This window comes from Lontra canadensis, unplaced genomic scaffold, assembly GCF_010015895.1.
Source record: "Lontra canadensis isolate GAN:19392208 unplaced genomic scaffold, GSC_riverotter_1.0 scaffold17, whole genome shotgun sequence".
Lineage (NCBI taxonomy): Eukaryota > Metazoa > Chordata > Mammalia > Carnivora > Mustelidae > Lontra > Lontra canadensis.
The window spans coordinates 24,199,932-24,268,250 of record NW_022631011.1 but is presented as its reverse complement, the minus strand read 5'-3'; the positions used below and the strand labels follow the sequence as shown (position 1 = coordinate 24,268,250).

At 40.1% G+C, this 68,319-nt stretch overlaps 2 protein-coding genes across 2 annotated transcripts; both read right to left on the bottom strand.

Annotated features, from left to right (window-relative positions):
* Window positions 1-7,713: 7,713 nt before the first annotated feature.
* Window positions 7,714-33,097, bottom strand: CLUL1 (clusterin like 1). Its single transcript, XM_032859837.1, has 7 exons — window positions 32,986-33,097; window positions 31,721-31,869; window positions 26,709-26,876; window positions 24,334-24,766; window positions 18,925-19,062; window positions 11,248-11,462; window positions 7,714-7,902 (listed from the first exon to the last, which is right to left on the bottom strand). The coding sequence occupies exons 1-7, from the start codon at window positions 33,089-33,091 to the stop codon at window positions 7,714-7,716; spliced, it is 1,398 nt and encodes a 465-aa protein (XP_032715728.1). The 5' UTR covers window positions 33,092-33,097.
* A 22,741-nt stretch (window positions 33,098-55,838) lies between these two features.
* CETN1 (centrin 1) lies at window positions 55,839-56,508 on the bottom strand. The gene has a single exon (XM_032859836.1). The coding sequence runs from the start codon at window positions 56,465-56,467 to the stop codon at window positions 55,949-55,951; it is 519 nt and encodes a 172-aa protein (XP_032715727.1). The 5' UTR covers window positions 56,468-56,508; the 3' UTR covers window positions 55,839-55,948.
* Between the last annotated feature and the right edge of the window lie 11,811 nt (window positions 56,509-68,319).

Genomic DNA, 68,319 nt, shown 5'->3' with positions numbered 1-68,319 from the left:
AAGTTTCCGAGTCCACCGCGCCATTCAATACTAAGGGGAGCCTGGAACAGTCCCCACATGTTCGTGAAATCTAAAAACAAACAAAACCCTGTTATTTGAGGTATGTTTCCTACAACTAAGGGGGTCATGCTGTCAGGCGATGTGCGTTTCCGTTTTCCCTCATCTTCAATGAAGGCCGGTAGCAGGAGCGAGTGAAATAGGCAGCTTTTTTACTTAATTAATGGCAACCAGCCTTTTTCAAGTTTTTGATACCAAAGTTTTCACTTACTGTGAAATGTTTATAATGTAAACACTGGTGAATAAGAGCTATTTGATAATGAGTTTATAATGTACCACGGGCGCCTGTCTGGCTCAGTCAGTAGACCATGCAACTCTTGCTCTAGGGGTTGTAGCTTCCAGCCCCATGTTAGGTGGAGAGATTACATAAAAAACAAAATCTTTAAGGGGTGCCTGGGTGGCTCATTTGCTTAAGCCCCTAACTCTTGGATTGAGACCAGGTCATGATCTCCTCGTTATGAGATCAAGCCCTGCATAGTCTCTGAACTGAGCATGGAGCCTGCTTGAGATTCTGTCTCTCCTGTCCCACTGTCCGTCCATCCCCCTACTCCCCCTTTCAAAAAACGTATATGTAAATAAATATTTTTTAAATAAAATACATGTGCATGTATTACAAGTACATGTATTTACATACATCTATTTACATAATACATGCACATGCAGCAAGTAGTCTTTTGAATCAACAACTATTTATTGAGCACATAGTAGATGGTCAGTGTATTTCTTGTTGATAGGTCTGGCATTATAAAGAATAAGATGTCGGCTCTGAAACATATCAAACACTATTTCTTGCTGTTCAATGAAGTCAACCTTTGTTTCTGGTTACCTGAAGTGAATTTGTGCAAGATTCTGGAATCTGTCTGCCAACACACACCTCTCAACCTCAAGGTTGAAATTTTTTAACACAAATCCTAGGAAGAGATAAATATCTTTCATCTGCAGCCCTGCCTAATCTCAGCGAAAACAATCTTGCATGCTTTTATGTGGCATAAAGCCTATAAAAAAATAAATCAATTCTCAAAGACAATTTACAAAATACCTGAGTATTTGTCTTAATTGGAGGGAGAAAAATACTATGCACAGAATGAGGGAGCGTTTCAGGGAACATTTCACAAGCCTCATAGCTGGAAAGTCCACGTTCTTGCCCTTTGGTTGTATGAGTGCTCACAAGACCACAGTAAAAATGCACTGGGTGGGGTGCCTGGGTGGCTCAGTGGGTTAAAGCCTCTGCCTTCGGCTCAGGTCATGATCTCAGGGTCTTGGGATCGAGCCCCACATCCAGCTCTCTGCTCAGCAGGGAGCCTGCTTCCCCCTCTCTCTCTGCCTGCCTCTCTGCCTACTTGTGATCTCTGTCAAATAAATAATTAAAATTTTTAAAAAATTGCACTGAGTTACAGAACAGCAGATATTTTAAATCTATTTCATCCATCACAGTACTAGGCCGGCCTTTCCTAGGTCAGCATAGATTCATATCTCCCTCCTGCAGCTCATTCCCCACCCTACCCCATTTCAGGATAATAACAGTTTTAAAGAGTCACCTGTCTCTGTTAGGAATGACGGGCCTGCTGTGATGTGTTGTGTTTTACTGTTTGGACAGGGTAGGTAGCACCAGGTGCAGTGGGCATTCGTTTTGGTGGGCATTTGGGAAGAAACATGCTCAGTCAGAAAATCTGAACTCAGAAAACAGACTTTAGGCAGGAATGGGCACTCACGTTGCCTGCTGTAGCTTGAGCATGCTCCTGGGTCTACAAAGCTAAAATGCCATATGGAAGCACAGACGGGATGAGGCAGAAAATGCAGAGTTCTTTGCTGGGCAGGATTGTCCTGCAAATTGTAGGGCTTTAGCATGTGTGTGGAAAGACAGCTCCGTGCAGGTATTTCTCCAACCCCAACCCTATAGAAAAGTGTCTCCATAATCTCTATACAGGGGAAGGATCCCAACCTGAACATATCCCAGATTTTCCGGTTGTATGTTACCCTCCGTGTTTCGTTTTCTTTTGTTATTTTGAGCCGAGTTTAACTGTTACAGCTGAGTATCAGTTGTACCACAAGGAGAACCTCAAGACATAAGGGTAGGCCACCTGGCCGTGTGGAGATTCCTCTTCCACTGTGATACTTGGAGATCTTGGTTTGATGATGATAGAGAAACAATAGTTCCATTCTCCGGGGCTGCTCCATAAATGAATGATCCTCTCAGAGGAACGTATCATTTATTCATTCATCCAAGAAGAATTTTTTTTAAAGATTTTTTTTTTATTTATTTGACAGAGAGATGGAGAGCACAAGTAAGCAGAGGAGCAGGGAGAATAAGGCTCTCTGCTGAGCAGGGAGCCTGATGCGGGGCTCAATCCCAGGATCCTGGGATCATGACCTGAACTGAAGGCAGAGGCTTAACTGACTGAGCCACCCAGGAACCCCCAACCAAGAAGAATTTATATCCCTGTGCCTACCACATGTCAGCAGGGAGCAAGGTAGACAAAGTCCCTTTCACAGAAACTGATGTTCTAGCGGAGACAAACAATGCATATGTTCCCAAACAAGACATCTGCAGACAGTGACAAGTGTTATGATGATTACCTAACCCAGTAAAAAGCTACTGAAGGTACAGAGGAACTACTTTATTTATTTAATAATTTTTTTAGTTAAAATTTTAATTCCAATTTTAATTAACATACCGTGTTATATTAGTTTCAGGTTTACAATACAGTGATCCAACAATTCTAGCCATTACTCAGTGCTCATCATGTTAACTGTACAGAAGAACTACTTTAGGTCCATCACCAGGCAAGACCACCCTGAGGGAAAAAACATTCCAACCCCCAGTGCCTTCATGTCAGCATGTTTCTTAGCACTTGCATCTATAAAAATTAAAAATAAGGGTAATATGGGTGCTGAAACTTATTCTATGAAAGAATTTTATCAATGGATACATTAATTTGTTAGGGGGCAAAGCTCTTCCTTCTCATTAAGAGGCCTATTTCTGTTAAAAATTTATTTTTATATGTTTAATGGTCATAGAAATTTATAATATATTTGTTATTTTGATCAACATGTACAAATGATAATTATAGGCAATAACTCAATTGAGAATGAATATTTGACACCTAGATTTTTGTGTCTGGGGAGATCTTTAATTTTTAAAATCTAAAAATGCTAACATTTTATTGATCAATAAAAAATGCTTAGACATAGGGCACCTGAGTGGCTCAGTTGGTTAAGTGTCTGTCTTTGGCTGAGGTCATGATCCCAAGCCAAGGGCCTTGGATAGAGCCAGCCTCACATCAGGCTCCCTGCTCAGCAGAGAGTCTGATTCTCCCTCTGCCCCTCCCCACACTCATTCTTTCTCTCTTGCTCTCTCTCTCTCTCTAATAAATAAATAATTTTTAAAAAATGATGCTTAAGCATAAGAATATATTACATTAAGGTAAAATTCTCTGAGAAAAGGAGAATGAAAATCAGAATTTAAGGAGAAAATGGGAGGAAATAAGATTTCTCACTGTTAAAGAATAACTTGTTTCTATCTTTGTTTAAGTGGATGATGCTGGGTATCAAATTGCCATGATATTTAGATTCCATGTGATACATTTTAAAGAGATGAAACTGTTATATTTTTAAAATGCTAATATTTACAATACATGGGAAAATAAAATTTTGCTATTCTTTTAGCTTATGTTGAAAAATGACATGCAAGAGTATTTATAACATTTTAAGATTCCTGTTAGGAAGTTTGAGAAAAAAAATATTAGAGTATTATTGGTCTAAAGAAACCTTCTCCTTGGGGTGCCTGGGTGGCTCAGTAAGTTAAGCTTCTGCCTTTGGCTTAGGTCATGATCGATCAAGTCCAGCATCGAGCCCCACATCTGGCTCACTGCTCTCTCTCTCAAATAAGTAAATAAGATCCTTTTAAAAAAAAGATTTTATTTATTTATTTGACAGAGAGAGAGAGAGCACAAGCAGGTGGAGAGGCAGACAGGGAGAGGGAGAAGCAGACTCCCCCCTGAGTAGGGACCGCCATGCAGGTTTTGATCCCAGGACTCTGGGTTCATGACCTGAGCCCAAGGCAGATGCTTAACTGACTGAGCCACCCAGGTGCCCCAGTAAATAGATCTTTTAAAGATTTTATTTATTTGACAGAGATCACAAGTAGGCAGAGAGGCAGGCAGGGAGAGAGAGAGGAGGAAGCAGGTTCCGTGCTGAGCCGAGAGCCCGAGTCGGGGCTGGATCCCAGGACTCTGGGATCATGACCGGAGCCGAAGGCAGAGGCTTTAACCCTCTGAGCCACCCATGCGCCCCTAAATAGATATTTAAAAAAAAATAAGAAACCTTTTCTTTACACAACAAACTCTCAGGAATATTTGTCCTGAAAGCAGGAAACATTTTGGAGAGCCAACTCTGAGTCAGGTACTTGATAATAATATTGTTTTATAATCAACACTATGATTTATTGATGCTTTTCATTACGGATTATTTACTGTGGTTCTCCCAACTACCCTACAAACAAAAACCATTCCTTTTACTACTTTAAGGTAAATATACTGAGGTTTAGAAAAGTTAAGGGTCTCACCTGAAGTCACACACTTAGGAAATATAGCAGCGGGGATTAGAAGCCAGGTGAGCCTGGGTGCAGAGGCTTTTTAAGACTGTGGCTTTCCACTTGCCAACCCCCTCTTCCTGCTCCTCACTCTGCAGATTTTCTGTAGCTCATTGGCCATAAAATAGGTTCCCTTTCTAACGTATTTTTTGGCAACTTCTCTGGCAAATATATCAAATATATGGTTGAATAGGCTGTATTTATTTGAGACTTCTGCACATTAAGGAATCCAAGATTCTATCAATAGTGTCTTCTTTTTTATGACCCTCAGTTTAGGTAAGAGAGGCTTTATCTTCATTTGTAGTGGATTATATTCAACTGGCTGTCTCTGACCCCTCTTTCTCTAACAAACCTTCCTGTCAAATACAATTTCAAGACTAGGTGGAAAATGCTTTAACAGTTTTGAGACCTCTCTCATTGTATTCCTTTTCATAACTGGAAAGGCTGATTATAAATATATTTCCAGTGTAACCTTTAGTGACATATACTGGCAAACGACCCTCTGATTATTATATTGCACCAATGTTCAAATTATGAGGTCAAATAAGTGTCAGCCAAAGACAACTTGTACTTTCCATTAAATCAGTGTGGACTCATTCAAAGAGAGCCCTGTTGTGTCAATTAAAAAACAAAACAATGAAGTGCACTCATGTTCATAGCAGCATTATCACAGTGACCCAAGGGTGGAAGCAACCCAGTTATCCATGGATAGATGAGTTTATAAACAAAATGCAACACACACACACACACACACACTGAAATAGTCTTTAACCTTAAAAAGAAATTCGAACACAAGCTACAAAATGAATGAAACTTAAGGACACTCTTCTAAGTAAAATAAACCAGTCACAAAAGGACAAGTGCTGTATGATTCCACTTAGGTGAGGTGCCTAGAGGAGGCAGAAAATAGAATGGTTCTTGCGAGGGATCCGGGAGAAGAGAGAAATGGGGAGTCAGTGTTTAATGGCTATGGAATTTAGTTTGAGGAAGATGAAGTTCTCTCAATGGATGGAGGTGATGGCTGCACCATCATGGGAATATACTTAATACTACCAAACTGTGCACTTAGAAATGGTTAAGATAATACAGTTTATTATATATATTTTACCACAATAAAAAAAATCTACACAGAAGTTTTAGGCCTTTACTAAACAAAGGAATGAATTATAGATTTTTTTTCAAAAAAGTCAATTATTATATTTTAAATTCAAAAGCAAATTGAAAGAAATACCCTTTGTTAATTAGAAAGTGGTGTAGTTGTAGTATAAATGATGGAAAACAGACACCTTGATGATTTTATTTTTATTTAATATACAAAGAACTACTAATGTACCATAGAATTCTGTAAGATCTACATGTGATTCTTTTAAAAAGGAATTTTACTTTAACTCAATTTGAGTAGCTATTAAACTGCCACTCAGCATAAGGAAATTAACAGTACTTCGTAATATGTAACAGACATACTTTCCTGCTATTACATTTATTACATTATCTTATACATTTGGGGTTTTCAGTTCTCAGAGGTACCTGAACAGGTCATTCTACTTGCCAGGTATAGAATGCATCAGGTCTTCTTACCTTTAAAAAAAAGCAGCAAAAATAAAAATGTTAATAAATTATTTACAGATATTATTTTTTTTCCCTTAGAATAAAATTCAGAATGGGTAATAGAATAAATGCTGTTGGGGCTTTTAAAAAATTAATATATAGCAAAATAATGGAAAACCCATTTTTTATAAAGAAAAGAAAAGAGAATGGGGGTGAGAGAGAAGGAGGAAAGGGAAAGAGCAAAGGAAAGGAAATAGAAAGCCAGGGGGAAAGGAAGAGGAAAAAGGAAATATATCTGGCTGAATAGTCTCTCCTTTTCTGGAAAGTTAAGTGTTTTTGCCTCAATTCCCAGAGGCCAGGGCCTTGGGGCTGGCTATATGCCATCTTGCATCACTGTTGTGTGTACATCTTTTTAAACCCCTGCCCCAACCCCTGCTGGAGAAGAAGCTTATTTGGGGAAGAATCTTGTCAAACACCCCAGTTCCTCGGCTCTGTGCCTTCACTTGGTAAATGCTAAAAAGATACTGATTGTTTGACTACTCAACTTAAAAAAAAGAGTTCTTCAAAACTCAAAGTTAAAGGGACAGGCAGCAAATTATAAAATATGCAGCTTAATTATACACTGACCTACTAACAAGGTCTCTTAGGAATGATAACTTATAATTAAAATGTAATTATTATTTAAGATTGATCATATTACCAAAAGAGAATGTTACATACAGTTTTGATTGTGCCACTAATTCAAAAAATATTAAACCCCAATCTACTAAACCATTTTCTTGTCTTTAGATATTACGATTGTTTTTAAAACTTGATTATTTTAAATAATTTTGCAAACACAGATTTTGGGCCTGGGGGAAGGGAGAATTTTTTTTTTTTTTTTTTTTTTTTTTTGTAAGTAGGCTCCATGGCCAGCATGGAGCTCAACATGGGGCATGAACTTACGACCCTAGATCAAGACGTGAGCTGAGATTAAGAGTCAGCTCAACCTACGAAGCTTACCCAGGTGCCCCTGCAGGGGGCAGGGGCACCTGCACCTAAATTTTAATCAAATTTAGATTTATTCCTTAGGACTGATTTCAGAAATGGAATTATTATATCAAAAAGAAGTTTTATGGCTCTTGACATGCATAATCAAATAGCTTTTCAAAAAGGTATTTTCAAAAAGGCAGAAACAGTTTGTGTTACAATAACATATAAAAATTCCCATTTCATTACACTTCTATCACAATTTTGTATGTTTTTAAATTTATACATTTGATAGGCACACAATGCTATCTTGTCTTAATTTTTATGTCTTTGATGATCAATGAGGTTGAACACATTTTCTAGGTTTTTTTTTTTTTAAAGTAGGTTCCATGCCCAACATGGGGCTTAAAGTCGTGACCCTGAGATCAAGAGTCAGATGTTCTTCCGACCAAGCCAGCTAGGCACCCCTATTTTCCAGATACTTAAAAACTAGTTTTGTTGTCTTTCTCTTTTGTGAATCATCTATTCCAATCAACAAGGCACTCTGCTTACCAAGTTTTAAAATGTTTTTTAAAATGCTGCACAGCTTTCTCCAGCACATAGCTAATGAAGTTAGAACTCTCAGCACTTTCTTCAAGAGGGATCTTGAGTGTGAAGTTGGGGGAAGACAGATTGCTCAAGTCTATCATCGTGTCATCTTGTTTGGAAAAATTGCCTTCAGGAACATTTGGAACCACCTAAGAAGAAGGATTATGCAGCGAAAGATTACTAATCCCCAGTGCACATTCAGAATTAATTTAATAGCGCATGAGTCAGGATAGGCTAGGTTGTGCTGAGGTAACAAAGTAGCCCCAACATCCCAGTGGCTTCATACAGCAAACATTTATTTCTCACTTATGTTTCATGTCCATTTCAGGGAATCTGTATAACCTCTACGGCTCAGGGCCCTGGTTGACAGTGGCATGTCACCTCATGGTCGTAGTCCAAGGAACACCTGGCTTTCTCTGTGCCCTTGGCAGAGACAGAGAGTAGATCAGCACACACAAGCCCTGCACTATCTCAGTCTAGAAATAACCCCAGTCAGTCTTGATCACAATTCTTTGGCCGGAACTTGCCACACGGCACCACTTCGCAGCAAGAGTAGCTAGAAAAGATGAGTGAGCAGATGGAATATTTGGTGAGCACAACTGTCAGTGTCACAAACATGTCACAAACATTAATGCGATGCACCGAGTTTTATCCTGAGTTTTCCTAGGACAATTACAATTTAGGGTGGCATGTGTTTGTGAGAACCAGTCGTCTGAAAGTCACAGTGGTTGCTCTTAATGAATTTTCAAGTGCATATACTGTGATTGTAATCATTTAAATGAAACCGTACTGATATGCAAGTTGATGTAACCTCAAGAGAACTATTTTGAAAATGTTTTCAAAGAACCCCCTTATAAAAAAAAATTAAAAGAAAATATTAGGTCAAATAAAAACTGATAATTTCTCAATTCTAATTTATAAAGGAATAGCTAACAATGTTTCCCTTCCCCTTTTTTTTGGTGAATTTGACCCACATAAAAACTGCATAAAGCATTTTTGTCTAGCTTAATAAATAATTATAAAGCTAATACCGTGTAACTAGAACCTGAAGGGCATAACTTTTTTTACCTGCTGGAATTTATGTGTTCCTCTTCAGTCCTTGCTGTTTTATGGCTTTGCACTTTCTGTTACATGATGAAATAAGAGCTGTTTTGAGAAAAATAACTTTTACAGGTAGTTCAGCAAAGTGGTTAAGTCCAGAAACTCTGGAGAAGTGCTGCTTGGGCTTGAATCCTACCTAGTTCTACCGATTTCCTAGCTGTGTGACCTCAGACAAGTTGTTTAACTTCTCTGTGCCTCATCTGTAAAATGTGAAAAACAGTGCCTTGTAAGATCACTGAGATTATTAAACAGTCTGGTGTATGAAAAAAGTCCAAAAACATTGCCTAACACATAGTAAGTGCTCTTTAGTGACAATGATTATTAGAACAATATATCCCTGAAACCCACAATTTTATTTCATATGGAGATTTTTTATACAGAACTGCCTTTGTTATCAATATAAAGAATTTCCAGTAAATCAGTTAGTGTTACCCAGAGACACTAGAATAGAAGCAAACTGAACATAGAATGGAAAATACTGATGGCAATAAAAGCAATTAACTCTTGGCTGTAACTTTGAAAGCATTGCTCAAGTTTTTCTTCAAATCTTATTCTTCAAGACAAGACCTTTTCCTCATTAGCTGAAAGTCTGTATTTGTGAGGATGATCAGATAAACTGAATTATTTTACTCTATAGGGTATGATCTATCTAACGAAGGAAATGAATCAGAATCAGCAAGGATGGGAGGGTGGTTTTCAGAACCTTTTGAATGTGGTTGAGAGTTACAAATACATTTACATCATGACTCAAAAACACATGTCTTACATATATGTATACACATTTATACACATACATGCACATAATGGAAATGAAAGTTCCATGATATATGCACTTGACTTGTTAAATATAATGCACTCTCATATTTTCTCTCTTAGTTTGCCCTATTCTGTTTTGTTTGTTTGTTTAATGTGCTGGTTCTGACCGTCTAAACCTATGTCTCAAATCACACAGGGGCCACAGCTTTGCAGTCTGAAACAGACAGAACTACTAGCACACAGAATGTTATAGGTCAGATTCCCTGGAGGCAGAGCCTGAGACTGTGATGCAAGTGATTGATTAAGGTTGGTTTCAGGTGAAACTTTTGGGGGGATTAGGCAAGCAACACAGACAAAAGGGAAAAGCTAATCTAGGATGCGGCTTCAGGTGACCTCTGGCCTTAGTTTGATGCTGCAGGGAGCTCTTTTTTTTTTTTTCCAAATTCAATTAGTTAACATATAACGTATTAGTTTCAGAGGTAGAGGTCAGTGATTCATCAGTGAACCCACTGCTCATCGCATTACGTGCCCTCCTTAACGCCCTTCGCCCATTACCCCTGCCCCTCCAGCAACCCTCAGTTTGTTTCCTATGATTTAGAGTCTCTTATGGCTTGTCTCCCTCTCTGATTTTGACTTGTTTTATTTTTGCTGCAGAGAGCTTTTAAGTGGACCCTAAGGCAACCCTTTTGGAGATCTGGGGCCAGGAAGAACAGTGAGCAGCAGCACCAGCCAAAGTTGGTAAAAGGATTCCCGGGGATCTGGGTAAGGCACTGACATAACGTGTTGCACAAAATATTGCTTCTTTGGTTGATCTGCCTGGTGATTTCTGTATGCAGGTCTTGTTAGGAACCTGTCAATAACTAACCTGGTACACTTGTATGTTAACGTAATGCATGTTGTGGGAGTGGGGGTGGAGGCAATTGGTTAGAAGAGAAATTCGGTCACTGTTTCATGTTATGCAACAAGAGTTTTTGACTGATGGTGGGAGACATGGTCTAAGTGCCAATTAAGATAGCAATATGCTTTGATGTGAATATTAGTAGACAAATATCTTTAACTCTCAAGGTAAGTCAGCAGCTTTTTGTTTCAGAAACTCTTGAGAGCTAGAATGTACAGACTCTTGCTTTGGATAAGGAACCTATGCTGATAGCTTCACAAACATCTATTTTAAGGTATCCTACTATTAGTTCCATTTTTTCAGGGGGGAAAACTGAGACCAAGAAAGGTTACGGAACGTTTCCAAACTTATTCAGCTGCTAAGTATCAGGGTCAACATTTGAATTCATTGCTTCACCTGGAAATCTTCTCTCTTGAAAGTTACATTGGTCAGGTTTCTTCAAGTTTGCTTGAATCAGTTGAGTACATCCCTCTAGCCCTAAGTGGAACTGGCCATGTCTGGATTAGAAAGTATTTTGCATTTGTAATGGATTTTCCCTATAGAGTTTCTTGTTTCTAAGAATCATGCACACATTATATCAAGTCAGACTGAATACAGTCATTGTGGAAACATGAATATGCTCCCACAGCTTGTTTTCAAATGCAGATGTACTTAAGAAGTGAATTAACAGGGAAAAAAACAAAACAAAACAATGGATGCACATGTAGTCTCCTTTTCTGTTCTCGGGTCTCTCCATTACCTTTATGGAATTGGAGATGTTCTCAGTTGCTAGACTCTGGTTTGCAAGTTCAGCCACCCAGCCAAACTCCTCTCTCATCTTCTCCATCAGATATGCCGTGTCCTCTAGGTGATGCTGGGCCATCTGGAGAACCTGGGCATATTGCTGGTGGGATATGTTGACCAATTCGAGGGCCTCGTCCACTTTTGTGTGGAGGTCAGGTACATCAGGACAGTCTAGTAAAGAAGAAAGTAACGTGGTAAAGGGAAATGTCCATGCAATTTGGAGTTGGGTGAGGAGCGTTTAAATCCTGGCTCTTAAGCTATTTCTGTTTCTAGCCTTTGGACCTTCAGTGAGTTTTCAATGAGGTAAAATAGGCGTGAATGAAATAATACTGTGAAGTGCCTGCTCATTGGACAGACACACACTGGAGACTCAGCCAATGTTCCTTTTTTCTTCTCCTCCTTTCTGTAGTGCCTCTGAACGGTCATTAGGGCTACTCATTGATACTCTGATCAGGACGCCTGGGAGATTGTGCTTCCCGCCACCTTGAAGTTCAGTGGGGCCATCTTCAAGGTGATAGGTCTCACTTCCGGGGAAGCCTAAGGAACAGTTAAGGATATAGCACATTCCCTTTCTCCTGATGGCAGAACTAGGTTTGCTCCGTATAGTGGAGGCTGCGTTGCCCTGAGTGAGAGGGGTAGCAGGGCCTTTGCTCAAACTGTAACTGACATGGTACACGGTGAGAAATCAATCTTTGTGCTGACAAGACACTGTGATTCTACAGCTCTGTGCTGTATTGCATAATAGCCCCTCTGAACCGAATCAGGATTCTAGGAATTTACACAGCTGCTGATGAGTGGCTGGATACTGTGGAAAGATTATCTGAAAATCATGGAAGTGTCTATGTGTTAGGGTGTTGAAGATCATCAGAGGTTGTTGTTGTGGAGAAAAGACCACAGACTCTTTACAGTATGTCTTTAACTGTTTACCAAAGAGCCATGCCTTCAGGAGGACAGGGGCAGGAGAGAATCCACCAACCAGAGCTGGGTAACTATGTCATCTGAGGTTTCTTTTGGATACTTAAGATATAACACAAGATTCCCTGGCACCTCATACATTTTCATATAATTTTGAGATCTTCAGGAGAGGGAGCTCCTTGTACTTATAAGTAAACAAATTTGAGGCACCTGGTGGCTCAGTCGGTTGAACATTTGGCTCTTGATTTCAGCTTAGGTCATGAGCTCATGGGCTGTGGGATAGAGCCCCGTGTGGGGCTCCTTGTTTGGTGGGGAGTCCACTTGAAAAATCCTCTCCCTCTGCCCCTCCCCACGCTCACACGCTTGTGTGCACTTTCACTTTCTCTCAAAATAAATAAATCTTTAAAAAAAAATTTGCAGTAACATGCATTGGGAAAGTGATTCAAGATAACATTTTGACAACAAAGGGAGTCACAGTCAACGAGATGTAGTATACACTTGCGGGCTGCCTGAGTGGGTCAGTCAGTTAAGCATCCAAATCTTGATTTCAGCTCAAGTCATGATCTCAGGGTTGTGAGATTAAGCCCCATGTCCTAAGATCTCTTTCTTCCTCTCCCTTTACCCCTCCCCACCAGTCTCTCTCTTCCTCTAAAAACAAATAAACAAAAAGATATGGTATACATTTAAGAAGAGTTTGAATATTCTTTTAAAATGTCTTCACTGGCAACTTCAGAGTTGTTAACTTTTACAATAGTAATAAAAATATACATATTGTAATGACAGGGGAAGAAGATGGTGGTTGCCTCATGATTTAGGCAAGAAGAATTCTACAAAGGACACTCATTTCTTCTTTTAGAGAGTACCACCCAGGAAAAAAAGATTTTCATGGAACAAAGATGAAACTTCATGCAAAATAGAATCACATGGGAAAGGAAAAAGTACAACTATATTCACAGATGATGTGATCTTGTATACAGAAAGTCCTAAAGAGTACAAATACACAGAAAACTATAAGAACTAATAAACAAGTCAGCAGAATACAAGATCAGTATTGTATTTCTATACAGTATGAACAAACCAAAAATGAAATTAAGAAAATAATTGCGTTCACAATTGCATTAAAAAGAATGAATTGCTTATGAAAAAAATTTAAGTGGAAGATTTATACACTGTAAACTAAAAAACATCTTTGAAAGAAATTAAAGATTTAAATAAATGGAAAGACATTTTGATGGATTGGAAGACTTAATATTGTTAAGATGGCAGTACTCCACAAGTTGATCTATAGATTTAATATAATTCCTATCAAATTCCCTGATGAATTTCCTCTCTACAGACATTGATAAGCTGATTCCAAAACTTATGGGGAAATACAAGGAACCCAGAATAACCAAAACAACTCTGAAAACAAAAAAAAAAAACAGGGATACCTGGGTGACTCACTTGGTTAAGCATCTGCCTTCTGCTCAGGTCATGATCCTGGGGTATCCAGGATAGAGTCCCACATCAGGCTCCCTGGTTGACAGGAAGTCTGCTACTCCCTCTGGCCCTCACACCCTTACTGCTCTCTCTCTCTCTCTCATTCTCTCTCAAATAAATAAGTAACATCTTAAAAAAACAAACAAAAGGGACGCCTGGGTGGCTCAGTTGGTTAAGCCACTGCCTTCGGCTCAGGTCTTGATCCCAGGGTCCTGGGATCGAGTCCCACGTCGGGCTCCTTGTTCAGTGGGGAGCCTGCTTCTCTCTCTGCCTCTGCCTGCCGCTCTGCTTGCTTGTACTCTCTATCTCTCTCTCTGACAAATAAATAAATAAAATCTTAAAAAAATAAAAAAATAAATAAATAAAAACAAACAAACAAACAAACAAAAACCCTAAAGTTGCACCTCTCACACTTGCCAAAACTTCCTACAAAGCACAACAGTTAAGACAGTGTAGCATGGGCATAGGATAGACATATAGATCAATGGAATAGAACTGAGAGTTGAAATAAACCCTATTTGCTGTTAATAAATTTTCAATAAGGATCCCAAGATAATTCAGCGAGGGAAAGAACAGTCTTTTTAAGAAGAAGAACTGAGACAACTGAATATCCACTGCAAAAGAGAGAAACTGGATTCCTACCTCACACCATACAAAAATGAACACATGGACTAAATATGTAAGTCTTATAGGTGAAACACGTGTAAATCTATGTGACCTTGGGTTAGGCAATGGCTTCTTTAAAAAAAAAAATTTATTTATTTGAGACAGAGCAAGTGAGGTGAGTGGGGGGAGGGACAGAGGGAGAGGGAGAGAATCTCAAGCAGACTCCCCACTGAGCACAGAGCCTCATGTAGGGCTCTGTCTCATGACCTGAGATCAAAACCTGAGCTGAAATCAAGAGTCAGATGCTTAATGGACTGAGCCACCCAGGAACCTCAGCAATGGCTTCTTAGATGTAGCATCAAAATACAAAAAAGAAGAAACAGATAAGTTAGACTTCATTGAAATGAAAAATTTTCATACTTCAAAGGACACCATTCCAAAAGTAAAAAGGCCGCATGTGGGAATGGGAAAAAATATTAATAGATAATATATCTGATAAGGGTTTAGTATCTAGAATATATAAAGGACTCTTACAACTCAATGATAAAAAGACAAATAACAAAATTAAAATATGGGCAAAGGATTTGAGTAGACATTTCTCCAAAGGAGATACACAAATGTTCACATGGTAGTAGATAGGTGTCCAACAGCAAGAGAGAAGTTTTGTGTTTGTTTTTTTTTTTAAGATTTGATTTATTTGAAAGAGAGAGAGAGTGAGTGCGAGAGAATGAATGGGGAGGGGGCGCCTGGGTGGCTCAGTGAGTTAAAGCCTCTGCCTTCGGCTCAGGTCATGATTTCAGGGTCCTGGGATCAAGCCCCGCATTGGGCTCTCTGCTCAGCAGGGAACCTGATTCCCTTCCTCTCTCTCTGCCTGCCTCTCTGCCTACTTGTGATCTCGGTCTGTCAAATAAATAAATAAATAATCTTAAAAAAAAAAGAGAGAGAGAGAGAATGAATGGGGTGGGGAGGGACAGAAGCAGACTCTCCTCTGAGCATGGAGTCCACTGCTGCTGTGGGGCTGGATCCAGGACCCCAGGATCACCTCCTGAGCCGAAGGCAGATGCTTCATGGCCTGAGCCACCCAGATGCCCAAGAACAACCTTTCATTTATAAGCACATGTCAAGCCTCCACTTTGGTCATGTTTGCCAATGCCTCATTCACTAAGGACAGACCCATGGCTAAGCCAGATTTATGGACTGGAAAAATAAAAATATATATATATAATAAATATAAAATATAAAATAAAATCTCTCTTGCTGGAAGTAACCACAAATTACTATGATAATTTTGTGTTTAATCTGCTATACATACATCCCCTTCTGCCTAGGAGAGTTCCCAGTTTATGCCTATCGTTCTTAAGTAATTGTTTATATACCCACATCACTTTCAAGAGAGATCTAGTTTAACTGATAATTATATGGTCTTCTATAACAAAATGGGCAGAAGACAGAAGTTCCTTGGTATAAATCCACGTGCCTATCACTTATATTAAGAAATGAAATATCACCTAAACAGATGAAGCCCCCCACTCTGCCCCTCCCACATCAAAAGCCCTCTCTGTCCTCTCAAAGGGAAACTACTATTTTGAATTTGGGTGTATATATGCAGTACTAGTAATTGATATGGGAGAAGAGGAAAAGAGTCACAGCAAATATGTTTAAAATCAAGACCAAAAATGTATGGTAACTAGTGGGAAAACAAAAAAGATTTATGATGTTTTGGAAAATATTTATCAAATATAATATTTATTTATTATAAGATTTATAAGATCTTACATCTATAATTGTAGCTATGTGCTCTTAGAACAAGGGAAGAATCAAATGCTGATTGAAGAGACAAAATTATTGTTTGGCAAAATGTAGAAGAGTTGTTTGTAATAGCAAAACATGGAAGCAACTTAAATAGACTTCAGGGGAATGGATAAATTGTGATATGCCCACACAGACTATGGAGCAGTGAATTAATGAATTAGAACATGTATTCACATGGCTAAATCTTACTAACTATACTGTGACAAGCCAAGTTGCCAAAGAACAGCTAAGCAATAATATTTTACATTGTTAAGAAAAATTACCCCAAATTTGGAAATAGGGGCAGAAGAATGGCTGCATTCTTTTCAACGTTATATACAGCATTGTCCAAGAGACCCACCTAAAGCCTCTTTGATTCGCTAGGGAAATGACCTTTTGTTGGGTTTACCATTTACTGGTGCTCAGCACCAAATTCTGTGTGTTTAGATCAACATTCTAAATAGAAAAGTTGCAAGTGATTTTTGTCCAGTAGAGATATAAATTATTTTGGTCGGATAGAAAACATCACTGCAAAACTTACTGTTTTATTGCCCGTTAGAAGAGTAACTAATTTTATATTTAATTTTGCAATCTAACTTCCACATTCTATCTTTGACTATAAATTCTCCAGTCTCTCCTGTACTCCTTAGAAACAGCTTTACCACTTTGCGGATTCCCTCATTAATAGGATAAATTCATCTTGACACATGCTCATTTTATATTTGTATGAGTCATAGTTTTAAACTTAAAAATCATGCTTTAATAATATAAAATTAAGAACATGCAAAACATTGTTATGTGTGTTGTGTGTGTTGTATATACATGTGATAACAGTATAAAGAAAAGTAAAGGAATAATAAACACTAAATTCAAAATAAGTTTCCTTTCTGGGGGGATAAGAAGATATGATCTGGAAGGAACACAGAGGGGGCTTCATCTCTTTGGGTAATGTTTTCTTTCTTTCTTTGACAGACGGAGATCACAAGTAGGCAGAGAGGCAGGCAGAGAGAGAGGAGGAAGCAGGCATCCTGCTGAGCAGAGAGCCGGATGTGGGGCTCGATTCCAGGAACCTGGGATCATGACCTGAGCTGAAGGCAGTGGCTTTAACCCACTGAGCCACCCAGGCACCCCAATGTTTTATTTCTGAATCCAGTTGTAGGCATGTGGGTTTTTGTTCTTTTATCCTCTATACCGTTATAACAAAATGCATTTTATAATGAAAGCTTTAAGTTGTGTGGGAACGCAATAGAGCCCCCTTTCTTTGATGTTCTATCTATGCAGCTGCCAATTCACGTTTCATGCCTTCTGTGTTATCCGATGTGCACTGTAGCTAACGCAGTCCAATGTATATTGATTATCCAAGGCATTTGTACTATATTATCTGATTTCTTCCATATTTTTTCCAGTTGTATTGACCAATAATTGACATATCACTGAGTTTAAGCTGTACAATGTGATGCTCTGATTTACATATATTGTGAAATAAGTATTGCAATAGGCTTAGCTAATATCCATCATGTCATAGAGATAAAACAGAAAGAAAACAAAATTTCTCCTTGTGATGAGAATTTAGGATCTACTTTGTTACCAGCTTTCCCGTACGTCACACAGCAGTGTTTAGCGAGAGTCATCCTGCCGTAGCTTACCTGCTTCAAACCTCTTTATCTTAGAACTGGATGCTTGTACCTCGTGACTGCCTTCCTCTGATTCCCTCTCCCCATCTTCTGTATGATTTTATGAAAGGAAGAGATTAGTCATCAAAGCTTTTAACTGGATGAAAGGAAGGTAATGCTATGTAGATGGGATGTTTGAGTGGGACTGTTTTTGTAAGTGATCAGGGTATTTGTGCGTATTTTTCTCTTATAAGAACTTCTGTTTCTGCATGCAACCTTGTAACCGTGACTTGAAAAGCAAAACCTTTATTGTACAGTGACTAATATAACACAATAAAAACTAAAAAAAAAAAAAGCAAAACCCTAAATAATGAAAATCATTAGTATGGTAGACATTTCATGTAATCTGCAAAACACCCGTGTAAAATAGACACATTCTTTCCATTCTCCTTGTGATGAAACAGAGGTGCAGAGTCACTGAATCAGTAAATCAGGAGAAATAACAAAAAGGCCCAGTTTATACTCAGCCTTCTGGCTTTTCAGCAACTCCTTTGGGGCTTTAGCAAGGTAAAAAGCAGAAGCATGGGGATCAAAATCTCTTGGCTTTTGTGAGAAAATGTGTTGGGGGGTGGCCGTGGTGGGTGGGAGGGGTGACTTTAGTTATCCTTTAGGGAAAGGAGAGGAGGGGAGGGAAGGAGGGGGGATAGGGAGGAGCCAGGGGAGAGAAGGATTTCTTACTTCTCTTGGCCAGGTCTGGGAGGGGAAAGTCTATGTGGTTTCTGAGGAGGAGCCACTTTACATATTTAAATACTAATTAGTAATTAACCCACCAACTGGAAAGAGTTAATATCATTAAAAAAAAAAAACAACACTCACTTGGCTAATAATTTGTTTATATAATGGAAGGATTGCTTCCATTGGGGGGCTTGCTTTTTCCTTGCAGTAAGAAGAAAGGAGTGCCCTAATTTGCTCCTACCTTCTCTTTTGCACACATTTAACCATAAAAAATGTCACAGCAGCAATGATGAAATCTTAAATAAGAGAAAAGGCGAGTTGGCCTACTTTTGAATAATAAAAGTTTATAAACCTACACTGAGCACCCCCAGACAGCAATAAGCATGCAAAATAGTGCTCAAAGTAAAGTAGATGAACCCATGATGCTTGTAAAAGTGAGATTTTGGCCTCTGACCAGAATAGCATTGAAACGCTGGAAAATAATAAGTGTTTACCTTCCCATAGGTAATCCTGACATTTTTGGCATCTGGCATGAAACTGGAAACATTCTGACAAATTCTGGCCAAGTTCTCCACACAGTCCTCTGTCCTGCACAGGCGACACCTTTGAATTCAGGCTTCCGTGGTTAGAATCTGCAGGTAACATAGTGTTTGCACATTAATGTCATTAGAGTCTGTACTTTTTCTTTAAGATTTTATTTATTTATTTATTTATTTATTTAACACAGAGAGAGAGAGAGAGAGAGAGAGAGATCACAAGTAGGCAGAGAGGCAGGCAGAGAGAGAGGGGGAAGCAGGCTCCCTGCTAAGCAGAGAGCCCCATGTGGGGCTCAATCCTGGGACCCTGAGATCGTGACCTGAGCCAAAGGCAGAGGCCTAACCCTCTGAGCCAGCCATGCGCTCCTAGAGTCTGTATTTTAAAGGCGTGGACATGATGTCATTTCTTTTTCTCACCAGTTCTTTCAAAATCTTTCTGTATTCCATCATAGGAGGGCATATAGTGGCAACCATTTGCTAGGACAATTTGACATCTATTAAAAATTGCTTATATTCTTTGATCCAACAATCACATTACTATGATTATTTGTATATGTCCCTCCTCCCCCCAAAAAGATTAATGCATATAATTTTTATTTTCTGGAAGGAATCATGAAGAATCTTTTGGAAGAGATAACTGGTGGGGTGAGAGAAGGCAGCTTTCATTTGTTTGTTCTATATTTGAATTATTTTAAGTTTAGTGTCATTATTATTTCTGATGTCAATGGATTAAATAAGGGATTGTGGGCCACTTTTCCCTTTGGATTTCTTTCTATTTAAAAATTTTCTGATACTTATTTCAATTTTTTAAAGCTATAATTGGGAAGTACATTGGAGTTTCAGTGATACTGGTAATGTCTGTTTCTAAAGCTGGGTGGTAGGCGTTTCCTTTCTTACTATTCCTTTTGTATTTCATATGTATAATGTTATGGTTGATGGATCAAAGATTTGGGAAAACATCTAAAGCAACTTTTGAGAGACCCTTTTCTTTTTCTGGAAGAATTAATAATTTATATGAAAAAATGATGTAAAAAAACTCTGTCCAACAGAAAATTGACACTTCTCAGTGTCAATGTTTCACATTTATTAGGATACATTTATTATTAATTTACCACATTTTAAAATGAAACATTTCATTTTGAGATGAATTGTGATGTCTGCTGCTTAAAAACCCGAGGCCCTGGTTAGATCATGTGGTGTGTAAGGCAGCCATCTCCTTTGGTTGACTACAAAGTTGTGGCCTCCCAACTGCCTTCCAGAACCGTCCCTGTGGAATTGGTGGCATCCCCTGTCACCACCCCCGCCCCCAGAGTGCCTGTGAGGAGTTCTGCTACAGAGCTTATCTCTAGCTTTATGTACTATTTGCTCTCTTATCCTCTCTGTTAGACTCCCCCCTCCCCCCACTGAGGGAAGGAATTGGTCCTGTCATTTGAAATCATGCTGTTCTTCTGTACCTTCTTCTGTCATTTTGCTCACCATATGGTAATGGAAATAACGTAATTGCCCAGGGATCTGTTTTCCTTTCTCTGGACTGAGCTCCTGAAAGTCAGGGGCTGTGTTATAATCATTGTCTTATTCTCAGCATCTTGATCAATATCTGGTATGTAGATCAGGGATGACAAATTCCAGGGCCATCTGATACCAATTTCTCATCCTGTGACATGGCAGTAACCCATCCCAGAACCTCCAGACCCCTCTAGGCAGCTCCTTCTGGTGCCATCACTCATATCAACCATCTACTCTCCCAACCTGCCTCTGTCTCCCTGCCCCCACTCATAGGGAAAATTAAAGTCAGCAAATGCTCTCTAAGGTTGGATTAGAACTCATATCTCCTGGTGTCTGGCACTGTACCAAGCTACTACATCACACAGTTTTATTGAACATAATCTTATCTATCCTTTCCAGGGATTTATAAGGCAAGAGAGGACAACTACAAGAGCTATTTTACTCTTTCAACAGATTCAGGAGTTGAGGTTTAGAAAGATCAAAGTAGGAAAGAAATTCTCCCATATGAAGACTAAAATGAAACCATACTAAATAAAAAGATTGAAAACCAAAATATTTCAGATTTTTTTTTTCTAAGTAAGCTCCAGGCCCATCATGGGGCCCAACACAAGACATGACTCACAACCCTGAGAGCAAGACCTTAGCTGAGATCAAAAGTTGGATTCTTAACCAACTAAGCTACCCGGGTGTCCCAATGTTTCATATTTTTACTATTACTTCTTTTCTTTTAACGGTGTTCATTATTCAATTTTAGCTATTTTTCTAATTTTAGCTCTTAGGACAATCTTGATAAATGAAGCCCATCCATGAAGGTTGTCAGAAAACACAGTGATCACTCAGTCACTATTGGGCATTGTAACTGACAGGAGGCTTGTATTCGTTCCCTGTTACTGTTCTAACAGATTACCACAAATTTAGTAGCTTGGAATGACACCAGTGGTTTTCTGGTTCTATAGGTCAAAAGCTTGAAATGGGTCTCACTGGCCTAAAATCAAGATGTTGCCCACAATTTGCTTTTCTGGAGGCTCTAGGGGAGAATCTGTTTCTTTGCCTTTCCAATTTCTAGAGGCCAACTAAAGTCCGTGGCTCCTGGGCCCCTTCCTCCACCTGCAAAGCCAGCAAAGTAGGGCCAAGTCCTTCTCATCTCTATAGATTCTATTCTGCCTCCCTCTTCCACTTCTAAGAATCCCTGTAGCCACATGGATAATTCAGAATAATGTCCCTATTTTAAGGTCAGCTGACAAGCAACCTCAATACCATCTACAAACTTACTTTCCCCTTGTCGTGGAACACAACATATTCACAGGTCCTGAGGATTAGGGTGTAGATATCTATGGGCAGCTAGTAATCTGTCTACACAGGGCAAAGCTCAAAATGTCCTCTCTTTAGGCAGATTTTCCAGGAGTGTTAGGTTTATGGTTCACCTAGAAAAGTAACAGAAACCGCTTGCAAATACCCTAGAGCCCTTGTCTGACTCTTCTTGATAAATAGTTCACAGGTGCTCATCGGAGAAGAGAAGCTCCTCTGCGGAGCTACCTGGGCACTGAATGGTTAGGGGAGGGATAGCAGAGGAAAAAGAGTATAAGGGTGGGACATGGGCTTTTTTGTTTTTGTTTTTCCTGTTTGCATTTACATTTCCTTTGCATGACAGGGCACTATGATATGTGGGTCTCCTTCAAGGTGGAGGCTGTGCAGAGGGCCAGCTGAGCCGGGACTGGTTCTGGGCTGTGAGAATGGGGAGGAAACTGGGGCAGAACTGGTGGAAACCTGCGTTATTAGTCTGTGGGGTGGGAGGGAATTGCAATGATTAGGAAGTTATTTCGATTTCAAAGTGAATGAATCACTCTACACTCCTGTGCACGTTTGAATGCAGCAACCCACATATAAGGTTGTACGCAATGTGAAAGATGGGGGTCATTATTTTGTTCTAATGAACACATTTCGAATATTATCCCCCAACAATTGCCATCTGTTTAAAAGATCAGGCAAAAATAATTTAATATCACCCCAGCATTGATCTATTTAGTCTACTGCATTGATGCTTTTCCTGAATATTGGAAACCTTAGAATAGAATACCAGAGAAAACATCTGACTTACAAGAAAGTCTTCCAGACCCTGAAATAGAACCCAAAAAGGATTCCAGTAATGATGGCTGTTCTCTGCTCAGGAAACAATGGTACGGGAAGGATGTCATGTATTGTTTTTTGGCTTCAGTTTCTGGTACTGTGAGGTAGGTCCCTTCTGGATAGAGACCAGTGGTGCAATGTCATGGTAATTTTGAGAATTTCATTCAGATGTTGTCAGGTACAGTTGATATAATTAGGGGAAATAGCTAGAAGGAGCCCATTTCTTTCTACATACAAAAAGCTGTGAGTTGGGGCACCTGGGTGGCTCAGTGGGTTAAAGCCTCTGCCTTCGGCTCAGGTCATGATCCCAGGGTCCTGGGATCAAGCCCCACATTGGGCTCTCTGCTCAGCAGGGAGCCTGCTTCTCTCCCTCTCTCTCTGCCTACTTGTGATCTCTGTCTGTCAAATAAATAAATAAAATCTTTAAAAAAAAAAAAAAGCTGTGAGTAATTAATATATACAACTTGGAGAGTTTGGAGAGAAGTATAAACCCATGAAACCATCAGCACAGTCTATGCTATAAACCTATCCATCACTTCCAAAAATGTTCTCCTGCCATCTTATTATTATCATCATCATCATTATTAAGAATGCTTAATGTAAGACCTACATTTCTTGTGAAATTTTTAAGTATGCAGTACTGTGTTTGTAACGATAGACACTATCCTGCACAGTTGGACTTCTAAGTTTAGGACTTACTCATCTTGCATAACAGGAACTTTGTACTCTCTGACCAATATCTCCTCATTCTCCCTCCACTCAGCTCCCAGCAACCCCATTCTACTCTCTGCTGCCATGACTTTGACTAGTTTAGATTCCTCATATAAGTGGTATCATATAGCATCTGTCCTTCTGTGTGTGGCTTGTTTCAGTCAGCATAATGTCCTCCAGGTTCATTCACGTTGTTACAAATGGCAGGATTTCTAGAGGGAGCCCACATTATTTTTCATGTCAGAGGGGAGCATTCTTTCCCGTGGGCTTATGGTCCATAAGACATAAGTCTAAGGAAATGTACATCCTACCTTGGCCCCCCAAGCAGCTCTCATTTCTGAGATGCTGTTTCCCAGCCACTCCACAGAAGCCCAAGGAAGCTATCTCCTTCTGCCTGAGGACACACAGCAGCATTATGCTTCCAATGTGGAATATCTTGGGGGCATGTTTGGCATCGGTAGAAGGCAATTCTTATCCTTTACTGATATTCTGGTTTCTGTAGTTTTGGGTTTGTCAGTGAGCATCTTCTGTGATTTTATGCATAAATGTTACAATTTAAGGGATTGGCAGTGAGACTCGGAGGAGGCTGTGGAGAGCACTCAGCGTGACCTGGTTCATACGGGACACCAGGCTCCTAACCAGACTGAGAGTGGAGGAGTCTAGACTGATTTTAAAGAAACCCCCTGATGTTCAAGCAGAAAAGAGCTCAGCATATCTACATGACTTTCAATAAAGGAGGCAACTGTTCTGTTCAACTTCTCACGCTGCTAACATTTTCTTTCTCAGCTTTGAAAATTTGCTTTAAAAAGATACCAGCCCCTCAGGACTCTTGACAATGATGGAGGAGGGATGGTGTTTGGCAGACTTCAAAGCTTCCTCTAAGAGGCTCTGAAACTGATACCTCATAAATTGTCACTCTCAGAAACACTGAACAATGACTTAGAAATGTCTAGTATTTCCAAAAGTAAACAAAGCTTGACCTTAGTATTGACATCTAAGTAAAGCTGAGCTTTTAATACTTGCCTTTGCCTTGTTTTGGTAAATCCTCTATTGTATTCAGTGTCTCCGTGATTGTTGTGCTGATACTGTGATAAATAGAGAGACTGAAATTATAAAACAGCTGGAAGAAGCTGGGAATGTCCCAGCTTTGCACGGGATCCGCTGTTGCCCTTGGCTCTTGGGATAAAGCTGGAAGAAAGTTAGGCTGCATTAAGTCCGTATCTGACATGAAATATGATTGAAAATTCTGGTCAAATTCTTGCTGCATCTGTTTGAAGACGTTAAGACTTCTGTTAAAGAGAAATCTCACATCCACAGTCAGCTGGCTGAACACATTCTCTATTTGAGCCATTTGTGCATCCTCCTCAATGAACTTTTCACCCACAGGGAGATCTTTTTCATTATCCTCATGAAAAGGAAACAGGTATTGATATATCTTCCTGAAAAACTGTTCGACCTATGGGGTGGACGACAAAAATGGAATAAGAAATTAATTTCCTTTCTGGATCATTTCTTTTTTTTTAAATCGATTTTATTTTATTACTTCTAAATGGAAAAAATAATTGACATGGACCATTTCTTACTGTAGATTTTGAAGTCAATTTACACTGGTCATTCTAAATCAAAAACAATTCTGGGCAAGCTAGGAAATGGTGACTCCTTTTAAGATAATTTATTACCACTCTTGTATCTTTGACTTTGATTGTGGAAAGAGGATCTGACATTCTTCCCAAGGCCTAAAAAGGCCAAATTTTCAGTATTGCTGACAAGCCACACCTGATATACTGGCAGTGGTTGGGATGCTGTGGTCTAAGTGGAACAGTCTAGGTTTCCCCAAAACTCTGAAAAAGGCTCTTGTCTTTTACCTCTGTCTTAGGGTTTGGGCTGGAGGTTGGTTTGTTTCATTCAGTGGAATGTCATTAGTGACTTTATGGTCTCTTCTTTCTTGTCTCATAAATTAGTCCATGAAAAGGAAAAGATAAACACATTCATGCTATATTATAGATGCCTGATAGAGTTAAATAGGTTACTTAGGGACGGTTATATATTAGTAGTGATCAAAGCCTTCCCTGGTTATTGTCAAAGAAATGAAGCTCTAATTGTAGAATTTTTACACTCAGTGGAAGAATTTTTCAGCAGTCACACCATGCTCTCCATCTATATGGTGCCTAATTTCATGCCAGACCACAGTTGCCCTTATATGGTAGTGATGTGGCATGTTGACTGTTATGGAGCATACCAACTAACATCAAACACTAGCATCCCAGTCCTGTTCAAAGAATTCTCCAGGAACTCTTAGATTACTCATGCCTTCCTCAAAAAGTAATCTGGGTTGATTGTCTGCCCCTCTCTCTGCCAGCTATTTCCCTGAATCCATCCACAAACACAAACCTTAAAGCCCCATGAAAGTTTCATAAAATCACACAACTGGCATAGTCAGGAATGGTTCCCAAATCTCCTGCCTTCCAGCCAGTGCTCAGTCCACCATATTCTGGTATAGTGGAGAGTGACTGAAGCTATAAAAACAGAGCAGATGCAATTAACAGTGGAGGCAAATTAACTTAGCAAATGAATTGTCCTAGGGGTTGCTCCCTCTATAATTGGGTATGGCACTGCCAAGTCAGGAACATCCTCTAATTAGTGCATGCTCTGATATGGAGAGGGAGACTTCACTGCCTTTCATCTTGAGCTCTCTTCTTGAAAGGAAGAGAAATTCAGGCCAATAGGAGCCTGCCATGGGGCAGAACTCATCCTATTCAGGTCACCACCCTCTGTGATTCCCTCTGCCCAGATGATAGCCAAAGGGAACAAAAAGAAAACATGCCAGTCCTACGAGACTTGTGTAGGTATGGCTAAAGAGGACGTGAACGTGTGCATATGTGTGTATTTCCAGAAGAGGGCAAGCCTATCGAAAGAAAGATTCAGGAGGCTGAAAATGTCTTCAAATGTTTTGCCTCCAGGGGAAAAAATTCAAGCAGGTTGAAATCAGAGACTATGATACTATTATTCAGAATTCAATTCAGCATTTATTAGATACCTACAATGCTTACATGAAGACAGATAACATATTATGGTCCCTGGCCTCAAAGAGCTTACAATCGAGTGGGAACATGTTCACAAATAACAAGAGGCAGGAAGATTCAGAATATTGCTAACAGAGACACATACAGTGTCATTATAGGGAGAGACAAACACTGAATGGCTATTTGATCTGATAAGTTGAATGTACGTAGGGGGTTCATACATAAGCAAGCATGAATGTTAGATTCTAGATTGTAAAAGGCTAATATCAGGTCAGGCATCTCTATTCTAAATAGTAAAATAAATTAATTTTTAAGAATTAAACTGGAGTAGGTACTTTCAGAATTCTGAAACCTTGAGCTCTATTTTTCCCTTACCGTATTTTTCACAGAGGCCCAACTAGGTTGGCAGGTTGTGTAAAATCTCCGGCAGTCATTCTCCAGGCAAGTCTTGCATTCATCCCAGGAGCCTGTCAAAGACACCTGACATAGGCTTTCTTCTTCTTCCAGATGTTCCTGCACTTCATTCATGACTTTCAGGGCTTCCTAATTAAAAAGAGAAACAAACATCCTATTTTCATCTCATAATTCTCTGTGTGTACCATAGCTGATTTTTTAAAATATGCATATTCTGATGTACTTCTTCATTCTTTCTTCGGGCCCCTGGCTGCTGGCAGACATTAAATCTGCCTTTCTGTTTGATTAAGAAACAAGCACTGTTTGATCCCTACTAGGGACTTTAAATCTTCTCCATCTATCCATTCGTGCATTCAACACCTATTTCTTGGGTACTTGCGAAGGGACAGACTTTGCATTAGATGTGGGTGAACCATGACATGGTCCGTCTCTGGAGGACGACTATAATTTACTTGTGTGCTTGTCTGTCTCTACATCTAGTTCTTGGAAGACGTGGAAAGTGGGCTTTAAAGCTTATAGAGCTTACAAATGTATTTCCCTTATTTATGCTGCCTTTAATTTTTGTATGTGCTTAAACATTGCACGAAAGTACAACTCTTATATATCAAATCAAATCTGCCCAGCAAGTTACACTTTAATTGCAGAGATGTTGTGTTATGGGGGCAGAGGTGGGGGCACGGTGGTGGTGGTGGTGGGGGCACCGGTGGTGGTGGTGGGGGGGGGGGCGATCTTTCTTCTCGTCTGTATTCCAAGTTCTCCCCCTCGTGGTGCCTTGCTGAATGTGTCCAGGTCCCGCTCTGGGTGACAAGGAATCCGGCAGAAGGGACACCTGCCTCTGAGAATCTCAACCCTGCCCCAGGACCTCCCTCAAGGCCAGCACCCCTGCCTAGACCCCTGACCTCCTTGCATGTGTAGACTTTTTTTTTAAAGGAAATTTTTTAAGATTTTATTTTTTTTATTTGACAGAGAGAGAGGGAGAGAGAGAGAACACAAGCAGGGAGAGCAGCAGGCAGGGTTGGGAATAGCAGGCTCCTGGCTGAGTGGGGAACCTGATGCAGGGCTTGATCCCAGGACCCCGGGATCATGACCTGAGCCAAAGGCAGATGCCCAAACAACTGAGCCACCCAGGTGCCCCCCACATGTGGACTTCTGAAGACTGGCTCCCTTCAAGCCTGAGACTTAGTTCAGGGGACTGACAAGGTATAATGGATTCCTTCATCACCCAGTCTCAGGGCTAACAGTGACTCCCTTAAGTGAAAAACACACAAGGGAGCAAAGTTCATGTACTTAAAACCAATTTAGTATGCATTTTTACCTAATGGAAAAGAAAAAGAAATTACCCTTCCCAGTCATTAACATTCCAAAGAACCATGTGAGCACCGAGAATCTTTTGAGGATTTTTCTTAACTCCTTGGGCATTGCAGAACAATTTTGGATTCCTACATCTTCTCAAGAAAGATACCCCACCATGGGAGGAAACAATACTGCCCACATTTCCTAAGTCAGTCCCAGTTTTAAATATCCTCTTCATTGTCACCATAAACCAAAACCCTACTATTTCCAATTCTAAACTACACTTGCTGTGTACCTTTGGGCAAATTACTTAACATCTCTGAGCCGCAATATCTTCCTTAGCAAATAGGAATAGCGATAGGATTTGCCTCTTAAGGCTTTGTATTAAGTGAGATAAGCAAGCAAGCTACCTAGTATGTTATTATCTGTTTCCTTCCACTCGCCTCCAAGAGCACAACAAATACCAGTCACCAAATCACCTGTCCCAAGTTTTGGTAGTGAAATGTTGTGGCAGAGGAAGATCTCTGGTTTAGGAATGCCCTGCCCATTCCTTTTGTTTCCCCCCTAGATGTCCCACCCAGTGACTCTTCCTATAGTTTACAGTGTGTCAAAGTCCCATATAAATTTGGTGTGAGGTTCAAATCACTTTATGCCCCACCCCCGGGGATTCCCACTTTTAGTTAGTTTCAGATGTTCTCAATAAGTATCAGTAGGGAGGGGCTGTGGAGGGGTCCATGATGACACTGGGTCCCCTTAGGGTAGGTGGTGCTCTGTGCTGGGAGACTGGGGGCACCAATCTCATATTTGCTAAGTCATAATTTATCTAAAATATCCTTTAACCTCACTTTAAAGTAATTTTAGGGAGGGAGACTCAGAGTTAAATGGGTTTTTCCATTTTTTTTAAATTTTATTTTTTATAAACATATATTTTTTTTTTCCCCAGGGGTACAGGTCTGTGAATCTCCAGGTTTACACACTTCACAGCACTCACCATAGCACATACCCTACCCAATGTCCATAACCCCACCCCCCCTCTCCCAACCCCCCTCCCCCCAGCAACCCTCAGTTTGTTTTGTGAGATTAAGAGTCACTTATGGTTTGTCTCCCTCCCAATCCCAACTTGTTTCATTTACTCTTTTTCCATTTTTAAGTAGACTTTTTGAGTGTCCACACCTTAACTGAACTGACATTTGCTTAGCTGACCCACCCCTAACTGGAGCATTCTTTTCATAGTTTTATATCCTTGGCTTTTGGGGAGGCTGAGGAAAGGGAGAAAAACAAAGCCACTGGGTCCCAGAGACAGACAAGCGCTGCCCGCTGACTTTCTCCCCAGTCATTCATTACAGTGCTGGATTACGACGTTCATGAACATCATGAGCCTCAGTTTCCTTAGCTGTAAAGTGAAAGTAATGGGTTACACAGATGTTGGAAGGATTACATGTGATACTGTGTTTTTTTAAAGGGGCTTTAAATGCTATCGAGTGTCATTATTCCCAGGGACAGCTCACAAGCCCACTGAGGAAGAATCCAGCTCTGGGGGCTTCCAGAATTTCCTCATAAGGAGCTATTTTCAGTTTCAGTACTTAACACTATTGAACTATAACACATAAAAATGGTTAAGATGGTTGATGTGATGTTATGTGTATTTTACCACACCTACAACTTTTTAAAGATAAAATTTAAAGGTAATTGACTCTCAAGTTAAAATTTAAAATATTTTCCAAATTATTTCTGTTATAGTTTTGATTTATTCTTTAAGGGTAACGTTGGAAAATAATTTTAAAAAATAATTGAAGTGTTTTGAATGTTATGTTCATTGTTAATGGTATTAAACTGGGAGCCATACAATGTTCATAATTTAGAAACATTTTAAGGTTTGTACTGTAACATATGAACAATTTTTAACAGTCCCTGTGGACATTTGGATGTATAATCGACCCTTAAAAACATGGGTTTGAATGCATGGGTCCACTTACATGTAGATTTTTTTTTGATAAATACAAGACAATACTGTAAATGTATTTTCTCTTCTCAATGATATCCTTAATATTCCCTCCTTTATTGTAGGAATACAGTGTATAAGGGAAATAACACACAAAACGTGTTATTTGACTATGTTATTGGTAAGGCTTCTGTCAACGATAGGCTATTAGTAATTCAGTTTGGAGGAAGTTAAAAGTTACATGCAGATTTTTGACTGGAGGTCAGCACCCCTTTCCCCTGCATTGTTCAAGAGTCAACTGTAATGTGTATTTCCCTTTGCTAAGGTACATAGTTTGAACTGCAGTGATTAACTAGAGGCATTTGAATAAAGAAATGGATTAGGCTGAGGTACTATTGAGTATACACTAGGACTGTCTTGTGGTGCCATCGCAAGTCATCAACTGCTCAGTAGGACCCTGGGGAAGTGGGGCCCTCCACATTCCAGGAGCATAGACACCGGTTCCCTTTCTCTTTATTCCCTTGAAGCTCATTGCAATGAATTGCCAATTTAAGAGGATGCAGGTAAAGTGATCCTTTTATTATCTAGTTTTAACTAGACTAGCCTTCACTAAATGGACAAGTGGTTTTAAAAGATTCCTGAAAAAAAATATCTAGCAGATTAAAAAATATGAATAATTTCAGCTCAGATAGACAAGAAGCAAATGGCAGAGCTGATACTTCTTCATTATAAGCGCTTTTTTGGTCACGTGACAAAGTAAAACTGTGATCTAATTAGATCTGGGAATCCGCTAAAAAATTTCAGAATATGGGCCACCTGGGTGGCTCAGTGGGTTAGACCTCTGCCTTCAGCTCAGGTCATGATTTCAGGGTCCTGGGATTGAGCCCCTCATTAGGCTTTCTTCTCAGCGGGGACCCTGCTTCCTCCTCTCTCTCTGCCTGCCTCTCTGCCTACTTGTGATCTCTCTCTGTGTCAAATAATGAAATAAAATCTCTTTAAAAATTCCAGAGGGGCTCCTGGGTGGCTCAGTGGGTTAAAGCCTCTGCCTTCAGCTCAGGTCATGATCCCAGGGTCCTGGGATCAAGCCCCGCATCGGGCTCTCTGCTTGGTGTTGAGCCTGCTTCCCCCTCTCTCTCTGCCTGCCTCTCTGCCTACTTGTGATCTCTGTTTGTCAAATAAATAAATAAAATCTTTTAAAAAAAGTAAAAAATAAAAAAATTCCAGAATACTATCTAGAAGATTATTTGAAATATGGACTGAATACCTACTCTGGCAAGTGAGGAACCTCACCCTTGAGATGTTAATGATAACAATTCATGTGTGTAATTTATAAATAAATTAATGTATATAAATTTAGGAGTGAATGCTAATAATTTTAGTAATAGGGATGGGAGATCAAAAACCTTTGGAAACCACAGAACTAGCCAGAAATTTCTGTGACACTTTTGAATCAATGCCCCAAGTCAGAAGGAACTAAGATAAAGTCTTTTTAAGAAACTAGCACTTCCCTAACAGACAAATCCCCCAAATTCCTGGATTTGGAGTCCTGCAAAGGTCTATTCTGCCAGGACTGTGTTCTTAAGAAATTTGAAATTTCCTCAAACTTTTCCTCTACTGAGAGCTGCTGTCCAAAAGATCCATTATTAGGGGAAAGAAGTAATTTATCAATTGCACTAAGAAATACAATATTTATGGTCTAGCTATATTTAAGAACAGGTGTTATTCTCAATTACTGTACCTGCTTTTCTTCTCTGCATTTCTTCAGGGTTTTCATCAGATTGGTATGTTCCTCCTCTCTTCTTTCCATCATGATTTTCATCTGCTTCATACCAATCAAAGCCTTCTTCACCTCTTCCTCTACATGTATGTCTCCAGCCTCAGAAAAACCTAAAAGATATATTGTAGTTTTTTCCTTTGAGATCTGATTAGATTACAATGTATTAGAATTACAATGAATTCACCAACTTTTCACCTCAGACTTTTACCACATCAGACTCTGAAAGCAGATGACAACAAATCAGCTGTCAGCTGCCGCATGGACACAGCTGCCACATAGAGGATACCTTCTATTCCTTGCTTCTGAACTAGACGAGTCAGAGTTCACTTAACCTCATTCTTGTCATTTTCCTCAGGGCCTTTTTCCATGTATCCTTTTTTTTCCTTTCACTTAAAACTCAAGTGTGTTATATTAGAAAAATATTGAAATCTTCTTCACAGACTATTTATATTAAATGCCCAACTGGGAACCTCAAACACAGTGAACAATTTCCCGTTCTTTCAGCTTTAATTGCCTCTCCAGGAGGCATCAAACCTAGAAAGTATCTCATTAATGCAAGATTCTTTAATAACCTACTGGACATCTCTTACACAACTTTAATAAGCCTGTAGTGGGCATGAAATTCATTATCATTCTCTCTTTGCAGTAGTCAATATGGCTTCCAAAGGAGCTTATGCTTGCTTCCAAATTTAATATTACACATCCCTAAAGCGACATTTTAACTAATATATTTTTCTAAATGTTCAGTACTCAAAGCATGTACTATCAAGCAAAGGTCACAAGTTAAGGAGCATAGACCAACCAGATTCGATGTCATTATAACCCGTTCTTCCACTATGTCAAGAATAACTACACAGATTACTTTAATTGTTTAAATTTTTCAAGTGCTAGAAAAGAATTTCACTGTTCATTAAAACTGTGCTTAGAGGACACCAAACATCTGGATGATACCAAGAAATGCAGTCCAAAAGTTGGCAAGTTTTATCTGTATGATAGCAAACATCTGGATATGTGAACCTTCTCAGATACTTGACTGGAATTTTCTATTTTTATTCCAGATGTTTGGCGTCATGTCTACTTGGTTTAAGTGCTTAGAGAACATCTCACTGTGAAATTAGAAGGCCGAAATGAATACAGTTATGTCTCAACTGTAAATCACCGCAAATGGCAGCAGGACATGCAAACAGGCAAACAGGACACAGCACAGATAAAGAAACCAAACTTACCCTTCAGGTTTCCATGGATATCGGTTTTGTCCTTCCAAGTAGGCGCACAGTGACAATCTTTCAACCATAGCAGATACACAATAAACACCAAGAGTGATGGCTTCATGTTCCTGCTGTTACTGCAAAGGAAAAATAAACCTGTACCAAATGCCTTCAATTAGGTTCGTTTTCGCCAGCATCAATTGAAAACACATGGTGATCCAAAGCATTTTTCTGTCAATTTTTCTTTATGACTTTAGACAAGTTATGCTAATATGCCCGAGACATAAGGAGACTTGGAATATAAATTTTAAAAAAGACAACCTAAGTCCCTATTTTGTTTACATTCTTTATGACAGCTAAATAAGATCATCATCTGAAGTATTTGAACTTCAAGATAACGAATAGTATGGATCATAGCCCCATAGAATTCATACCTCATTTTATGTTCTTGTCAATAGTAAACATCCTGAAGCACAGAATTAGTTAAAATTCTGAGAGTTCAAGCAAGTTTTTACCTAGGTAAAAATAGCCTCACAGATTTTTCCCATATGTCTTATAAAACCATCAAAATATATGAATAGTGCACAATTAAATTTTTTCTTCTCAGATAATGAATTTCCTTTTAAATTCAATTTGATGTGCTTTTGTTATAAACATTCCAAATATAAATGTATGCTTTTTTAAAAAAAACTCCCCAAGCCCCCCCAAAACTCCCGCAAATGTATACTTTAATGAAGTTAAATATATAAAATAAGTTAGTTAATAACTTCTCCCAAAGGGATATTTATCTGCTTTTTGTATATTTGTTATTTTGGAACAAAATTTTCACTATTTAATCAATATTTGGATTATCTTTTAAATAAAATAACACCAATACTACTAGTTACAAAGTTATCACATTTTATATAAATCTAGATCTATCATTTGAACTAAGTTTTCTCTTTCTGTTAAGATCCTGTTTATAAAATGAAGCCTGTTAATATATTTACCACTAACTTTGCAGTATCTCTCCAGTGAGGTTGCCACCAGCTTCTGAAAGGTCCTTCACTTTTATCTGATTTAATTTTGATCTGTGTCAGGGATTTAGCCTTGTTCTATTAATTTGATGACACAGTTCTTAATCCTATTTACCTAACATTTTGAGATTAAGAGTATGGTTTAAAATTTGGTAGGATTTAGAAAGAAACACTAGAGGGCGGGCTGTGCACGTGATCAGGAACAATGACCCTGAGTTACTTCATTTTACACAATTTTTTTTTTTAATTTAAAGTATAGTTGACATACAATATTACATTAGTTTTCAGGTAAACAACATAGTGGTTTGACATTTATACACCTTATGAAATGATCATCATGATAAGTCTAGTTACCATATATCTGTCACCATATAAAGTAATTGTAATATTATTGACTATATTACCTATACTATAATAAATATAAATGTAAATAATACTGCAATAAACATAGGGGTGCACATATCTTCTTGAATTAGTGTTTTCATTTTCTTCAGATCAATACCTAGAAGTGGAATTGCTGAATCATATGGCAGTTTTTCATTTTCTGAGGAACTTCCACACTGTTTTCCACAGCAAATGCACCAATTTGTATTCCCACCAATAGTGCTTGAGGCTTCCTTTTTCTTCCCATCCTTGCCAACACTTGTTATTTCTTGTCTTTTTGATACTAGCCATTCTGATGGGTGTGAGGTGACATCCCATTGGGGTTTTGATTTGCATTTCCCTGATGATTAGTGATTTGAGCATCTTCTCATGTTTCTGTTGACCATCTGCATGTCTTCTTTGAAAAAATGTTTATTCAGGCCTCTGCTCATTTTTTAATCAGATTGTGGGGTTTTTGGTATTAAGTTGTATGAGTTCTTTGCATATTTTGGATATTAACCCTTATTGAATATATCATTTGCAAATATCTTCTTCCATTCAGTAGGTTCCCTTTTAGTTTTTTTTTTTTTAATAGTTCCTTTGTTGTGCAAAACCTTTTTAGTTTGATGTAGGCTCACTTGTTTGTTTTTGCTTATTGCCCTTTGCCTGAGGGGATAGATCCAAAAAAATATTGTTATGACCAATGTCCAGGAATTTACAAACTCTCTTTTCTTTTAGGAGTTTTATGGTTTTGGGTCTTACATTTAGGTCTTTAATACATTTTGAGTTTATTTTTGTGTATAGTGTAAGGAAGTGGTCTGGTTTCATTCTTTTGCATTTAGCTGTCTAGTTTATCCAACACCATTTGTTAAAGACATTATTTTTGCCCCGTTGAATTTTCTTGCCTACTCTATTGTAGATTAATTGATCATATACTTATTTCTTGGCTCTGTATTCATTTCCATTGATATGTATATCTGTTTTTGTGCCAATACCACACTGTTTTGTTTTGTTTAAGATTTTATTTATTTATTTGACAGAGAGAGATCACAAGTGGGCAGAGAGGCAGGGAGAGAGGGAGGGAGAAGCAGGCTCCCCACTGAACAGGAAGCCCAATGCGGGGCTTGATCCCTGACCCTGAGACCATGACCTGATCTGAAGGCAAAGGCTCAACCCACTGAGCCACCCACGTGCCCCAATACCACACTGTTTTGATTACGTTAGCTTCATAGTATAGCTTGAAATCAAGCTGATGCCTCCAGGTTTGTTCTTCTCTTTCAAGATTGCTTTGGCTATTCAGCATCTTTGTGGTTCCATTCAGGATCATTTGTAGGATCATTTGTTCTAGTTCTATGAGAAATGCTATTGGTGTTTTTGTAGGAATTATATTGAAGCTGTAGATTGCTTTGGGTAATATGGACATTTTAACAGTATTAATTCTTCCAGCCCATGAGCATGGTATATTTATTTGTGTCGTCTTCAATTTCTTTCATCAGTGCCTTATAGTTTTCAGAGTACAGGTCTTTCACCCCTCTGGTTAAATTTCTATGAATTTGGTTCTTTCTGATGCACATGTAAATGAGATTTTCTGAATTTCTCTTTCTGCTAGTTTATTATCAATGCATAGAAATGCAATAGATTGTTGTATATTGGTTTTGTATCCGGTAACTTTACTGAATTCATTTATTAGTTCTGGTAGTTTTTGGTGGAGTCTTTGAGTTTTCTATATATAGTATCACGTCATCTTTAAATAGTGACAGTTTTATTTCTTCCTTACTAATTTGGATGACTTTTATTTATTTTTTTCTTGTCTGATTGCTGTGGCCAGGATTTCCAGGGCTACGTGGAATAAGAGTGGCAAAAGTGGGCATCCTTGTCTTGTTCCTGATCTTAGAGGGAAAGCTTTCAGCTTTTCACCATTGAGATTTTACTTACATGTGGAATCCAAAAAAACAAAACAAATGAACAAACAAACAAACAAACAAAAAACCAGTCTCTTAAATATAGAGAACAAACTGGTGGTTGCCAGAAGGGAGGTGGCTGGGGAGATGGGAGGAATAGGTGAATGGGATTAAGAGGTACAAACTTCCACTTATAAAACATATAAGTCATGGAGATTAAAAGTACAGCATAAGGAATTATAGTCAATACTATTGTAATAACATTTGGAGACATATGGTGACTCTACTTATCATGGTGAGTGTGAGTATTGTAAAGATTTGTCAAATCACCATGTTGTACACATGAAACTAATATAGCTCTATATGTCAAGTAAACTTCAGTAACAAATTAAAAAAAAACATTAAAATGATGACACATCACAATCAAGTGGGATTTATTCCAAGGATGCAAGGATGGTTCAATATCTGCAAATCAATCAGCGTTATTAAACCAAATTAACAAAATTTGGATAGAAATCATATGATCATCTCAACAGATGCAGAAAAAGCATTGGACAAAATTTAACATCCATTTATGATGAAAACTCTCAAAAAAGCAGGTATAGAGGGAACATACTTTAACATAATGAAGGTCATATATGACAAACCCACAGCTAACATCATACTAAATGGAATGGATGAATTGGGCAGGACAGGTCCACAGGGGACATCTGGATAGAGTGAGTGGTGGTAGTAAGGTAGATGGGGAGTATGAAAATGTCATCCATCAGTGCCAGGCCAAGTGTAGAAGGAGATTAAGGAAAATGGTGCCTGTGAGCACTTCCATCTTCAGAGAAAGTTCTTACAACTATCTGTTCCTTTTTCACATGCCATAAAACTAGTCAATAAATCTCTTTTGCACATGGCTTGGGAGCTTTTCATACTCCTCTCTCTGTGCTGGGTCTCAGAATGAGTGTGTTTGTGCAGAGGTCCTTTGAGAGTGGAGGCTCAGTTCTCCTGGAGTTAAGCCCTACTGATTTACAAAGCCAGATGTTATGATGGCTCATCTTCCCTGTGCAGGACCCCAGAGCTGGGGTGCCTAGTGTGAGGCTTGAACCCCTTGCTCCCCAAGGAGGACCTCCACATTGTGACATTTCTCCCACACGTGGCTCACTATACCAGGGGTATGAGTCATTACTAGACAGCATCTGTCCCTCCTACTTTTCTCAATGTGGCTTTAACTTTTCCTTTATATCTTTAGGTGTAGAAGAGCTAGTCCACTAGTCTGCACATTGTTCTCAGAGAGGGTTGTTTTATATGTAGTTGAAATTTTTGTGTGTCCGTGGGAGGTGTGAGTTCATCTTGATCTTCTGTCATCTTGATCTTCTTCCTCTACAAAATATGTTTTGATAGGATTCATTAAAGCTTTCAATATATTTTTTTTTAAATTGAAATTTATGATATGTATATTCCTATGTAGGCCAAACAAATTTTTTTGGAAATATAAGCCATAATATGAAGTTGAGTAAGTAAACTCTTAGATAAAACAATTTGAAGATTATTTATATAGCTGTCTGATGTCTGGCATTTTTTGATGATATGCAAACACATTTTAAGTAGATAAATGATAAAATCTAGCATATAAATAATGCAACAGATAGTATTTCAGGCCCCCTACAATTTGGATAATTGATGGATTGAATGAAAATTCAGCTAGTGATTTGTTTAATTACAATTTGGAGAACTCTTGGTCACCATAGCCAGTTATAGTGTGGGTCTCTCTGGTTACTGAAATCTCAAGATCATCATGGGTGCCTTTAAAGTTTAAAGTGCCTTTAAAGGGACTAGCTGGTCAATACTTATTATGTGGTTAGTGCTTTCTAAGTGGGTCACACTGACTCTTCTGAGCTGGTCCACCTACCTTTCAAGGGCCCTTAGAAGTTGGTCCTTGTGTTTGAGCAAACTGCTGTTTGGAGTTTATCTATGTTCCACTTGGGCACCAGGATGGGCAATTACAGGACACACTCAAAGTCCAGCCCACGCCCTATTTCAGAGGTCTTGATTACGTGCTAATTCTGTTTTAGTTGGAAACCTCTTAGCCTCTGTTGGAAAACAGATCAACTGAAAGCAAAACTTGAAATATTATTATGTTAAGTAGCCTAATGTCACTTTTTTTTTTTTAGATTTTTTAATTTATTCATTTGACAGACAGAGATCACAAGTGGTCAGAGAGGCAGGTAGAGAGAGGAAGGGAAGCAGGCTCCCTGCTGAGCAGAGAGCCCAATGCGGGGCTTGATCCCAGGACCCTGAGATCATGACCTGAGCTGAAGGCAGAGGCTTTAACCCACTGAGCCACCAAGGTGCCCCATCATTTTTGAGCAACTATAGTCCACACCTGTCAACAGATGTGTCCTATTCTGAGAAGTGACTGGTTGGCTAATGGAAGAAACAGGGCTTTGGGTGTTTTCTCAGGAAGAGAAGAGCACAGTTCTGGAAATGTTAGCCATAGGAAATTATCCAGTGCTACTCTGACCCTGAGAACCCTTGCGCATTAGTTTGCTGTTGCCCACGTTTGGGACCATTTGAAGTCATGGCTGACATCTGCACACTCTTTCTCGGCAAACCCAAATTTTGTTGAAAAAGAAAACTGTTGTTTAGGAGGCCCAGTGGTTCATCCTAGAGTGGCAGTTTGTTTGTTTTTTTCTCTCTGTAATCCATGTTCCCCCTTTAAGCGTAGTTTTTGAGAGCACAAGTTTATTGCTAACTAGTACTAAGTACTTTTAAAATATCCTGAAGCTTCCAAAAAGTTTCTTCCTGTAATTATTTCATCTGTTTTCACAGCTGCCATTTTGTTCTTAAGATTAAGCAATATTTCATATGAACCCCTTTACTTTTATAATTATGGTGTCATTATGTTTAAGATTTAAGTGCATTATAAAATATTACAAATAGCTACTTGGTAACTAGGGAGCAAGGTCATCTTAGTTAAGAAGGACAGCAAGAAGATGTGTTCAGTATCAACCAAGACATAGGCTGAAGAGTCAGACAGATGGACTTCAGAATGTCAGCTACACCGCTAAGATCAGGCTTGGGCAGAGTTTCTTAGATATGTGGCCATAATAAATATGTGGCCATACTAAAGTCACCCCAGATTGGATTTCTCCATCCTGCCTGCCACTGGCACAGCCAGACAACCTCTGGACTTCCTATTGGGACGCTTACTTGGCAGACAGCAGACAAGGAAGCCTGTGCCATTTGTGCGGTTTCCTGTGTGCAGCCCAACTCCAAGATACTATGTCAGTGGTCCCCTGCAGTTGTGCCACCCGGGAGCCCTGCATGTGTCCTCTACACAAGCTGGGATTTGCTGACTTGCACCAGTAAGGTCAGAAAGGGAAGGAAAGAGAATCAATCCCTAATGCATTCTCACAACCGATGAGATCATGGACTAGTGGGTTCTCCATGAGTCAAATAACCTACTTTTGCTTGGGAGGGTAGGAGGCAGGACTGTTAACCTGGTAGAAGTCCCTCCCTAGTAACATGAAGATGTTCTCCTACACCAACACACACACACACACACACACACACACACACACACACCCCAAGGATGGAATGCATGAAAGAAGTAAAATAAAAGGGGTGTCTGGGTGGCTCAGTGTGTTAAGCCTCTGGCTTCAGCTCAGATCATGATCTCAGTGTCCTGAGATGGAGCTTCGCTTTGGGCTCTCTGTTCGGCAGGCAGCCTTCTTCTCCCTCTCTCTCTGCCTGCCTTTCTGCCTACTTGTGATCTCTTTCTCTCTGTCAAATAAATAAATAAAATCTTTTTTAAAAAAGTAAAAGGCAAAAGATCAAATATTAAAGATTCAAATTAGGGGTGCCTGGGTGGTGCAGTGGGTTAAAGCCTCTGCCTTAGGCTCAGGTCATGATCTCAGGATCCTGGGATCAAGCCTCACATCGGGCTCTCTGCTCAGCAGGGAGGCTGCTTCCTCCTTCTCTCTGCCTGCCTCTCTGCCTGCTTGTGATCTCTCTCTCTCTGTCAAATAAATAAAATCTTAAAAAAAAAATCCAAATTATTTATGTGGATTATGTAGATTATAATAGTAATCATTTTCACTAGGTTTCTTTCTTTCCTTCCTCCCTTCCTTCTTTCTCTCCTTCCTTCTTTCTTTATCTTTGTTCATTTAGCCATTTATTTAATAAACTTAAAGGACATGATTCATATTACAAAGCTAAATTTGAGAAGTAGAGGTCTCTTTTAAAAATTGCTTCCTTTAGGGAGCCTGTGTGGCTCAGTTGGTTGGGCGTTGGCCTTCAGTTCAGGTCATGCATTGGAGTCCCAGATCAAGTCCTGCTTTGGGCCCCCTGCTCAGTGAAGAGTCAGCTTCTCTCTCTGCTCTTCATCCCCAACCCCCTCAAATAAATCAATAAAATCTTTTAAAAAATTTGTTCCCTTTATAGGCAAAGGTTGGCTAACTCACTGACAGAAAGGACCAGTGGTGTAGTATAAAGATCACTGATTTGAGAGGTCAGTTTTCATCAAAATCTCTGCCACTCTATACACTCCAGACATCTGTGTCCTCATCTAAAAATGAGAAATAATGGAAAAAATAATCCCAACCGTTACCCCCAGTTCTAAAGTTCTGTGATTAATAATATTCACTTATTGTTACCAAGCTTCATCATAGTTTGAGTATAATAAATGAGTTGAATCAATCTGTAAAATAAAACATTACAGCGACCTTATCTCTCTTACAGAGTTGCTGAATGTGTCCTTTAGTTAATACAAATGAAAATATTGTGTTGAGCCATAGAACACATGTAACTGGAAGGTAGACTTAAAACTTCCTTAAAAAAATTCAGACTGAACTAAAATTATTTTAGGCTCATATAATATAGGCAGCAAAAGTAGGTACTGAACTCAGACTTCAAAATCTTTAATGAAAAAGATCAAGCTTGAATACAGTATGAAAAAATTATATCCCACTTAACCTCATTATCAAGTCAGAATTTATCTGTACAGATAAGTACCGCATAAATTTAATTATTGATCAGGATGCATATAAATACTAAATACATTCTAAAATTTCCATTATATCCAGCATAATGCTTCCCTTGTTTCCGGTGAGCTCAGCTCTCAGAATAGTGTATTCAGCAAATGTGTATTGGGCACCGATTATGTCCCACACATGGAGGAAATGACAGGAAGAAAACAGAGGCTTTCTGCTGTCTGAGAGTTCATGTTGCATTCTAATGGGAAGGAAAAGGACAATACACAAATAAACATATAAATAAGAACACATCAGAGAATGAAAGCTGTTACAAAGAAATAAAATGGGGTACTGTGATTTTAAGTAATTTGAAAGGGGAGGGGCTACTATAGGTAGCCAGTCAAGGAAACTTTTAAACTAGTGCTTCTTAAACTCTATCATGTAAATGAACCACATGGGAATCTTGTGAAAATGAAAATTCTGATTCAGTATGTCTTCCTGGGGCCTGGGATTCTTCACTTCAAATAAGATCCCAGGTGATACCTATGGGTCTTGGACCACACTTTGAGAAGCAAAGATCTTAAGTATTTTTCCCCTATGGCATTCCCATACTTAAATCCCTTCAGTTAATTCTCATCGACCACAGAGGAAAGTTCAGTCAGAGCATGTAACTCCTGGCTCAAAAGTCTCCAATGGCTTCCCATTTTCCTCAGAGCAAAATCCAAAGGATTTATAATGGCTTACAAGCCTCCTCAAGACATTATCCCCTCTGAAACTATCTGCTCTCATCTCCCTTTACTCTCTTCTTGGGATATCAACTCTAGCTTCCCTGGCCTTAATGATGTTCCTGGAGTATGTCAAGCCTGATCTTGCTATAGGGCCTTTGCATGGCTGATCCCTGTGCCTTGAATGCTTTTCCTCCAGATAGCCACTCTTTAACTCAACTGTGTGCACAAATTACCTTCTCAATGTGACCCATCCAATGACATGAGGTCTATTTCCCTCTTTTTAAAACAGAGGACAACCAACTCCCCTGCATCTCATTCCTGGTCTTCCTTACACCCTCTTCTTATGCTTTTGCCATAACACTTAACAGCTGCTAACAGATTACAAAATTTATGTGTATATTATATGTATTACTTATTTGTATTCTTCTGAGAGGGCTTTGTTTCATAGTCTAATAAATCTCAAGTGCCTAGCACATTGTGTGTGTGTGTGTGTGTGTGTGTGTGTGTGTGTGTGTATAAAATGAACAGAATTGCATAGCATACTTACATGGCCAGACTCTGGTCTATTTCTCCTATCTCTAACTGCTTCCTTCCTTATACTTAGTGGCCCAGCAGTCCTAAACTTCTAACGGTTACATGAATTCTTCATAGTTTATTTTCTCTTTGTGCTACATTTTGCCCCTTCCAGGTCTTTTTTCCACTTTTTACTTATTCTTCAATGTTCAGATCAAGATGCATTTACTTATTTCCATTCTTGGGACATTCTTGATAGGGCCCTGCTTTCGTATACCATTCTCTATTGTATATACCTCTATTAATACACCTCTATTAATGCACACTCCCTCCTTTATTGCAAGAGTTTACATATCAAACCAGTCAAGGTCTGGAAACAGGAAACAGAAGGTACACTCAGATGAAATCGTAAGAATAATTTTATGAAGGGGCCATTTGCAGAAGTGGGCAGAGTTAAGGAAATGGATCACTGAGTACAGGACCTCAGTGAGTGCTAGAACTTTGGAGAAGAGAATTGGAATATAGGGAACAGCCAGAGCGGCCACACCAAAACAATGTCCCCCATTTGCTGAACTCAACCCAAAGCCATGAAGCTCTAGGGTGCCTCTGAGACATAGTTCATAGACGCTGAATTCTGGGGACATAGAGGGAGGCAGAGAAACACAGAAAACGGATCTGGGGAGAGGGTGGCAAACAAAGACCAACCAACACATATGTTCATCTCCCCAATAGGTGGATGATTCCCGAGGGCAGGGCCGTTTCTCATTCATCATCGTATCCCCAGAACCCAGCACAGGGCTTGGTTCAGAGTGATCATTCAGTTAATTCTTGAGGACGTAAACTATAACATTAGGGTGTGTACTACATTTAATTGAATATTTGTAGGAAGGTTGGCAAGATAATTACTTTCAATCTTTGACCCATTTTCATTCATTTCCACACAGAATTTTAAAAAATGTTTCTTGATATCCTATCTAACTTAGATGACAATAGTATGAACAGGACAGAATCTACTATAAGAGTTAATTTTGAACATCCTGCTTTGCTGATTTCAATCTAATAACCCCAAGGCAACATAAACCTGGAAATAAAAGTACCCATGTGAGACTATCAGCCTAAGATCCAAAGCATTAGAATTACAAAATATTTCAATTAGTGATGCTCGTCTACTAATTGCACATCGTCTCTGGGTCCTGGCTTGAGGAGGCAATGACTAAAAACTTGTTGACCCAATAGGGTCAGGTAAGCCAGGTAGGTTTTTGAGACAGGGAGTAATCCAGATACTCTGATGATACCTGGGGGGCCATCAGGTAGGGTGACCAGCTGTCCTGGTTTGCTTGGGACTGTCCCAGTTTTAGCACTGAAAACCTTCAGCTTGAGGAACCCTCAGTCCCATGTCAACTGGGACAGTTGGGTACCCTACAATTAGGGTCAATCAAAAAATACAGAGTCTAATCCCTCCTGATAGAATTTCCTTAAGAGGTGTTATTCAAAGATGATTCAAACTACTGTAGCTCTTTGACAGTTCACTGATGAACTAGTCAAGAAGTCCTAAGAATTAGTCAAGTCCTAAAAACTAGTCAAGAAGTTCTAAGAAAAACCCTACACTGCCTGTATTCTCTTAACCTCAAACCTTGCAAAACGGCTTGATCTAATCGGGTCCTCCGGTGTAAAATCATGTACTGTAGCATATTCGTTGAAGTAACAAACCTTTCTTTGCATTGGTTTCCGGGTGTATTTCTAAACATTTTGCCAGCCTTCGCTGTAAACCGCAAGCCCTTGTTCTAGCTATCTGCAGGAGGGATATGCACAGACAGCTCTTGTACCCACGGCCATTTCTGATCTCTGTATCTGCTAAGTGAGGAAATGGTTGAGAACAACTTAACTTTTTGCAGCAAGTCTAGCTTGTTCATACTTTTGACTGAACTATAGAAACTTGATACGCCATGGTTCTTGAGCAAGATAAACTTATTTTATTAGTGAAAACATCATATAGGTACCGATTTATGTATCCTTTATGTAAGTACAGGAAATATTTAGCCAATATATAGTATTTATAACTTATGAGAGATTTTAGAAGAAAAACTGGCAAGTGGATTGCTTTGAATTTTGGTGGGAAAGGCGAATGCTTCTGAAGCAAATAATAATAAAAAAGATCCAAATGCTGAGAACAGTAACAGCATGCAAATGATAACAGGTCAAACAACAGTTTGCTAAGACGAATAGATTAAATCAGTCCCCAAAATCAAGATTTGCCTATGTGATGTGATGTTAAGGGAAATAATTTAGTTAACACTTACGATTTAAATCATTATTAATTTTTATGATTATGGCAATTACTGACATTTTTGGTGCTAAAAAGAAATAATTTAAATAATTGGAAAGTCAACTGTTTTGAAAGTTTTAAAAAATTTACTTAAGCTTCTTAAGTTGCCATCACCTGAGGAAATAAACGAGAGCTGCCTTTACTGTCTACACAGTGCCAGGCTCCCTGTTAGACATTTTACACAGAAGCTCATTTAATCTTTTCAACCCTATGATATGAGTGTCATCTAACCTCATTTACACACAGGGATCTCAGAAGTTAAATAATTTGCCCAGTGTCACAAAAATCTCTTTGTTCTTTCCACTGCATCATGTAATTGCCTTAGAGATAAAACCAAAATCACTTAAAGACATGTAAAAATACCATTCTAGTAACGGTATTATTTTGCTTCTCCCTGTGTAATTTCATTGTATTTTGCTAATTAAAAGTGAAGTTAAATAAGAAACCTGATATAACATTATAAGATCTATAATGATGCTTTTTGTGTATTGTAGAGGTATTTGTACCTTTAGTGCTTGTTGAATGGTACTTGGTAATTCTACTCATTTTACTAATTTGCTCATATATTTCAATTTCTGAAATAGTTGCCAAAAACCATTAAAAGGGAACAATGGGCACATTTTTAAAGCTTAATAAATCAAAACAATATGGGCACATGCTAAAGATTAATTTGGGATCATTTACATAAATGGCATTCTGGAAAATAAAAGGAGGTGTTTTTTTTTAAGTGCAGAAAAAGGAATGCAACCTATTTCTTACAAGGGCATATGAGTGGATCTCATATTCTCACACATGGCTTTGTTTTCAAATTCTTGAAAGTGCAGAAATTCTTTTAATTTAAAGGTGAGCCCATGGAAAATCTGGAACAGCTGTAGAAAACCATAGAGGAACGCAGTGCCACAGCAACTTTCTCAGCTCGCGACACTACCCCAGGGAGATCTGACCCTCCGCTCACCACTGTTCTAAATTATCAAAGAGAGGCACCTCTGTCCCCATTGCTACAAACAAGATGTTTCCATGGAATTCATTGTCTCATTAACTGATCCTGCCCAAGGGTTATTGAGTACAGAGAGAAACTTGCCAACCCTTTGGACGCAAGAGGGACACCACGCTGTCCAAGGAAGAAGCCTCAGGAAGAGTCTAAGTTCAGCTGATTAGAAAGTAAGATGTGGAAAACAGCCGTATCTCAAAGTGCTATCTGAGGGACACGGCAAAACATACCGCCATGACTTTCTTCGAGGTCACACAAAGTTTAAGTGATTTTTACTATCCCGCATTCCAATGTGTCCTTCTCCATCAATGCATTTCCCATGGTAGTTCATCATTCTATATTTATGACATTTTTATTAGGTAACAGCATCTCATCTCTCTGAGTAATTGTACTGCTGCATATTTCTGGTCACAGTCACAGTCTGGGACTGAGGGGTTTCATCCATCTTGGGGGAGTTTGAAAATCTTGTTCTCGAATGAGACAGGTAAAAAATGGTCTTATTAGGATTTCTGTTTTCAAAGTCCAAAGAAGAGTCCCTGGAAAAGAAAAACAGATAAGAGAGCACTGGTAAGATCTGTACGTTGGAAGTAGGCTAAGCTAGAGTAATCAGCTTAATCTAGCCCTAAATAGTGTACGCAGCTCTTTGTCTCATTTTCGTCAGTAACCAGGACCCATCAGGCACATGGATTGACAACAGGGGGCTCCTCCACGCTTCCACCAATGCTGAATTCTGCAGAACTGCGCTGAGAGCTCCATGAACTGTCCGAGCATTCATCACACATCCCTGTCACAGTGATTCATTTTCTGCCTGGCTTCCCCTCCCCCCCCCCCCCCCCCCCCCACCAATGGTTTTGTAGGGCTGGGCTGTCTCCCTGTGTTCACACTGCTGGCTGTTTTGACAAAGACAAGAAATGGGTTAGTATAGCCCAGGAGGTCACCTGAGCTTTGCTGGCAGCCTCTGAAGGAGCCACCAGCATTTCCACGTTCCTGGGCAAGGACAGGAAGTGGCTTTGTTCTGCCTTCCAAGAGGCTGGACATCCACTGAGTTTGTCCTGCCTGATCTTAGAGGGGCTTTTCTGGCCCTCCAGGGAAGTGGGCAGGAGCAGCCAGAAGAGGAATGTCTCTAGCCTAGAGGATTATCCTCCTTCACCTGTCACTCAAAATCGCTCAAGTGCTGCCCTCTGGAGGCATCAATGCCACTGGCCAGAAGTCAGCCCTATTAGTCCCAAGATAGTCTCCACCTGAAGAGGGGGAACCCAACAAGCTCATAGGTTTTCTCTTCAGAGAAGCAGCTGCTACCAGGTCTGAAAGGAGAAGTGGCCATTTGGCCCCAGGTAAATGACTGTCCTGAAGCAATTGTGGACCTACAGTACAAAGAACATCCAGGTTTCCAAAAGAAGCTAGAAATACAGATTCTTGCTGAGATTCCTGACTTTTCAAACTTGGCAAACTCAATTGAAAAAACAAAACAGAAAAACATTTAATGGCAGGACTATGGGTAATGTATACAATGTCATGTGTAAATTAGAAAATAAAAGCACCCCTCTGGGCAGATAGAGCAGGACCAAAACCCCAGTGCCAACGTGCCAAGTAAAAAGGTCCTCCTGAGCAGTTGCTCCCTGTGCTGCTGGCTTAACGAGTGAGTCCTGGCCAGGTTTCCTCCTCCCTTGACTGCTGGCTGGGCGCTCAAGGAGGTTCACCCCGCACAGCTGCAGGCAGCTCTCACGCCACTGCCAAGTGTGTTCATACAAGCCAGATTCTGCCCCTGGGCCTCAGGTTCACAAACTCTGGATGATGGAAGATGTAGCTAGAGAGCAGGGAGGCCAACAGAAATTGCAACTCTACCCTTTCTAAGGGGCCATAAAACTTAAAAATATTTCCCCCTTCACTGGGTCCCCTAAACCCCCTCTCAGTCATCCTGGCTGGTGAATGTTGGATCAGTAGACACCGGGATTTTAGATGGCATTTTTTTCGAAGGTCAATGTAGTCTGTATGTGAGAAGGATGTCTTTCTTTGTTTACTTTCTCTTTTTTGGTACACTTCATTTATTATTATTATTCTTAATATCTTACCTTTATTGGTCTGCTATGTGTCAGAGCACCTTATATAAATTATTTCTTAGTGCATGGAGATCTTCTATTTGGTACCTTCCTCTCCCCTCTATTTCTTAATAAATGCAAGAACAATTCTTTTATAAAGCAAAGAATGTATTTGTGTAATGTATAACTTTGAAAATCACAGTAACACCAGATGTGCATGTCCCAATATGTGTTGTTCCTTCAAAATACTGTGTTGCCTTGGTGATTAGAGACTTACTCCAACGATGTCTTCATCAGTCATCACCTTTCCAATGCTTCTCTTTTGGAAGTACCTTCAAAGCCAGTTTACATACCATTCCAAGAAATTAGGCTTATCATTTCAGTGGCATCTACTGCTTTAATCCTTAAATGATGATATTCAGCCTTTCCAGACTTTTCAAGTCTGTTATCAGACTTGAGTACAAGAAACTTGAAGCGATTTCCAAAAATTAATTAACCCCGGTCTCAATGGAATTAGATTTGCTTCTTGAGAATGTTCACAAGAATATGCTGGATGTGGGGCACCTGGTTTGCTCAGTTGGTTAAGCATCTGCCTTCAGCCCAGGTCACGATCTCAGGGTCCTGGGATTGAGCTTTGAGTCAGGGTCCCTGCTCAGTGGGAGTCTCTTTCTCCCTCTCCTCCCCACTCATGCTGTCTCTTGCTATTTCTGTCTCTCTCTCAAACAAATAAATAACATCTTAAAAGAAAAGAATATGCTGGGTGTTTTAAGATTGTCTCCTAAACAGGGGTTCCAAAACTATTCTGAGCCCAGGAGCACCACTGATTAGGTGTATGACCTTTAAAAGACATACCTTGCATTGGACTGGAAAGGTCTTGAGAAGATGATTAAACTAAATAAAGAGTTAGAATGGTAGAATCTGTAAGTTTTGAGTTTGGATTCAGAGCCAGACAGACTGGGTTCAAGTCTTCCTTTTGCCCCTTACTAGGTATGTAAACTTGCACAAATTACTTTATCTCTTCATGTCTCAGTTTCCTCTTTTTTAAAGTGAAGATGATAATTGAATGTGTAGGGGCTCCAAGAACACTGGGTGATATGGAATAAGGTGATGCAGGTGAGATAAAAAGTAAAAGGATGGAAAGAAATACATCATGAAAACATTAATGAAAAGAAGCAGAAGAGCTATATTTGGATCAGGTAACTTAGACTTCAGAACAAATAAAATTACCAGAGACTGAGAGAAATATTAAATAATAATAAAAGAGCCATTCCACCAAGAAGTCATAGCAATCCTACATGTCTGCATAACCAAACAACAGAGGTGGAAAATATGTGAAGCAAATACTAATAGAACTGAAAGGAGAAATATACAAATCCCCGATTAAAATTGGAAACATCAACATCCCTCTCTCAACAAATGATAGAATAGACAGAAAATCATCAGTGTTATAGAAAGACTCATCATCACCAACAACCAAGAGAAGCTGATCATCATTTATATAATAGGCATGCTAAGGATGCTAAAAAAAAGTGGACAATATGAAGGAATGTTGTGTATGTAGGCAGAGAAATGGAAACTCTAGGAAAGAATTGAAAAGAAAATCATAGACCTGTACCCCTGAAACAAATAATACATTATATGTTAAAAAACAAAAACAAAACTATGGTCCCTCTTCATCCACATTTCTAAATAAATGCAGCAACTTAACCAAAAAAAGAAGAAGAAGAAGAAGAAGAAGAAGAAGAAGAAGAAGAAGAAGAAGAAAGAAAGGAAGGAATAAATAAATAAATAAATAAATAAATAAGAAATAAAAAACACTAGAACAGAAATGAAGAATGCCTTTCCTGGGTGCATTAACAGACTGGATGTAGCCAAGGAAAGAATGACTAAGCTTGAAGATATGTCAATAGAAACTTCCAAAACTGAGAAATACAGAGAAAAAAAATGAAAAAGAACAGAATGTGTAAGAATTGTGGAACAATTATGGAAGGTATAACTTACATATAAAGGGAATGCCAGGAAAGAGAGAGAGGAGGGGCACCCGGGTGGTTCAGTTGGTTAAGTGCCTTCAGCTCAGGTCGTGATCCCAGGGTTCTGGGATTGAGCTCCACACTGAGCCCCGCATTGAGCCCCGCATTTCATTGGGCTCCCTGCTCAGTGGGGAGTCTGCTTATCCTTCTCTCTCCCTCTGCCCTTCCCCCAGCTCATGCTCCCTTGAGTGCCTGCACTTTCTCTGTCTCTCTCTCTCTCTCATAAATAAATAAATAAAATCCTTAAAAAAAGAAAAAAAAGAAGAAATATTGGAAGTAATAATGGCTGAGAATTTTCCAAAATTAATGACAGGAATCCAGGAAGCCCAGAAAACCCCAAAAATCTGCATGTAATTATCACATTCAAACTGCAGAAAATCAAAGACAAAGAGAAATTCCTGAAAGAAGCCAGAGGCGTGGAAAGCATCTTACATGTAGAGAAATAAGGATAAGATTTTCACTGACTTCTCTTCAGAAAGCATGCAAGAAAGTGGAATGAAATATTTAAAGTGTTGTAAAAACACTAATTTAGATTTCTGGATTCAGTGAAACCATCCTTCAAAAGTAGAGAAGAAAACCATCCTTCAAAAGTAGAGAAGAAATAAAGACTCTCTCAGACAAGCAAAATGGAAGGAATTAGCAGACCTGTCACCAATATACCTGTCTTGTAAGAAAGAAGCTCTTTAAGAGAAAAGGAAAATGATTTAGGTCAAAAACTCAGATCTACATAGAGAAAAGAAGAGAGTTAGAAGAAGAATAAATGACGGTAAATAAAACATTTTATTTTTCTTATGTTAATTGATCAAAACAATGACAACAATAATGTATTGAGTGATTGTAGTATATAGATAAATGAAATGTTAAGGTTAACAAATGTTATAAGGCAAGAGAAGGATGAGTTGGGAATAAAGTATTTGCACTATCAGTGAAGCAGTATAGTGTTTGAAAATGGTCTCGAATTTGTCATAAGTGTATATATTGTAGAGTCTAGGGTAATCACTAAATTTAAAAAATGAGTATAATTGATATACAAACAGAGAAGATAAAATGGAATCATAAAATTCTCAAGTAAAACCAATAAGGCAGAAAAAAGGGAAGAAAAAGAATGAACAAATGAACAGAGACAGTGTCTAGAAAACAGTAACAAATGTAGGAGATACTAATCCAACTAAACCAATAAGCACTTCCATTTTCTGTAGGAAGTGATCAGAATATATGTGGACTCACAGAGTGGTAAGCAACCAGTTCACTGATTTTTCAGTGTCCTGAAAAAGGAAACATCGGGCTAAATATCACTTAGCTATCAGAGAGTGTCAATCATAGAAGAGACACCAGCCAACCAAGAAGACAGGATGACTTGGTCCTTGGACATCAGTCTGCCTCGGTCCTAGCTGCCCGAGTTCTGGCACAACAGGCACATGAATGGAATAGTCATTGTGGCAGAGACAGAAATTATGCACAAGCCCAACAGCATAGCTGCTGACAAATGCTGAACAGCACTGCTCTCAAGGAGATCAGTTGGCCTCTTAATGTCAAGTAGACTAATTGGATCCCTTCTACTTTGGAAAGACCAGGGACTCATCTTGATTGGACCAGACACATACTTTGGTCATGAGCTTGCCTTTGCTTACATAGCTTCAGCCGACACCATATCTGGGTGTTTATTCCACTGACACAGGATCCCACATAATATTACATTGGACCAAGGGACCGACTCCACGGGAAAGGAGGTGCCGTGACCAGTGATGATAATCAGCAGTGCAGGAGTAGGCATATAGCCACTGAATCTAGTGATCCAGAATCTAGAGGTTGAAAGCTTCTACCAATTTTATTTCTGGTAAAGAGAAAAAGAAATCCTGTTGAAGATGCTTTTGGAGGGGTCAGCTTGAATGTCATAACTAAGAAGATAGGGTACCACCCTCCAGGATGCAGCTTATGCTCTAAATAATTACCCATTTTATGCTGTGGTATCTCTCAAGCAGAACCCTTGGGTCCAATAAACCAAGGGCGGAAGTAGTTTTCACCTTAATTCTCACCCATTTGCTTTTAATTTGTGCTTCTCATTCCCCAAACCTTGGATAATGTGTATTTAAACATCTTGGTTTCAAGACGGGGACTGCTCCCACCAGTGGGCACAGTAACAAAGCTATTAATTTTCTGTGTGCCACCCAGTCATGGTGGGTTCCTCATGCTCAGAGAGCAATAGTCAAGTAAAGGAATCACCATCCATAAGTAAGGAATCCCAGTCATCAGGAGGAGGTGAAGCTGCGGGAAGAATATGGAAAGAGGATGTCTGGCATCCAGATAATACACTTAGTGCCCTTTCACTCATTTTTTGAGGGTAAAGGGATAAGTGCAGCAGCCACAGCCTGACAAGGGCCTGGTGACCGGAGGCTCAGATTTCTTAAAAAGGAAAATCTGGATCATTCTACTCAGTAAATTACCTACATCAACAGAGGTGGTGAGGGTGAGGGGAATCTAGATTGGATAGTGGAGGGAGCTAAGTACTATTTGAGGCGTAGAGATCAGCTTCGGCAGCTGGGGCTGTAGATTGTCCCTCTAATCTTCCTTTTGTAAGATTCTCCCATGAAGAGAGCGCCATCTGACTCTTGAATTTATTTCTCCCAGAACTTAGACAAAGCTAGTGATCTAAGTGGTGTAAGGGGTAGACTGCTGTGGAAGCTGTGGGGCACTGCCTACATCTCCCCTCTGGCCTCGCACTTCATAATTGCAGTCCTCATTCCTCTAGGTGCTGAGAGGGTTGACAGCTAATGGTTTGTAACCACAACTGAGTTCTCCCTCCCAGGTGTTACCCTTGGCCGAGGAGGGCCACCTTGCTCAAGGTCATACCACTTTCCTGGGAAAAGTGACTGTCAATCAGTGAAAAGTTTGAAAGGCCCAAATTCCTTGTCCCAATTTGAGATAGCTCGGCAGGGTCATCCTCACTCCAGAACTCCTTGTGGGATCAGCTGAGTCCTTTGTTGTGACTGAACCACAGCTCACCTCCCTCTGCCCAGTCCTGATTTCTTCCCTTCTCCATAAATGCAATCTGGAGAACACACTTGAATAAACTGGAATAAACTTCCTGCATATAAACCTCAGACTCAGAGTCTACTTCCCATGAAAACCAACCTACACCAATCAAAAGAGTTGGAATTATTCCTTCCAATATCTTCTTAAACCTAACTAGGATGTCTTTAAGGGAAAACAACAAAAAACTTTTACTGTTCTCTGCTTATTTGGAGCATTCACTCTCTTGATATGTTTTTTAAAGAATGAGGGTAGGGAGGGTCCGAGGCAGAGGGAGAGAGAATTCTCAAGCAGACTCCCCAGTGAGCAAGGAGCCTGATGTGGAACTTGATCCCAGGGCCCAGAGATCACCACCCGAACCAAAATCAAGAGTCAGATGCTTAACCAACTGAGCCACCCAGGTGCCCCACTTTCTTGATATTATTACAATCTTAATACAGTCATATTTTCATCCTTGGCTCTAAGCTATGCTTTTCATGTTACATTTGTTATGAGAAAGCAAGGGCTTATCAATGAGGTCTCCACACAGTTCATATAGATTTCTTTGGTCTGCTTCCTGCTCCTTTATTGGGGTCATTTGTAATAGCCGAGTGGAAATTACCTTTTTTTTTTTGTTCTTTCTAAGCTTTACAGCTGTGTTTCCTCATCTGCAGAAAGGTATCTGTAAGTTTTCTTTGAATTTCTTGTGTTTTACTTTTGTAAAGACTAGGCCATATGTAAAGAGTAAGACTGAGCCAGACATATATGATTAACTTCTCTTAAAATTCAAATTCAAGGGTGTCTCTGTCAGTCAAGCAACTGCCTTCAGCTCAGGTCATGATCCCAGAGTCCTGGGATTAATCCCCGCATCACATAGAGCTCCCTGCTTAATGAGAAGTTTGCTCCTCCCTCTCCCTCTGCCTGCCACTGCTCCCTGCTTGTGTGCTCACTCTGTCAAAAAAAAAAAAAAAAAAATCTTAAAAAAAAAATTCAAATTCAAATGCCAGTTTGGTCCTGCTCTCATCATCCGCCTTTCTCCTCTTTACCCTCCATCCTCTAAAGTATGAGTCAATTGAGAAGCAAGACTAATAGTTCATTGTGAAGTTCTTCCTTAGCAGTAACTGGGATTCAGAAATATTCTGGAGCTCCCTTCTCTTGTGTGGGATTGTGCCTTCAGGGCAACCCTTTATGTACTGGGCTACAGCCTCCACAGTTGACCCCAGGGCATTTGGGCAGCCTGACTGCTGGGCTTCAGCCCAGGTTCCTGGTTTTCACTTCTGTCCTCTGCTGGGACAGGAGCCGAGACTGAAACTAGGCCAGTTGGCTGAGGCTCTGACCCTTTTTCTTAGTTTCTGCCAACTTTCTTTGTTTCTGGTATTTCTACCTTGATCCATACATAGATCCTTGGGCCAAGATTCTGGTCAACAGGATGCCAGGAAGTCTTGCTTCCCAGAATGCCATACTCCTCCCCCTGCCTTCAGATCAGGCCCTTCAGATTGATGTGGGCCCAAATTGCACCTGTATCCCCTATAACTGAACTTGAATCCACACCCAGACCCTGAACCTGAACTGTTAGCCTTTGCAGCCTGGGTGAGTTCCTCTGCCCTGTGCCAGCCACCTCAGCAAAATTCTTTCTCACAACAAATGTCCACATACCCATCACTTCAGCTAGTACTACTGCTTTGACAAATTAGTCCCTGTTAATGAGAATTAAGCTCAGAGTAGTGGTTTCCCTGATTATATCCACCACCCTCTGAAGGGTACAATTGCTGGCAAAGCAAGTGAAAAATTTTCCAGAATTTCAACATTTATCTTAATGGGACTTTGTATGAAGATTTAATTTACATTCAGTTGTGACCAAAATACCTTGCCTGTTTAATAGTTTTGTTGCTTATTATCAAAACGTTAACCTAGGTTGTATCTTAGCAGATTACATTATCTTCTCACAGTCATATTATTTAAATTCTCTCTAATTTCAGGTTTATAGACACTCAAAAGGGCTAGATTTCTTATTTCAAAACAAGAAAGGCTTAATTTAGAACAGAAAACAAGTAGTATTAACACATACACACACCACAGTGAAATGGTGTCCTGGGATTATAAAATAAAGAACCACTTACATGCCAAATACCCTGGCATCAACTATACACCAGAGGGGGAAAATCAAATCAAGAACTAAGATGTTCTAAGAATTAGCATGTAGACACTGGCGTGTAATGTAAAGCAGTAATAAAGGGAAGGATATAATATAGTGTAACTAAAATGCTAACTGATCTTTCCAAGGACAGATAAGTAGCTTAAAATACGTTCTATTTTTACTAAACGAAGATCTTACATTTGTAAGATATTTACTCAAAATCACTAGTTAGCTTAACTTCTTATGCAAACGATGCTTTGCTTGGGCCAATATTAAATTAAATTTTATTTTATAGCCCTGATATACATCTGGCCTTGGATAATACACAGTAGATAATTTATACACAAAGGAAGAGTCATTTGAATGTGAGGAAGTCAAAGAATAGACAAAACTGCATAATTTACCAACACCCAACTGCAAGCTTATACTTTAGAAGAGCACCTTTCCTGAGCCTAGTAAGTGGCTGCACCGTTCTTCTTCAAACCAATATTCAGTTAAATGAAAAGTAATGGCTAGAATGACATGCTGGCCAATTCCACCTCATCATGCTAAAAGAATGGCTCGAATTCAAGGAATAGTATGTGAAGCAAGATAATATAAGGCCACCAAAGAAATAACAAGGGAATCGCAATGGCTCTTTGTCCCAAGAAGCCAACCTACCTTCCTTCAGCTCAATGGCTGTCCACCAAAGCAGGGCAGAAGGTGAGCGAGGGGACTGAAGCCTCAGGGCTCTTTATTCAACCTAAGGTACTCCAGGTCTGATTGCGAGAATTAGAAACCAAAACACACTAAAAAGCTTCTTTAAAATTCTATAATTGAGCCAGAGATTTGGAAATAGAAGTATCTAAAGAAATTGGGGCTAAGAGGATAGCGCTGTCCTCTAACTCGAGGTCTCACAAAACAGAATCAGAGAACCCAGCAAGCCATTTGACTTCTCTACACATGCTTGCAGAAGAAAGTGACTTTAATACAAGTTGGTCTTTTTCATGATCCGAAGAAATTCTTCCTCGTTCACTTCGCCATCTCCATCCCGATCGGCTTCATCTATCATTTCCTGCAGCTCCTCGTCGGTGAGGTTTTCCCCTAACTCGTTGGCCACACGCTTTAGGTTTTTGAAAGAGATCTTCCCAGTTTCATCGTCATCAAAGAGCCTGAAAGCCTTCAGGATTTCTTCTTTGGTGTCTTTCTCGGCCATCTTCTGGGTCATCACGGCCAAAAAGTCATTGAAGCTGATTTTCCCTGTGCCTTCTTTGTCTACTTCGGAGATCATCTTCTTCATCTCTTCCTTCCTGGGTTCAAAGCCCAGTGCTCTCATGGCCACCTTCAGCTCCTTCACGTCGATGGTCCCACTTCCGTCGGCATCGAAGAGGTCAAATGCTTCGCGAACTTCTTGCTTCTGATCTTCCGTGAGTTCAGGCTTAGGACCCACCTTTCTTTTCTGGCTGGTAGAGGCCACATTTGACTTCTTGTAGCTGGAAGCCATCTTCTGTTGGCGGTTGTTTCCTTTAACGGCGCCACTGCAGTCACTGCGCTTGCGTAGGGGTGACCCCTCCCTGGAGCGCAGGCGCGAGGCCTCTCTCCATTCATTCCCAAAGCTTTCCCTCACGTTCTCCCAGTGAGTTGCAGCTCAGTAAGCCGGCCAGTTCTGCGGCATCTTATTACGTTCTAACCCACCGTTCCCTCGATTGTCATCCAGTTTCCATGAGCTGAGACATGGGCTGGCAAGAAGTGACTGCAGCCACAGTTGTCTTCCATAATGCATTGTAACTTGCTGTGCTATCTGGGCCATTTGCCAGCACCCAGAAGACCATGTTTATAGGGTTATTTGGAAGTCCTTCTTCTCTCCTTTTCTATATAAATTAAAACAAGCAAACAAGCAAAAACAAACAAACAAACAAACAAACAAACAAAAACCTTCGTGGAATTAAGAAAACAAAACAAAATTAAAAACCCCCTCTTAGTCTGAGGTCACCTAAGGCGAAATTTAGGATAATCAAGATGGAGCTTGTCCCTGGGCATTAAATGCGGGGAAGAAGGAGAGAGAATCTTAAGTCATAGCATGTGCTCAACTTGACATAAATGGCAAACAGATAAAATGGAAAAAGTTATATATAAAATTTGTAGAAGTTTCTCTCCTGACATTACCCCCAACAATAATAAAACTTCACTGGCTTATTCAGCATATGCTGAAATATGAAATGTAATATCCAAATGTATGATTTACTTTCAGTGTTTCAATTTTACATACTCAGTGTAATTACACTCGAATAACAGTCTTAATTTCATTCACTAGGCTTTTCATTTGGAGGGGGGTTGAAATACTACTTTCCGGTATTTTTTAAAGACTCTAGCAGCATATTACACTCACTGTTTATCATCTAGTTGGGGCTGTGCTGAACCCCCTCTCCCCCCACCATTGCCCTGCTTTGGTCATGGAAATGGAAGCATATGGTGCAGCACATATTGGGACTAAAAATTGCCTCTGGGGAACAAAGGGGCAAGAGAAAAATGGGAGGTTTTTAAGTGAAAACAAAGAAAAGAGCCCTCAAATAAGCCCATAAAGGAATTTTTTTTTGAAAATCTGACATTTTAGCATTCTTTCCCCCCCAAATCTCAACTTATTATTACTTGATCAGTCACCAAGAAGGCACTTTCAAAAGCTTTTATTGAAGAGTTTTTGTATCCCCAGTATCTAGAACAGTGCTTGACACCTAGGAGGTAGATTAATAAGTATTTGTTGAATAAGTGAATGAGAGTTACTATTGGTTTTAAAATAGTTCTAAGTTGTCCAGATAAGACCAACCCCACCCCCACTCCCAGATTAAATTATGCTGGGAGTGCTTTATAAATTCAGTGTTGTTTTTTAATTAGTGATCAGATATTATTTACATGATCTGTTTAATAGCTACATCTTACCACCTGCCCCAATTGATATGTGACATGATGGACTGAGGGCCTTAGTATAGGGTTTCTAAAAGTCAAGAAAACTTACCTCTGGCATCTCCCATCTCCTGCCTCCCAGCACTTGTCACAGTGTCAACCCAAAGTAGACTTTGGCAAGTAGACACTGCCATTGCCTATCTTTCAACACTGCAAATCCTCCTGCTTTCTTAACCGGGTCAAAAAGCCTGGGATTTTATCCCAAACCCGTGCCTTTTTATCTCTGTGACTCGAGAAAGTCACTTAACCTCCCAGACTCAGTTGAGACATCTGCAAAGTAGACATAATAGTATAGCTTCCTAACAGGGCTCCTGTGCATGTTCTGTGAGCTACTCCAGGAATGGTTCCCCAGTGGGAATTAAACAGGGCTGGGTAATTGTTAGTTGAATCTGAATTTTTCCTAGACATTGTGCATTTCTTTTGACACCCACTCCTCTGCCCAAATTCAAGCCAAGCTATGATGTGTTGGGAAAAACTGAAGGATAGAAGCTGCCTTATATAGAGCTACATTTGGGCCAAGCTGAGCTCAAAGCAAAGCGGTTGTCATAGTTTCCAGATGTGTGCAATCAGCAGTCACAACTAGGGGCCACCAAGAGCACCCTTCATAGAAAACAGTGCCCTCAGCCAGAGTCAGCTGTCTGGGGAGTTACTTTATGTTCATAATCTGTAATCTGATTTAAAAAGGGAAGGAAATTTTACATGGATTGTGTGCCCAGCACTGCACTTGCTCCTTGCATTTGGTCTCATTAAATCCTTGCCATCATTTCCCCACTCTGTAGATGAAGAAAAATGAGGCCCACAAGAGGTTGGTAACATATCAAGTGGTACACAGCCAATAAATGGTGGCTCTGGGATTTTAAACCTTGGCCTGTCTGAGTCCAATGCTGAGGCTTTGTTCACCACACCATGCTTCCTTTTCTACAAATTGAGATTATTACCAAGAGGTAGTATCACTGGGAAGATATGATCCTGCTCTTCCTCCCTAAATGTAATAATAACTAAGCATCTTGTCTAGAAAGATTTAATAGGATTTTGTAGGATCTTAGATGGGGTCCCCTTCTGGGGTGAGTCAATGAAAAAAAGAGCAATATGCTTGATATTTACACTTATTTTTCCATTCTGCCTCATTCCATTCCCTGCTTTCAGCTCCTGGTACAAGGTAGCGAGAAGCAGTCTGGGCAAAGTCCTTTCAGTTGTCATCAGTGAGAGTCTATATCGTGCTTGTGAAATCAGCTTCATTGCCTATAAGTCACATTTTAAGTTCCACTAAGAGCGACATAAAGTAAACAAGATGTCCTGGAAAATCAGTGGATAGGAGTGTTTTTGTTTTGTTTTGTTTTGTTTTTGCCCATTAAAGCTTTTGTACTGCAGCGTCTTAGGTAATATGCTAAATCAGTTGTTGATTTTCTGAGAGGGGGAGAGGAGATGCTTGTTTAATGGAATGGTCATGGAAGCTTAACTGCTGGAAGAGGGAAAAAAAGAGGTGCTGGAATTCCACAACAGGGTCTGGAGTCAGTCAAGACCAAGAGAAAGGACCCATGCAGCTTGCTTATTCTAAGTATTTGGTTTTCCATTTGACCTACGTGGCATTAAAAAAGGTGAGGCTCAGGAGTCTTTTAAAATTTAAGTTGCACTCAGCAAATTCAGCAAATTCCAGGTGCCACCCAAGGCAGAAAACATGCATAATAAAGTTTCTTTATTGCTGCCTATTTACTTTCCAACAAATGCAGAAAAGAGAAAATGCAATTGTTTGACACTTGTGCATAAGCAGGACAACTGTGCCAGCATGGTGGATGGGTGATTCCCAAACCAACAATAACAGAACTACGCTATTTATTCTTAAATACGTGGAGCCATTTACAAGAAATGGCCTCAGCAGCAAGAGTTTTACAATCCCGGTGGTCTCTGAATGAGATTGTGAAGTCCAGTCCAGTGACTCAACCCAAGCCTTTTTGGCAAGCCCAGGAATAGACTTAAGTGTCCAGCCAAAGGCTACATAATTTCTCATTTCATGAACCCCAGAAATAAAGAAATACTCCTCTCAGATACAAAATCAGGCTGTGTTTTAGAAAAGAATTTACCAGAATCTCACACTGTTTCTCAAACTTTCACCCAGTTACTCTTAATAGCAAAATAGGTATAAAGGACTTCTTTGCGATCCAAGGAAACATTTGAAAGAAGCCTCCACCAAGCATGAAGGCCTTCATAATTCTGTGTTTTATCCTTTTTTAAAAAAAATGAATATTGGGGGCACCTGGGTGGCTGAGTGGGTTAAGCCGCTGCCTTCAGCTCAGGTCATGATTTCAGGGTCCTGGGATCGATCCCCACATCTGGCTCTCTGCTCAGTGGGGAGCCTGCTTCCCCCCTCTCTGCCTCTGCCTGCCTCTCTTCCTGCTTGTGATCTCTGTCTCTGTCTCTCTCTCTCTGTGTCAAATAAATAAATAAATAAAATCTTAAAAAAAATGAATATTGCTTTTTGCTTCATAGAACATTTGCCAGTTCTATTATGGTTTTCAATGATTGACCATCCAGGAAATTGATTCCCTCGCAGAAAATGCACTGTGCTTGTTTTGTGACTTTAAGTATATCCTAAGGATGTAAGCAGGGGTGAGGAGAACCTTACATGTTTTAGAAAACTTGGATGGAGGATCTAATGTAGAGCTTGAGGTGGAAAAAATAAAGATTGACAGTGTTTCCCTTCCACTCCCAACCGAGGTCCACTCCACTTATACATCATTTGGATTTGGGAGAAATAAAAGGAGGAGGAAGGAAAAGTGTGGAGAAGAGAGGAAGGAAGGTAAATGCATGTCCAGAGCATTTTAAACTTAAGAGAGAGTGAAATTAAATGATCCAATGAAAGAACGACTACCCTCCCTTCTGGGAGCCCAGATCAGTCCAAATTAAGCATTGCTCTGATGGAAGCACGCTGAGAAAAGATACAATCTATGTTGATATAAACTCAAAGCCAAACCTCACGGGATTTGTGAGCCAGCAATCATACTGCCCTGCTGTCTGCAGAGGGCCCCCAAGTGTGGGCATGCGACAGGGAATGCTGAACCGAGAGGCCTGGAAATGGCTTGCTTGGATTTTTTAAAATATCTCCTAAACTAAGCTATTGACTTACCCTTTGATCCACCTTCGTTTATTCTCCAAGACCTCTGAGACATCAGCCTCTTAACTGGCTCGGAGGCTATTAACCAAGGAGAAGTTTCTGCTTACCAGGGATTGAAAGGTCAAAAGACCACAGGGGTGTTTGTAACACAAGATGAGCCAAGTGGGCTGCGTGTTCAGGGCGTCTTTAGGGATTAGCAGTGACCTGGAGAGTTTGTGCCCTTTTAAAAGACATCAACATTCGAATGTAAAAACAGAACAAACCAAAGAACTGCACAGGCCCAAGAAAACAGGTCTTGCGGAAAACAGGTCAGGCGGAACTTGGCCTGTGGCCTGCATGTTGTTTATCCAGTCCTTGTACTGGTCACTTCTGCTGGGGTTTGTGTACTAAGGATGCCTCTCAGAGAAAAGGACAGAGAGAGAGGGAAGATTGAATTCTAGCTCAAAGCCTATTCGTGCCTAGTTCCTTTAGTACAGCATAAAGATCGTTCCGGAAGGGAAGACTGTGCCGAGTCAGCCCCATAGGGGAAAGTGAACTGCTACAGATGCACTAATCTGTTTGATTTTCTCCTTTGAACCAGCTTGGAAAGGAGAAACCCTCCCTGCCTGCCATGTCTCCATGTCCTCATCCACCAGCTTCCCTTTGGCCTAGGGGCCCCTGTGATTGGCGGTGAGACCCATCCAGGTCCTTTCTTAGAGGCCAGCCCTGAAGTCCTGTGCAAGGCACAGTGAGGGAGCAGAAAAGCTGGGACTGGGACCCTTCCCCACAGAGGCCCTTTCCCACGTAGCCGTGTTTTCAGATTTCTCCCCAACTCACTGGAAATTAGGGAAACCAAATGAAAGTGACAGTAGAAGGAAACGTAATGCATTTTGTGAAGAAGGGTCTTGCATTAACCAAAAATTTTGAGAAGAAGGTAATAAGAATCAGTTCTATGACTGCAATGTATGTTTTAAAATAAGCTTCTGAACTAAATTATAGTTTTTCTGCATTTCAGAGTTTAGCAGTGTGTCAGAAAACAAAGCATCAAAGGAAACCAGTAGGTCATGTTAGGAATCCCTTCATCAACAAGTAATCATATTACAGCTCCCTCCTGCTAAGCCTTTAAATGGGAAAGGGGGTACAAATTAGGGTAGGAGGAGAAGATGTCTTCTCAGCCGTTTTCAGCTGGCAACTGACCTCCCCACAGAGGTTTTTCATTGAGATGTTGGTTAAACATCTTTTGAAACTCAGTGGGTTCACCATGGGGAATTACTGTCCCTCTACTTTCCGTGATGTTCCGCATTTGCTACTTTGCATCTACAAAGTCCTTTCCAAATTCCTTTGGTTTCTGGATCATTCTTATCTGAAATCCATGTTCTTTTTTCCCCCCCTTGGCACTAGCCAGGGTTCCTTTTGCTCAGAATGCTATGCATGGGATAAAGTTTAGAATGGAAACTGGGTCATTTACTTGTGGTATTGTTTTCAGTTGCACCTCATACAAAGTGTTTGCCTGCCAGGGTGATTTTGGACCCCAGTGCATTAGTGTGAGTCCATAGTTGGTTAATTTTAAAGCTCCCCACATCCTCTAAGAATGGTTTCATACATGCACTTTGAAAAATAAGGATTTAAAAAAACAACTTAAGGATAACAGAGGGGAATGAGTCAAGGGGAGAAAGAGGACACATGTTAGCTTTTAGATACAAACTTACACTTCTGACTCATCTACCAAGCTGGGTTGAAAAAGATGGGGAGGATTCATATCTTAACACAGATTTGTCTATGAGAATTTATCAAAATCCTGAGTATTTAGTGAATCCTAAGAAAGTGGTCATTATTTAGCCTTTCTTTCTGCTTAAAAATTGTGAACATCCTGATTTCCTAGCAATCAACTTCTAGACACTAAGGCATAAACTAGACATTTTATCTTACATCTTGTTCAAAACAAAGGAAAGGGCACTTTGGAATTCCTGGTTCATTAGGGATTAATTTAGAATACACAAAACAAATACATTTGAATTTAGCATGGAGGAACTCCTGAAATTTACAAGGCGAAGATTAATGTCTAGATAAATGCAAGAAGACAAAGAACAAGTTCAGAATAGTATTCTTTAGCTTGATGAAAAACAACTCACCAGCAGAAAGGTCTCTATCCTCCAAATAACTGTGGTTATTCCAGATCTGCTGGATTATTGGCAGCCCCGATGGGGAGAAGCCTGAGACGCTGCATCTATAGATTACATTTTAGTCTCAGACAAGTTGTCTAAATTACATTGGTGGTTTGTAAGTACATAGGTAGTGCCCATATGGTCCATGGGCATGGGGCAGCAGTGGGGCGAGCTCAGAGCCCTGGGTGCCTGCCCTTGGATACCAGCCCCACCCACTATTAGGTGCATGACCTCAGGCAAAGTAAGCTCCAAATTCCTATAAAATGGGAGTGGAAAAGCAGTAAACTCACAAGATTGTGGTGGTGGTAAAGTGAGATAATCCATGTGATTTGGTGTCATGGACTGAGCCACATGACAGTGAGATTTTTAAGGTGATTGTCACGTAGCCCAGGGCTCTGTCACCTGTTGGCTAACATCCAAATATTTTATTCACTGTCTAAACAGATCCCTCCAGTTTCATGTTTATAACTTACGATTATCAGGCTTCCTTTTTATTAGTTTCTAAAATAACAGTTGCTTAAATAAAAGAGATTTATTTCTCTCTTTTGTATGGTCCCAGCTCACCTGGCTGCTCAGATCGTCCCAGGACACCAAGCTCCTTCAGTATTACTGTTCTAGCCCTACTGCGCAGTTTGCCATTGTTACATGGTCTAAGGTGGCTCCCCATCACCAGTGTCCTCACCAACAGGAAGAGAGATGTATTGAGTTCCTCTTGAGAAACGAATCCTCTCCACTCTACCTAACCACTCCTCTGGTGCCCATAACTGTGCAGGATTTGCCAGTTTGCATAGGTGCGATCTGGCCATGCCTCACTTCAGACCAAGCCTCTCACTTTTCTGTTCTGGAGCTTCTTGGACATCGTAGCAAGTACAAGCCAGTGCTGTGGGACAGCTAACACCTTGACTGATGATGGACGAGTACCAGTGGGTATCTCTCCCCTTGTGTCTCCCCATCAGAACATACTGTGCCATTGAGTGCTAGTCACCTGTAATGGTGGCCAACTCTGTGACACATTCTTGCGTTGGCTCTCCCTCTTTTCTTGTCACGCTCGCCTTTGTCACCTTCACTCCTGCTCCCTGGAATCACTTCCCAAATAAATCTGCAGTCAAGCTTTAGCTTCGGACTCTACTCTCAGGGGAGCCCAGGCCCAGAGAAGGGGCTCCACAAGCCTTCCATGACCCAGAAGTGGCCCATATCCCTTCTGCTCACACTCAATTGGACACGTAGCTACCAGACAGATTGAGAAGTGAATTTTCTCTCTTGCTCTCATTTTTTAAGATGTGTTTATTTATTTTAGAAAAAGAGAGGGTGAGAGAGTGAGCGCAGTGGGGAAGGGCAGAGACAGAGGGAGAAAGAGTCTCAAGCAGACTCTGCTGAACATGGAGTTTCCTGCGGCCTTAATCTCACCACCCTGAGATCGGACCTGAACTGAACCCGAGAGCTGGATCCCCAACCGACCATGCCACCCAGGTCACCCAAAGTGCATTCTTTATTGTGGGCTGCCATGCTCCCAGCTAAAGTCCATGACTGCGGAGGACATCTCTACACGTGATTCATGTGCATATTTCTTTTAGTTAGACAGATGTGACTTTGCAGAATTAAATGCATCCTGCATAGACCAGGGGTTATGACCACTGAACTAAGGGACCTGAGATTTTGTCTGCATTCATTGATCCATTTCCTATATGAACTTAAACATGTTGCTTGAGTCTAATGGGCCCAAATGTCTTCATTTGTAAAATGGTGATAGTAGTAACTCCTTTCATTCTGTGACTACATTACCTGACTGGACTTCAACAGAGTGCAATCCGATTCACGCCCTGGGTGGGCGAGCTCACCCAGCCCACCATCCTGGGAAACAGTGATCAGCACCAGGTAAATATTTGGTGCTTAAAAGGTTACGCTGAAGTGGGCTTTTGCAGATCTTCTCTCTTCATTTCATCATTATTTTTTTTCTCTTCCAAAAGATTCTCTACCTTTGAAATTTATCCTTTTAAAAATAATCACGAGGAGAAAAGGGCAGGGGAGAAAAGTTACCCATGACACTTGTTATGTGAGCCTAAGGGACAAGACTGCATTCTCTCTCTCCATCAATAACCTAAATTTTCAAACATGTAGGAATAGTTAAGGATTCCTTCTGGACTATTTTAAGGAGCAAATTTATTAGTTCTATAGCCTCTCGTAATCCCGAGGTATTTAGGAAAACTACATTCTTTGGATTCTGAAACCCTGGCCGTTTCCCTGAGCTACTTCAAACAATGCAGCTTTTGCTGACGGGGCACTCCCTGGGCCAGCAGTGTTGTTGAATTGTAAGTAAATAATCTTGAAACAAATCTGTGGTTGACACACTGTCATATTATGTTTACTGCTCCAGAGGAGGGATTTATTCTGGGGATATTGAAAAATTCCATTGCTGTTTGGGGGAAAGTGACAATTGGGGTCACCCATAAATTAAAGTGATCGGCCTCTGTACCTAGATATGATCGGAAATATTGTGCGTGCACTAAAATGTCATATGCGAAATAGAACAGTGCTGGATAAAGATATATCACGCTACTAAATAAAACAGATACCATGGATATGACATTTAAACTTCCAAGTTTGACTGCAGCTAGCAGCCATCCTTCTCCCAGGATTAATAACTAGGAGTTCTGAAGGTGGAACAGAAAAACTAACTTCAGTCCAACGGCATCCTACTTTGGTTTAGCATAGATTTCATGATATAGTTTAGGTTGCCTTTAAAAAAAAAAAAAGGTTTAGTTATTTATTTGAGAATGAGAATGCACACGTGTGAACTGGGGGAAGGGGCAGAGGGAGAGAAACTCAAGCTAACTCTGCACTGAGCTTGGAGCCCGACCTGGGGCCGGATCTCACAACCTCTGAGATCATGACCTCAGCTGAAATCAAGAGTTGTCCACTCAACCCACTGAACCACCCAGGCACCCTTAGGTTGCCTTTTTAAAAAAGAATAGTTTAATTTTAATGAACCAGGTATGTCTGTCCTTGCAAGAAAAGTATTTGTTTTGTGAGTTTCTAAAAACCAGTTCCTACTCTACCATCTCTCTCTCTCCCCATGCCTGGCTCATTTGGGGGCTGGTCTGGCTTTGGGTGTGAGCAAGAACAGTCATGTAATGTGGAGTAGGGACAAATACTCAGGTGAAGAAGGCATCAGCTGCAGTCCTTGATTTCAGCAGGAACTTCTCTCCACTAACTCCATCCAAATCACAGCAACATGTAATTACAGAAAATCAAGAACAAAGCTAGGATTAAACTACAATATCCCTCTGTGCACATAATAACCTTCCTTTGATACCTTCTACAATCTTTTAAATAGCAAACGTGTGCTTTTTTTTTTTTTTTTAGGGGATTTCCATATGTAGAATGATGGTCATAGAGACAGGAAAAAAGGGTTTTTCCACAATTGTGGAATATTCAGCAGAGAGCAGTTCAGCAGCATGGAAAAAGCCAGAAGTGTTGCAAATAATCGTAGTACTGAGGATGATGCTTTAAAACAGTGGGGCAAGGCCTCCCCTCCCTGTGGGTCAGGGAGAGCCTCCTAAAGGAGGTCCCACTCCAGCATTCTGGGAGGGTGCTTGTGAACTGTCCAGGAGGACAGAAGAGCAAGGGACTTTTTGATCAAGGGAATAACACTTACAGTACAAAGGAGTAGAAGCAAGAAAGTAAAGAGTAAGTTCAGTAGGGGTTGAGTAGGGAATGTGTGTGTGGGTACGTGAGAAGGGGTATGCTTGGGGACAGTGTAAGCCCCTATGAGGTTTGCTGGAAACTCATATATGGAAGGCAGTGGGGTGGCAGGCACAAGCCATGGAGGTCATGGGAAGGAGAATTAGAGCCATGGAATGTGGTAGTTTGGAGGAGATAGGGCTCTCTGTGTTGTAGACAACCCAGTTCAGGTGGCTGATGGCCGGTATAGCACGGCAGGATACCACAGTGTTTTATCGGTTTGTGTCTTCCCCTGACCTCCCCAAAGACTCAGGGGCCTCTTGCACAGTGTGTAGGATTGCCCAGAGCTGGCTCTTACCATCTCACCTCGGGTCACACCTGCTCTGCCAGCCTGGCTAGACCTTTTATGCCTTCATGCCTGCACCTTTTATGAGTTCTAACTGCCTTCTCCATGTATAAAGAGCCAGCGAGGAGGTGCCTGGCGGGCTCAGTCTGTAGAGCATGCCACCCGTGATATCCAGGTGGTGAGTTTGAACCCAGCACTGGGTGTAAGAGATAACTTTAAAAAACAAAAAACAAAAAACAAAAACGGGCCGGTCTGCCTTATTTCGTTCCTCTTCCTTTTAAATCTACTGCTTTCTTCTTTTTTTTTTTTTTTTTAAGATTTTATTTATTTATTTGACAAACAGAGGTCGCAAGCAGGCAGCAAGGCAGGCAGAGAGAGATGGGGAAGCAGGCTCCCCGCTGAGCAGAGACCCAGAATGCGGGGCTTGATCCCAGGATCCTGGGATCATGATTTAAGCCAAAGGCAGAGGCCCAACCCACTGAGCCACCCAGGTGCCCCTGCTTTATTCTTTATACCAGGGAATGCTGAACATTCAGACTATCAGTAAATATCCTCACTTGTTTCAGTTCCCGTCTGTGAGATTTCTCCACCCCTTCCTTCCTCCCTTTCCCCGCCTCAAGCGCACACAATCACTTGATCTTTAGGGACAATAGTATAAATGAACCCCCATGCGCTCATCACCCAGCTTCACCAATTACCAACTCATGGTCGATATTTTCACCCTTACCCCTATGCTCAGGTTACTTTGAAGCTATTCTCAGCATTTCATCTATAAATAGTTCAGTGTGAAAAGAAAAATTTGATTCCCATGCCAATCCAATGTCCCCCACTTTCGCCGTATTTAAAAGTATCATTTTTTCTGTTCATTGCCATCAGAGCACTTGTCCTCAATGAGCAATTTACTGAAAAGCCATTTGCCACTTAAAAATACATTATATGTGCAAAATGTTTCTATATCATATAATATTAGAACTAAAAATAAAATAATGTTAGAGCAAACACACATGTAACCATGATTGAGGTAGAGAGAGAGGAGTATTACCAGAATCTTTGAGGTCCTTTGTTTCTTATCTCTCCCCTCCAGTTACGCTCTGTCCTGAAATTGAGGCTCA

Coding starts and splice junctions, on each gene's coding strand:
- CLUL1 (XM_032859837.1), bottom strand. CDS start 33,091: ATGAAGCCATCACTCTTGGTGTTTATTGTGTATCTGCTATGGTTGAAA. Junction 31,870..32,985: donor TATCCATGGAAACCTGAAGG/GTAAGTTTGGTT, acceptor TATATCTTTTAG/GTTTTTCTGAGGCTGGAGAC. Junction 26,877..31,720: donor AATGCAGAGAAGAAAAGCAG/GTACAGTAATTG, acceptor CTTTTTAATTAG/GAAGCCCTGAAAGTCATGAA.
- CETN1 (XM_032859836.1), bottom strand. CDS start 56,467: ATGGCTTCCAGCTACAAGAAGTCAAATGTGGCCTCTACCAGCCAGAAA.